At 41.3% G+C, this 69,432-nt stretch overlaps 1 protein-coding gene across 1 annotated transcript; it reads left to right on the forward strand.

Annotated features, from left to right (window-relative positions):
* Positions 1 to 13,171: 13,171 nt before the first annotated feature.
* Positions 13,172 to 41,866, forward strand: nr2f5 (nuclear receptor subfamily 2, group F, member 5). The gene is made up of 4 exons (XM_075466285.1): positions 13,172 to 14,449; positions 25,897 to 26,177; positions 27,652 to 27,898; positions 39,671 to 41,866. The coding sequence occupies exons 1-4, from the start codon at positions 14,083 to 14,085 to the stop codon at positions 39,988 to 39,990; spliced, it is 1,215 nt and encodes a 404-aa protein (XP_075322400.1). The 5' UTR covers positions 13,172 to 14,082; the 3' UTR covers positions 39,991 to 41,866.
* Positions 41,867 to 69,432: the final 27,566 nt, after the last annotated feature.

The raw sequence follows: 69,432 nt of genomic DNA on the forward strand, positions 1-69,432 counted from the left end.
ACCCACTACCATGTTTAGCTGTAGAAAAAATACCTTAAACTATCTTTTTCCAACTTGAAATGTTATGACTTTTCCTAAAAAGTCTTTTCCATCATTAGAAAAAGTCATAGACTGTATTCAAAACCGCATACTACATACTACATACTTCCATACTACATACTAATCGATCAGACAGTATGCAGAGCGTTTACCCACAATGCATTTTGCTGCTGCCCGAGCCGAAATCAGCCGGCCTGAAGCTGGTTTCGCTTAAGCTCTAAACTCTGTAAACTTTAGCAACATTTGAAACATTTTCAGGAGAGAAAGTAGTCGTTTAGATCCCCAACGTGTTGAAAATCTGACTAAATACCGGCTATTTACAATTTTTTTCCCACGAATTCGGCGCTACTAAAGCTAGCCGCAGTGAGCAACGCACTTGCGGTTATTTTCACAAAATAAAATACCCGTTGCCTTTTATCATAGGGAAAGCCATTACCATACAATTGGTGCTTTTGTTTTGAAAACAGGAAGTGAACCTACCCTCGTTGTAGCTAGCTTGAAACTGCCGTTTTGACAGGAAATGACGATCGGCGACGTCACGTCACGTTGCATCTTGGGTAGTTTGAGTATGAGTAGTAACCTCATAATGCATACCCAACATTTAGGAGAATCTAGTATGCATCCGGGAACTTAAAAAAAGTTAAAGTTAGTATGAGTAGTAGGAGAAGTAGGAGAAGTATGCGGTTTCGAACACAGCCATACTTTATTTTTGTTTATGTTTCCATGTGGGCTGTACACCACTAGGGTACAAAGATTGTCTTATGGGTCATTTTTGACCCGTGAATTATAAAAACATTTAAACACCAGAAAAAAGTTCACTGTTTTTTTCCCTTTCAATATAATTAATTCAGAAGTAATTACTTCAAATTTATATAATAGCAATAATAAACCTTTATTATGTAAAAGAAAACTGAGAAAACAAGAAAACTGTTGGTCCAACTGACAGTTGGTTTCTGGTAAAAAAAAAAAAAGTGTAATCCTGAAAACTGGTGATTGTCTTTTTGTATTGTGTAACAAAAAATACATGATAAAAAATGTATTGAATTGAGTTGAATAGATAAATAACAGGTGGTTTCATCATACAAAATAGATTTTGGATTTGAAATTCAATTAAGTTGCTTTATTTTGACCCGTAGGACAAAGGGAGTAAACAGAATGTTGAGACCGCACAAAGGGTTAAACTTTGATTTTAAAAACCGTATTCTGCTTGTTGACCGATGCCGCGCAGTAACGAGCCAGAAAAGATTCAGTATGAGAACAGAGAACACCCCGACATCACGTGCACTGCTTATTCGGGGTATTGAAGATCTCTCTCGGGTCATGTAATTATCATCGGAGAAGAAGGCCTGTGGAAATTCCATCACTGGGATGTCATACTGTAAGATTAGCACGGATCCAATCAGAGGTTACAATCAGTCTGAGGCGAGTCTGAAAACCCTATACGAGCCTCTGATTAGCTGCTGGCAAAGTCGCCGGGGATTCACCATCCACAAATAGAAGCTGTAGGAACAAGTTATCTCCTCTGACCTTTCATGAAAATGACCATCAAGATGCTTTGAGTTGTGGGCGGTCTCACCTGTAGCTCAGACGGATGACAGCGGAGAGTCCCTGCAACTTACCGACTGGAACACTTACAGATGATTTGTTTGGGTTTTATGTTGACTAAAAACAGTGGAAAACTCATATTTAGCACAAGCACACCACCCCCCTTCTGCAGATTAACAAATTAACTCTTGAACAAACATAAATTCATCATCTCGATGCAGTTTTAAACCCGATCTTTAGCTAAAAAGGGAAGAAATTACTTTCTAAAGTGCATTATCTGGCAAATCAGGCTCTAATGTGTACGTTTTGGACGTTGTGTTGGTAGAAATGCAATGTGACGTTCATAATTATGTTTTCTGTAGTTCAGAATGACAAGTAAAATAATCACTCGCAGTCCAGAAGAAACAAACCAAACTCTGGCTCTGAGGCGTGCAGCAGCCGAGCTCCGAGTTTCACATTCAGTTTGACACGATTTGTCATTTCTGACACATGTAAGCAGACAGCTAATTAAATCTTTAAACCGCTGACACGACAGATATTTTGTATAACAGGTATCATACTGTTTTGAGCTTCATTTTCTGGGATTTCTTTTGAGCTTTTTCTCTCTGTTACAGCACTTTTTAACCTTTTTTTAGGGATTGTTCGCCTCTTTTGACATGAAGCTGTATGACATCCCATATCAGCAACATCATTTCTGAACATCTTCTTACCCTCTGCTGCGTCCTGTGAGCCGAGTTCCAGCCTCGTTTTGGCGTTGACGAAGGTAGTCCGGCTAGTTCTCCAGGAAAAATTCAGACCTCATAATCGCTTGGCCATATTTTCTCTCCCTTTGAATCACTGCCTGCTGTGCAGACCGAGCACTTCCCTGCTTCCGAGCAGCAAACACCGTAACAGGCGTGGCTGTCGGCAGGCGGCAGCAGGCAGTGATACGAAGGGAGAGAAAATAGGGCCAAGCGATTGTGAGGTCTGACTTTTTCCTGGAGAACGATTTTGTGATGCAAATGTATTACTCTTTTGAACACATGTTGTTTTGAGAAGCAAGACGCTTTATTTTTTACAACACAGCCAACTAGCTAGACTACCTTTCTCAACGCCAAAACGAGGCTGGAACTCTGCTCACAGGACGCAGCAGGGGGTAAGAAGATGTTCATAAATGATGTTGCTAGTATGGGATGTCATACAGCTTCATGTCAAAAGAAGCGAACTATCCCTTTAAGGTGGACTGGTTACTGTGATGCTGGAATGATTTCTGCTGATGATGCTGCCCCTCTTTTTTACATTTACTTTGATGTTTAACAGTGAGAAAGTTGTTTGAAATCCAGTTGAGTTGAAGGGAAGATGGATATAGAGATGGAACAAAATGGAGAGGGAGAAGCAGGAAGTTTAAAGAGTTTAAACCATTTCTTCCCCAGGTGATCATGGGAAAGGTGAGATTGCAGGTGGATAAAATGGATGAGGATATGGGGAAGGCAGCAACAGCTCTGACACCTCTCAGCTTTCAGACGACACAGGCAGACGAAGCGGTAACGCTGAAGGAGGAGGCGCTGTGGACAACAGATGGTGTAATCCTGGACATGCCGCTAAGAAAGAGGCTCTGCAGCCCAGATGTTGAACGGCTGGCTGTGAGTGTCTGTCCGTGTTTTCTACTCTGTGTTATCTGTTGATGCTTTTAAACAGTTATAAAAACAACAACTCAGTCCCTGAAAACATCAACACTTTAAATTTATGAGGGGGAAACACATCTGATTCCAGCCTCGATACTTCTGTTATTCACCACCTTTTTTTTAACTTCTTTTAATGGCTTTAAGTATAGCCCAACGACTTTGTTAAGCAAAATGGTTACACACTAAATTGCACAATTAGAAACATTACATTGGAAAAGCTTGGCCCACATTTTCCACACTCTCACCGCGTCAGCTTGGGAAACCCTGCACATTCAAAACAGACGCTTTGGGGGTAACAGATGAGTTCAGAACCCACCATCTCATTACATGCCGTATTTACTCCCAACGCGGTTTAACTGACCACAAATGGCTGGAAGGTGAAAGGAGGGGATGGAGGAAAGCATCAGTCTGTGGACTTCCATCGAAGACTCCTGAGTTTCAGACCCATCGTACACATTCTCCAGTCTTTTTCACTTTTTTCCACTTCTCTGTTACATGCATTCTGTATGTGCTGTACAACTGAAGGCAGTAACACTTAAAAGTCCCAATAGTTTATCTACATACAGGGGTTAAAACCCTTCTTACATTTCAGGGCGGTGGTGGTTGGTGGTGAAGAAACATGGTTAGGGTTAAAACTAGAGATGGGACCAAGTCACACATGTGCAAGTCTCAAGTAAGTCTCAAGTAATTTTTTTCTTGGGCAGGTCAAGTCAAATCAAGTCAAGTCACCTTATTATTGCAATTTTACCTGCAGAATCTGATCTTAATAAAGTGAAAAGACAAAGATATAAGTAACTGTCAGTAAACATCATTGGCCAATGTGTCCAACCTGTCCCCCACCCCGTATCATATCAAGCTAACGTTAGCTAACTACCAACTACGCTAACAGGATAATATTAGCTAATATGATGAGCACTTACTGGTCAGAATGGATCTTCAAATGATTAACAAAGTTGGAAGTTGTCGTCTGGCTGTCTGAGATGTTGACGCCGCATGTCTTGCACTGTGCTGTTCGTCTTTTAGTGTCAAAACGGTGATTACGAAAGCCGAAGACAACGACTCTCGGTCCCCCTGACATGTTGATGCATATCTGATATGAGTTTATTCTCTCCAATAAACACGTAAGGTATGTAGAGAGGGCGTGGCTGATTGACAGGGTAGGGATCCAATCATGACGCCATTCTCAGCCTGCGCTCCTACCGGGTAATCCATATTATTTTTTTTATTAATTTATTAATTTTATATTCAAACTGAAAACATGAACTGAATAACACTCAAGTCATTCAAGTCATCGTGTCTCAAGTCAAGTCAAGTCCCGAGTCTTTGACTTCCAAGTCCGAGTCGAGTCTCGAGTCGAGTCTCGAGTCTTTTCTTTATTGTCAAGTCAAGTCACAAGTCATCAAAACAGCGACAGTCCGAGTCACAGTGACTCGAGTCCCCATCTCTGGTTAAAACTGATTAAAACATGGTTAGTGTTAGGAAAGGTTTACACAGTTAGGACTGACTTATTTTACTTTATATTTGTTTGGTAGAATTCCAAACAAGAAAAAAAAATAGCCTCTGCATACGTACTCATCTCACAATTTCTTACACCCTACCGGGATAATGTTAGGAAACACCACCCTGATGCGCCCTCTTAGGACATCAACTGTTTCATCCCAGCTCCTTACGCACTTATTTGTTTCCTAAATTGTCTTTGTTTTCTAAGTTGTCTTCCTAATTTACCGCACTTACTCTAGCACTAGTTATGCTCTTAGCTGTTTGGTTTTGAAAGGAAATGCACTTGTGATTTCTTGTGATCCGAAGTTCTTTGGCCTACTGATGTGGAACACACTTATTGTAAGTCGCTTTGGATAAAAGCATCTGCAGAATGACCGTAATGTAATGTAGATTCCCTCTAAATTCTGCATTTTTATGTAAAAAACACATTTTTTTCTCCAGGCCTGTTCATCCAGACAACAGATTTAGAAATTTAGAGATTTCGGAGTCCCGAGTTGACCCTCCGCACCGAGCCGGCTTGTTACCTAATTTCTACAAGCCTCCTTGCTCCAACCTGAGCAAACACAAATATGCCATCTGCACATATTCCCGATGAGATAGTGAGCAGTTGTTCTATGGGAGCGTCTCCCTGGACGGGGGGGGACAGAAAACAGGCTTTCCCTGGGTTGTGTTGGGCACGCAGCCAGACTCCAGTCCTCAATCAGGAAGACATTGTGGAAAAACAAGGTTATCTCCTGCCTCAACCCCTGCAGTGCAGCGTCAACGCTGTACCGCTGCAGCTTGCTCCGGCTGGAGAGTCACAAGGGCTCAGCCTTCCGCCAGGGTACAGAGGTTAATTTATTGCCCGATCGCATGACCATGGTTTGAGAGAAAGAATTGGCCATAAAGGTTTCTCCATGAAGGTGAAGGAGGGTGTAAAAGGAGTCTGTTGTGTCACAGGCAGAATCCAAATCATTCATAGGTAGATGGACAGACAGACAGATAGATCTCTGCATCTTTATTTCTTTCTTTCTTTCTTTCTCTGCCCCCCCCCCCCCCCCTTTTCTCTCTGTTGGCATCTTTTTATGGAACTGACATTCCTTGAGTGGTTCGAAACAGAAGCCCTTGTTTAGAGGCGAAACCCTCCCACCCCGTCCCCTTTTTTCATCTTCCTAGTTTTGGAGCCCTGGGTCAAAGGTCAAGACCCCCTCCAGCTTCAGAGACATGTCAGGTCATGCAAGCCACATAGCATTCCCTGTATAGCCCCCCACCACTGACCCACCATACCGCTCTGCCTTCCCTTCACCCCCCCCCAGCGAAAGGCCCGCTGCCTCCTTACAAACCTGCTTACACAAGAGGTGTCGGAGCGAGCGCGTGTGAGACACTTTCAGAGATTTACCCAGGATTTTACCTTGTTCAAAGTTAAAATGTTAACTCTTAATTTACGCGCAAAGGCGTGTTTAAAGAAGAAACGATCACCTGTGCTCTTGTTGCAAGACAAAAGTAGTTTAAGAAGGTTGGCAATATCCCGTTTTAAAGAAGGAAACTCTTCTCCTGTGACAGTGATAATATCTATCGGCGTAAAATTAAAAAAATGTTTCCCTATTTTCGAGCAGCATCCTTATATTTCCGTGTATGATGTGCTTATGTTGATTCAGCCGTTTTACTTAGTGCACAATCCTCCCTTCGTCATTTCATGTTATGTTTTTGTGCCCAACTGGCACATATGTGTATGTTACCAAGTAAAAATTTATCAAAAAAAAAGAAGAAATGATCACTTGTACTCTTGTTGCAAAAAGTAGTTTAAGAAGTGTGGAAATATCCCGTTTTAAAGAAGGAAACTCTTCTCCTGTGACAGCGACAATATTTATCAGCGTTAAATAATTAACGAGTTAACTCGCCCGGCCCTAGGAAAAAGACAAAGAAAATCCAAGATGGCCGACAGTCCAACTCACAGGAAACTGCTTTCATAGAATCACAAAATAAGAAATATGGTTTAAACAGTTCTGAGCATGAACACACGCTGAATGTGCAGGAATCAGAACTGAAGGTGTTTTTCCTTCTTGACTATTTTCCCCAAAAACTCAAACTTTTGAGGAAATTGTTTGGTAGCATTTACTCATGTCCACAAAAAGTGGAGGTAATTAAAGGGATGGGCTCCTGGGTGTAAACATGTGTTCAGTCTCCTGCAAACATCTAAAACTAAAACTAAAACATCTAAAACTCATATCCACAAACAGGCAAACCGAGAGTGGAGGGTCTTAATTTACAAAGTATATTTAAAAGTAGTTTAAGAAGTGTGGAAATATCCTGTTTTAAAGAAGGAAACTCTTCTCCTGTGACAGTGACATCGTGATAAATCCAGAGCACCAGAGTAAATAAACACGAGATGTCACGTTGCATAATGAATCGCTGATGTGTATTGATGATGTTGTGAAAAAACATTTTCCTGTGTGAAATGATAAACTCGTGTTTCGTCTGTCAGGATGGTAAACTACCTCGCGCCAAAAACTACGCAAGCGTTTTAATGAAATCATGCAAAAATAGGAAATAAACCGCAATAAATTAAAGCGGGCCTGAATTAAAACTGTCAGGAAGCAATTAGGAAAACACCATAATTCCTCTAAATGGGGCCAAAGTTGAACAGATAGCAAAATGTGTTAAGTGAAAATAACCAATTTTGGGAGTGTATCTCTGCCAAATGTTAAAGGTCACGAGACTCGACGGGGCCTTCGCTCGTGTCCTCTGCGCTTAGTCAGCAAATGGAGCCCACGAAATAATCCCACAAGAAGCAAAGATGAAAAATGGGTTTGAGATGCAAAAACAGGCCGAGATGTAGTGCAGAAAAAAAAAAAAAAAAAAAAAGGGCGACCCGTTCCGAGAGATAAACAAATAACTAAATAAATCCTGGGGACACTGGGGGTGAGGGAAGCTACCCCCATGGGGTCAGAGCAGGAACAGATAAATCTCCCTTAAAGACGCCATGCCTCTCCACAGTTAACCTCTTAATCAACCCCAATCGGCCAAAGGAAACAGCGCTGACTTTCAAAAAACCTCAGCTCCGTGCCTCAGCAGTGAATAAACACCCTTGTGCATTTGCACAATGTAAACCGCTGCTGTGTTGTAGAGAAATCAAAGTTCATTCACTCCAGTTTCATGACAATTACTGTACTGTGTGAAAGTCTGGAGCCACCCCTCGTTTTTTTTTTTTACATACTGCCTGTAAGCGCAGCAATTTATCAAAACACAAAAATACGTGGAAACGTGGTCTGTGAGGCCAAAAAGAGTTTAACTAACATGTTTGAAAGGTATCAGTCCAAAGTTCTGTTGGACTTAGGGAAGCTTTCATCAAGTTTCTTTCAGTATGAAATTCAGTAGTAAGTTTAGATTCCCTCTAAATTCTGCATTTTGTGAAGAAACACTTTTTTTTTCATCCAGCCAACAGATTTGGAAATTTAGAGATGGTCTTTTCAGAGTCCCGAGTACTTTGCACAGGAAAAATGCATTAAAAGAGGAGACGTTCCCTTATGCTCACCACCAGTAAAATATCTTCTAAAAATGGAGGTTTTTGCATGTGTCCTAAGTGCAGCAATTTATCAAAACACAAAAATACGTGGAAACGTGGTCTGTGAGGCCAAAAAGAGTTTAACTAACATGTTGGAAGGTATCAGTTCAAAGTTTTGTTGGACTTAGGGAAGCTTTCATAAAGTTTCTTTCAGTGGTTTTCAGGAAAAATGCATTAAAAGAGGAGACGTCCAGTGTTTCTGAGGAAAATATCTTCTAAAAATGGAGGTTTTTGCATGTGTCCCTTTGCTCACATGAAAGCAAACTACAAACTTCTTCCTTGTCTGTCTGTCAGCAGGCTTTTCTGAAGCACTACATAAGCACTTAACCTCTTCTGAGCACAGAACTTCCAGATAATATCTGTCCACAGATCCTGCAGGACGCTGGCTGGCTGCAGACGTGAGACCCCCTAACAAACATGCCTCCCCCCTTTTGCTTTGCATTTCTATTTCAGTCTCTCAGGTTGCATACCTGCTCACTTGATGGCTCCTTTCCTCAATGAGTCATATTTAGCATCAACCCAAGCGCAGCGCTGCATTGTCGGCACTGCTGTTGTCAAGTCCTTCATAAATTAACACGTAAACCGGTGGCCCTCGCATTTCCGAGGCCATCCGCCGCGGTCATGTTTACCACCCCTTGGCCTCACCGTGACACCCTCGTGTGTCAGGGCCCCCTGCAACAGTTGGCCCGGCCATCCATCACCGGGCATCAAAAAGATGTCACAAACCAGTCTCCAGTCTCGCGTTGGTTATAAGATTTTAGGGGACGACGGGGCAAAGTTTACCGCCATCAAACAGCGCGGTTTGGACAAGGTGAGTTATCAGTCCCAGATAAGATGTAGAAAAATGTATGGTCCCGAGCTTACTCCTCAGTGTTCAAACATGTTAACTCTGCTATGTGGCCTTCTGCACTCGTGTAAGCCCGGATATAGGATGAAACGAAACTGGCAAGTGCTGGCATGCACAGACTGTGAGCGTGCATCTGAGCTGCAAATCAAAACTCATTACGTTCAAAAACAGTTACCTCCAAAAAGATGTGAGCGCACGTTCAAAGCTTTCTGAAAACAGGGTTTTTGGTCATTGTTATTTAACAGCAGTTGCATTTTTGGCTAAAACGTAGGTCTATTTCTGAGAGTACATATATATATATATATATATATATATATATATATATATATATATATATATATATATATATATATATATATATGTGTGTGTGTGTGTGTGTGTGTATATAAAGTATATAAATATTCAAAGGGAGACTCTCTTGTAATCTTATAAAATTGGTTTAGTATTATATTAGTTCTCTTGGTCACAAGGAAAGTTTTTCTTTGCACATTTTCTGCTTTTTCTCTCATTTTCAGTCCTTGTATCTGATCATTTTCAGGGTAATTTATTTGTTAAGCCACTTAACTCTGACCTATGAACCATTCAGGCAGGAAAAAGGCTCCTAACTCAAGGGATGAACCAGTGTTGTGTCCACACAGAACAGACAACTGAGCAAAGAAGCCGTTTTAAACTGGATCTTTAGGCACTTTGTTCCCAGCAGCCTGTCACAGAGACACATCATGTGTTCCCATTTCTTTAGCTGCATGTGTGAAAAACAGCTTCATAGTTTCAGCTTTTTTGTACATTTATGTTAAAACTGCTTTCAGTTACCAAAAGAGTCAAATTAATATAAGAAATTCAGTTTAAAAAAATCCTAATCCCCAAAAAATGAATGTTATCACATCTAAAAGTAGGAAAAAAAAACAGACAATAATAAGAATTATATGTTATTCAAAATCAAGAAAAAGTAATTAAGATTCAATTTATATCTTAAAAAAGGAATATAAGATATAATCTAATGACTAATTATGGAACAATTAATATAAATTACATGATTAAACTGTTTTATGCCACCAGAAATGAATAATCTAGAAGCTCTTTGTGGGTTTTAGACTGGAATTAAGATTTGTTCCCATTTCTTTAGCTGCATGTGTGAAAAACAGCAAAGATAACACAGTCTGACAGACAGAAAACAGGATTTCTGCAGCAACAAGGTGATTCCCAAAGAGCTGTTAGCTGAAAACTTGGCATATCTCAGCATGGTGTGCAGTGTGTCCTTAAAACATTTGAGGAAACTGGACAAGTGGAGGACAGAAGAAGAAGTGTCAGGCCTAAAGAACTATCTACAGCAGATGAACAGGATCTGAAAGTGATGTCCTTAAGAAAGAGGAAAACATCCAGCAAAGACCTGACACAGGAGCTGAGAGATGCATCTGGACCTTCAGCTGATCCATCTGCTGTTGGCCCAAGCCTCATCAGAAATGGGCTCCATGGAAGGGTGGCTGTCAGGAAGCCGTTCTTAAGGAAGGGAAACAGGGAGAAAAGGCTGAGCTGTGCCAAAGGACACAAGAAGTGGGCTGAAAATCAGTGGCAGCAGGTCTGATGGAGGGATGAATCCTCCCCAGAGCCCGGAGCTCAACATTACTGAAGCAGTGTGGGATCATGTTGGCAGAGAACGCAACAAAAGGCAGCCCACATCCAAAGAAGAGCTTTGGGATGTCCTTCAAGAAGCCTGGAGAACTATTCCTGAAGACTCCTTAAAGAAAGGACAGAAAGCTCGTCTGAGAGGGTTCAGGCTGTGCTGGAGGAGAAAGGAGCTCAGAGCAGATATTCACTTTAAAGCTGCTCAGAACTGAACTAACTCTGCTTCTGCCTCAGTTTCTGGGTTTATTCATGTTGGAACATGTTTCAGTGAATATCTGCAGCTGTTACCATGGAAACATCTGCAGATATTCACTTTCAGTCCTTAAAACTGAACAAACTCCATTTTTGTTTGCACGTGTTTCATAAATTTCAGCATATATTTCCCCTTTTCCAGGCTATAAAGGAATGAAATGTGGCTCAAGACTTTGCACAGCACTACACATGGAAAAAAAACTGGAAAAAATTATTTTTTGTTGAGTAATATTCAAATATTGCGTCTTAAAAAATGCCTTGCTCGTGAGCAAATGAGAATTAATCTGACTTTTGATCCACTTTTTCTTCAGAATTGGAAAAGAAAAACCCATACATGCGACAGAGCTGCGCGGCATTGTCTTCCCTTGAGGCTTAATAGATGGACACCACCCTGATCCCCGTTTAATTGGCTTCTTTTGGGTGAAATTCTGGTCAAATTGATCATAAGCCTCTGCTGCATTGAATTACACTCTAATTATTAGGCCCCAAGCCCCGAGGTGCCCCTGGTCACTGGTCCCGAAGCTCGTGGAATCTCCTAATAGCGAGTCGCGGGGCTAATTGGGAGACAGGTAAGGTTACATGTGACAGCAATTAAGCCAAGCGCGGGGCCAACTTTATGGCCTCCGGCGAGAACTGCGCAACAACCTCTGAGCGAGGGTTTGTCCTTTTAGCGCTTTCCTTCCTTATAGGAAAGGCAAAGCTGCTCCTGTTGTGAGATTATTATTAATATTATTGTCATTATAATTACTACCAAGTGTGAGATGGGTGATGTGAACATATAGGATGTTGTTTGCAGTTTCTAACATCCTGAGAAGGGAGCTGTGAGAGCGTGTCTGGACACATTATCGCTCCTCTAACCCGGGTCCCATGCGGCACTGGGCGGAGGGACACTCGACCCCCTCGGCAGAGGTGTTGTTGGAATTACCCTCACATGACAAATCAGGACCATATCTGGGAAAAATGATCGGTTCCCCGCTGCTCTCCGCGTGAAAATCCCCATTAGAGCACAACAATGTCACTGTTAATTACCGCAGAGGGCTTTTGTGCGCTGGCAGCGACTCTCGGTTTATGGCAGCAAACCCACGAGATCAACACTTTCTCCGCTGATGAGCCATTTATTTGGGATGTAAAGGCTTGATGAGGAGTTTTGGGACCTTTTGTTGACTTTGTGTGCAAAGTTTTTTTTTTTCTGTTGGCAGAATATTTAATTATTGATGGAGATCCCGCATCAGAAAAACATTTTGTGCAAACTGGACAGCTGAGATTGATAACCAGGCGGTGCTGCATGGTAGATAAAACGGTGGGTAAAACCATGACCTCTGGTCGTTCATCAGAGGACAAAACAACAAGAACTTATATTTTCAGGAAGGAGAAAACATTATTTTTTATCTCATGCCGTAAAAAAAATACCCGTCAATCAGTTTAAGCTGCCCTTCAGATATGATTTAAGACCAAACTCCACACGCACGAGCCTGTTGAAAACTCACCTTTTCTTTCAATTCTTTTCTCTTTCCTCGCTCATCTTTGCGGTTTAAATATTCTCATTTCAGAAGTTTAAATAATGCATACAAGATGTTTAAAACCCTAAGTGTGGAATCTATCCCGCGTGCACGCGCGCCGCAGGCTTCTTCACGTGTTGCACACTGAACCAACACCTTCCAAACCAGTTGTGATGTCACCAAACTGCGCATACAGGTGTAATAAATGACTCATTTCATTTAAATAACCCAAAGTAAAAACACTTGATGGTGATTTTTGAAGCTATAGCCGAGATAAATATGACATAATTATCAAATGATTGCATGATTATAAGCTCAGAGCTTATTTTTAAAACTGTTCTGAAACTTATATCAATAAAAAATATGCACAACGTTTAATTTGAATTCATGTGGCCCACTTAAACGCACTTGGATCACCCCTGTTGCTCAAATCCTTCCTAATCGATCGCGGGCCAATCAGAGGTCTCCGTGCGTATTTACCAGGCTTTTACGGCCAATGGCGGCCGGCTCCCCACCGTCCCTCTTTTCTCGCTGAGGGGAGGGGAAGCGACCTTATTTGGCATTTATGACCTTATATGGAGCGCCGCCAGGGGAGGGCATCTGTACGGAGGTATCCAGCGACTGACACTTTCCCCAAATTGCAGCTTTGACTCTCAGAACCAGGAGACGCAGTCGCGCGGGGTGAAGCGATACTCGCGAGCGGCACGAAGATTGTTCGGTGTTGAGGACTGGCTCTCTTCAAACCGTCTCATACACGCCCAGGCGATCATCCGGAAAGCGCTGAGGATATTTCGACTGTGTTTTTGGTAAATAAATACACGAGCGCACGCTGACGTCGTTAACCCAAAAAAAAAATCCCCATCGCTGCACGCAAGAAAAAAGTGGATTCAGGACTTCCCACTCCGCGGAACTTGAGCTTTTTTTTTTTTGCCGATTTCAAGAGCTTGCTGGGACTAATTAAACCATTCACCGAACACAGTGAGCATGTGGTCAGTAGTAAAATAAACCTTTGACTTAAAAGAAATCTACCCTGAGAGCCCCCCCATATGCAGCCCTGAGAGTTTGACTAAAGAAAGGTGCAAAGAGGCGATTTATATCTGACTTCTGTGGTCTCCTCGGTCTCATTTGTCCTAATTTAAGATCAAGAGGAGAGCAAGAACCCCCTGAAAGCGTTTTATTCTGACAGCCGAGACGCTGAAATATTGGACTGACTTTCCCGAAAGGTTAAACTCTGAAGAACAACGTGTTTATGGATTGCTGCGCAGCGAGGAGCACCGGGAGTTGTAGGCTTTACGTCTGTGCGTTGATCATGTTGATACCTCGCTGTTGCTGTAAACTTTGATAGATGTTTACAGCAAGAATTAAGTAATTTAGATTTTTTTTATCCAGTTTTTTTTCCCCCCTTCTCGGTAAAACTCAGATAATCACAGACAGACCTCTGAGCAGAGAGGGAAGCGCCTTTCGTCCTCCCTCGTTTTTTTTTCTTCTTCCAAGACGTCAGGACGGATCTCTATCACGCAGTCTGACTCCTTCTGTGATTTAAACAAAGACCAAGTGTTTGGGGATAGCATGGCAATGGTAGTAAACCAGTGGCCAGAGAACATTTCTGCAGATCCGGGGTCTCAGCTCCAGATGTGCGGCCAGGAGCCCGGCGGGGGACCGGGGACTCCCAACGGTTCCACCCCGGGGAACGACGCACTTTCCGGGGACAAAATCCCAAACGTAGACTGCATGGTGTGCGGGGACAAGTCCAGTGGGAAGCATTACGGCCAGTTCACCTGCGAGGGATGCAAAAGCTTCTTTAAGCGCTCAGTGAGGCGAAACCTGACTTACACCTGCCGGGGGAACCGAGACTGCCCCATCGACCAGCACCACCGGAACCAGTGCCAGTACTGCCGGCTGAAGAAGTGCCTCAAAGTTGGCATGAGGAGAGAGGGTAAGGTTTGGTTTGGTTTATTCAACTGTGGTGTGAATGGGGTCAGAAATGGTTGATTAAAAACGTACTTCTGAGGTTAAAGTTATGCGTAAAAATCTACCTCAGCGAAGTCATTTAAAGCTGAATATTGTAAATTATAAGTTCAGAAAATATTGAACCCAAACTTGGATCGGAAGCTGTCTCGTCATGCTGGATTATTTGCGTTTGCAGAAGGTTTAAATGTGACGCTGTTGTGGTCAAATGGGAAAAGTGTCGATGAGAAATCTGTGCGCAATTCCATTTAATGACGTGCGCGCACCTTTTCACGCTATTCTCCCAAACGGTTTGTTGTTGTGGGTAAATAATCAGCCACCACCTGCGGTACCACAATGCTCATTCCTCATTCATTTATCAAATCCCAGCCATTCATCCTTTGCGCGCTCTGTCCTCTAAAATCCTCCCTTTGTCCATCTTCTTTAATTATGCTGTTAGTTCACCAACACCCCGAGCTCTATAAGAGGATGCCGCTACATTTGTTTCATTGTGTTGGATTAACAACGGGTCAGTTAATGCCAAAGAGGTTCAGTGGAAACGTGTTTGCTAAGAGGACTGCTTCCCCTGATAAATGATCGTGAAGCAGAGAGCAAGCATGCGCTGGGCGCATTTTTCAAAACGCTAAACCAAAATTAGACTAAATTGATCTCTGCTAATTGCTGCGTTTGCAGCGCCAAGTTTTGGATCAATTTGGTTTATGCATTATTGGATGGGATTACTTTATCCCAGCCATCCCATACACATAATTATTTTGCCTTTGAATTTTTTTTTTTTTTTTGTGTGTGTACAAGGCGCAAATTGTGCACACAATTCTTGGAGAACTTGCACGCTATGCGTAATTAACCGTTGGCTGCGTATTGATCGCAGAACAATGAGTTATTACCCACATGTGACTTATTTTATCAAATGTCTGCACGTTTAATAAAGACGTCACACTTCGCCCTATTTATTTCCTTTCTCTGGAGACAGAATAGGGTCAACAGCAACCAGTCCTGCTCAAGGACACTTAGGAAATGGACGTTGAAGGACAGATAGTGTCTCCGCGCAACACCAACGACCCCGTCGCCCTTTGTTCTTTAACCACACCAAAAATGTAAATACAAAGATGGTGGGAATACCCGCCCTCCTTAGATCTGAGCTGAGCTGATCCCTCAAGGGTTCCCGCAAGTGAGCTCCCTTGCCTCTCTGCCTGTGTGTGTGTGCGTGTGAGACTGTACACACAGGCATGTAAAGAAAGCCGCGAGCCACTCCGAGTCGGTCATGCTCCTTTCCGACTGAATGAACCCGAGGAAATCGCCTGATGCGCCACATCATGTTTACTGCAAAAATGTAGCCCATCCATCTGATTAAGTCTCATAATGACGCGGAAAGTTCAAAATTATAGATACTAATGAGTTCTGTCAGTGGATGAGATACTTTTTCTCAACTAAAATAAGCTCCTCTTCACTGGGGGATATTTTTTGGATAGTGAAATTGCGTCAGGGAAGTGGTTTTCTATGCAAAAATAATCATTCATATGCGTTTACAGTCATATTTGAAGCCAGAAAGAAGAGTTTTCCTGTACGTTTTTTTGGTAGAAATGTCTTCTTTGAGATGTCAAACACCACAGAATTCGTTTGTCTGGCTTCTGCTGCCATTCATCTGTTGCCAGATCCGTGCCGTTTTTAAGGAGTCACATACAAGGTCTTTGTGAAAGTGGATAGTAGTGTGATTTATTTTGAGAGGTTATTATTATAATTGTTCATAAATAATACGCATTGTCACTTTAAATTAAGTGCATAACACAAACTGAACGGGTCCTTTGTTAATTGAGGAAATATTGGTTTACATCCCGATAAATCAATATATATTTGTGTAGCGTTGAACTTTCATGAATATTTCAAACAGATCCTGCCATTAATAATTTATCGTAACATCTATTTCCTGGGATTCACAAATGAATCGTGTCAACAAGTGGCAGGACTGTTAAAGCAAAAGGCCACCAGTGTCTCCACAGAGGTCATCTATAAGTCATGTTTTCTGTATTATTCAGCACGGATTACCTAAGATGTTTATTCACAGGTACCATCCAGGAAAAATATGCATGTCATGTGCTTTATTCCTCTTTCAGAGGCTTTAAGATCCCCTCAAAATCAGAATAACCGAATGACTCGCATGTGAACGGGTAGTTTGTTGAGCTGGAAGAGCCAGAACTCTTGACTTTTCTGCAATATTTAGCTGCCTGAGAAGAAATTCTAAAGGTTTCACGAGTGTCAGATATAGAAGTTCTTTGCCTTTTAAGCGAGTGTGTCTTTTTCTTCCCCTGAGGGGACATTTGACCTCTTTCTTGAGACTGAAGCCGAACATAATATCATTTGTTGGAGACTTCTATCCAGAGAAGCTCTCAGCAACATGACGGCAAACATTTCAGACGGGATCAAACTTCTGAAACCTTGGCATGTGTCTCACCAGGCAGCTACACAAAATGTCCACTTGTTTCTCCGTCAGTGCAGTTTTTTAGGCCGACTGGGGAAACAGAGGCAGAGAAGCGAGTTACTGTGCTGATAAATGCATTTATTCACAGCGATAAGGTCATCCTGTCTGTTTCTTAAAGGCAGCGTTGCAGATGCGCTGGAGTGTGGTGACAATAAACAGAGCCAAACATCCATCTGCAGAACAGGAATCTATAATTCCCACACTGGACACACTCAGTGGGAAGTCTGCTGCCTCCTCTGACCCATGTTGCAATCTGACAAAATTCTTACAGCAGCAGAAAATATAGGTCACCCAAAACTAAAACATTAATAGTTGACAGGCTGAAGTCAAAGTCCAAATGTGTGAACCGTTTGGGGCCCCTCCGGTGTGTAAATACCCCAGTGCAGCGCTTAAGTTTAACAGTGTATTGACTAATCCGTGCTCCACACTGAGCGAGGCAATTCACCAGCGAAAACACTGCAGTTTGTCCTCCTTTGAGTCTGAAAAGCTTCACGAATCCAAACAGTTACGTAATTTAGCTGTTTGGATACGTGAAGTTCACTGGACTGAGTCATTATCAGAGAAAGTTGAAGTGATGGAGCCTAATGATGCTGAAGAGGTCCTTTCTTTTCTTTTTGCATCACAAATGTGGAAGAACTGTGAGCTTCCTGTCTGCAGCCGCCTCACTCTCAACCGACTTTGGATTCTGTTGGTTTGGGACCCGAGCAGCCCGACCTGTTTTTAATGTGTCACTAAGGTCACATGTGACAACCCTCCAAAAATAAGTAAAAAAAACAACAAATACAAGACGGTTTTGCTGGAAATAAGCAAAAAAATCTGCCAATGGAACTAGTGAAAATCGGCATGTCAAGATTTCTTGAAATAAGATGTGATATTTAGGACTTTTGAGATAAAAGTGATCTTCAAATTAGCTTAAAAACCTCTTCAAATGAAAAAAAAAGCTTGTTTAATGTGAAATATGACTCAAAACAAGATGTTTTCAAGACTTTTTCACTTAACAAGATATTCAAGATGTATTGTATTAAAACAAGTCCCTATATCTGACTGAAATAGTACTTGTTAGGCAGTTGTGTCTTATATTAAATGTAATGAGATACTCAATGACACAAATATACTTGGTAAGATTTAGATTTTTTCCAGTGCAAGGTTGAGAAAGAGTGCAAACATTTAAAACCCTGAAACAGGGTCCCAGAAAGCAAATCTTTTTCTCTTTTTCTCTCGACAGAGGGAATTTAGTCCCGCTTTGGCCTGTAGGGGCAATAAACAAGCATATGAGCGAGGCTCACAGAGTGCTGAGTGATTTTTGTTTACGGGTTAATTCAGGAGCTGCTTTGTCATAGTCTGGGATGGAGGCTGAGGGCAAACGGCAGCAGAGCTCACACAAAGCTCCTCATCTCTGTCTCTCTCTGTCTGTGTCACCGTGTTGCCTCCAGTTTTTTCCCCGCGTCCGCGCTTTCTTTCTCGTTTCTTTCGTGCGTACCTCTGCTCTTTCACGTCTGACAGATACCTTGGGACAGACCCAGTCATCATTCCAGCGAGCAGGTGGTTTGTTTTCAATAATTTATCCTTAAATGGGGAGAAGAGGGGCAGTTAAGCTGTCAGGAGAAACCCTTTCACTTGACCACATATCTCGGTTTATCCTGCACGCTGCAATATTCATTTGACATGCACCGGGTTTAAAAACTTGATGCTGTTTGTCTGCACAGTGCTCTGCAACAAACTGCTGTTTCTACCAGCCCTGATCTGTAAATCAGCAGCTACTCGTGGTAACACTCGAAGGCAGATCGAGTCCCATAACCGAACTCTACACTGGAAAAAATCTAAATCTTACCAAGTATATTTGTCTCATTTCTAGTCAAAATATCTCATTACACTTAATATAAGACACAACTGCCTAACAAGTACTATTTCAGCCAGATATAGGGACTTGTTTGAAGACAATACATCTGGAATATCTTGTTAAATGAAAAAGTCTTGAAAACATCTTGTTTTGAGTCATATATCATATGAAACAAGCTTTTTTTGACATTTGAAGAGGTTTTTAAGCTAATTTCAAGATCACTTTTAACTCAAAAGTCCTAAATATCACATCTTATTTCAAGAAATCTTGACAAGCCGATTTTCACTTATTCCATTGGCAGATTTATTGCTTATTTCAAGCAAAAACGTCTCGTATTTGTTGTTTTTTTACTTATTTTTGGAGGGGCATTTTTTCCAGTGTGGTAACACTCGAAGGCAGATCGAGTCCCGTAACTGAAGTCTTAGCTCTTTATAAAGTTGTGATAGTTCGCTGTTAGCAAACTCAACATGTCTTTGGCCAAACTAGCATTTGTGTTTGTGTCCATCTTTTTAGCTCCTGCTCTCTGCAAACCCCTGATAGAGAACTCTGATCTTAAAGCTGGTGAGTGCCTCTCTGTGCGCACCAGCAGTGAAGCTTTGTGTGTCTGCTTTTGTTGCAGAGAGAGAGAGAACCTTTAACATTTTAAGGTGGAAGGACGTTTCTTTCTTTTTTTTTTTTTTTTAAATAAACACTGCAGGAACCGCACATGCGCCTGCTCTCCTGCTCTCCTGCTCTTGCACAATTTCACACAATAGGATCAACAGAGTGGACCATGGACTCAGCCAGGCTGTTTGAAACCACAGTATTTGTAAATGCCACATAAATAACAGTAATTCTTTGGTAGAATTAACACAAAACTCCAAGTTAACACATGGTTAACCCCTTACAGCAACGACTGACACACATTTTTAGCTGCAAAGCAAAACAAAGATGTGCATCAGACACAGCTTTAAGATCAACAGGCTGGGAACTCTGCATCTACACTGGAAAAAATCTAAATCTTACCAAGTATGTTTGTCTCATTGAGTATCTCATCACACTTAATATAAGACACAGCTGCCTAACAAGTACCATTTCAGCCAGATATAGGGACTTGTTTGAATACAATACATCTGGAATATCTTGTTAAGTGAAAAAGTCTTGAAAACATCTTGTTTTGAGTCAGATTTCACATGAAACAAGCTTTTTTTTTCATTTGAAGAGGTTTTTAAGCTAATTTGAAGATCACTTTTAACTCAAAAGTTCTAAATATCACATTTTATTTCAAGAAGTCTTGACAAGCTGATTTTCACTAGTTCCATTGGCAGATTTTTTTGCTTCTTTTCAAGCAAAAACGTCTTTTATTTGTTGTTTTTTTTACTTATTTTTGGAGGGGCATTTTTTCCAGTGTGTCGGCCTTTTCTCTCCTTTTCCACACCGGCTCCTCTCTGCTCCGGTTCGACTGTCGCTCCTCTGCTGCAGTGACCCGCGGGTCAAAGTTTAGGGCCTAAATAAAGCTATGAGAGCCATGGGGATATCACCTTGGTGTCACATCACACACTGCCCTCTCAGCTCACATTCGCACACGCCGAAGCGTATGAAATTACATTTCCTTTACTTTCCAAATGTATTTTTAGTAGATAAACGTCTTGTTTTTCAGCTTACAGCCACATGTTGTGTTATTTCTAATGAGTTTCTAATATAAGTGACGGTATAAGACACAGAGACACAGGTTCAGGAGAGGAAACTGCTCACCAATGGAAGCTTTATAAAATGGAAAAGCTTCTCATTAAAGCCAACTATTAGATTGAGGCAGATCTATGATGCATCTGTGTTGCTGCAGAACTGTGACCTTTTAGTCCAAATGTTGACAGGCCTTAATTGTATTTAGCTGCTGTAATTCCACCAACAGTCTGACCCAGAGGCCAAAGCCGGGGAAGCCGGGCAGCTACTCTGCCAGCTGCCGTTAGCTGAGGCGGCGTTTTGAAAGACGCAGCTGAGAGGTCCCGTGTTGCCTCGGTTTGTCATTCTGGTGTCTGGAATAAAAACTCCGACGCTATATATTTCCTAAAGTTGTCTTGCTGCTTTTTTTTCCTCCGCTAACAGACTCATTTGGTTTAATTAAGCTAAGCCACAGTTCAATTAAAAAGCAGGATTACAGCAGACACCCAGCCTAGTTTTCTGCTCCCATCCCCCCCTTTTCATCCTCCGTCTCTCTATCCCTGACCCTGCTTTCCTTTCTCTTATCCTCAGGCATCTGTTTAATGTCATTCTGTCTCTCTTGCTCTCTTTCTGCCCTCCCGTACGCTAAGATACCACAGCTCTTTCTCTCTATTCCTTCAGACCTCCCCACCATCGCCCCTCGACTCCTTTCTCCTTCCTGTCTGTGTCTCAGTCTCTCCACCAGCTGTAGGCCAGGGAAAAACAGAGAGCGATGTGTTTCAGTCAGACGTACTCGAGTGCTCTGTCTCTCAGGCACGAGTGACCCCCACAATGAGGCTTTTGAAAAGTCAAGTGGATCAAGTAGATTCCCTACCATCTGCCGGATTAACGACTAATCGATATAAGAGCAGATTAATAGCTGTGAATTCACATATCGGGCGCATGAGAAGCAGGAAGGTCTTTACGGGGGGAAAGCTTTTAAAAACTGAAGAACTCATATAGTAGATTATTTTAGTTTGTTATTGATATCCACTCACACTTAACCTTATTTATTTACAAAAAGATGGAAGTTTGGAGCATGCGCAGAGCCCCTAAGGTCCATGCTGGAGTAATTCCATCCCCTACCGTGTAATCTGGATGTGTTTGTTCAGTTTTGAGAAGCTCAATTGTGTAACATTGTGGTTGGTTAGAGTAAAGTAAACCTGCCCACTCTCATCCATGGCCCCTTAACCTTCATTTCAAAGGGAAAAGGTGCTCTTTTGTGGTCTTTTAACCCCTCAAATGGGTGCCATCACTCTCAGAAATAGGAGTACAGTACGAGTCCTTTTTTGTCCCCTGAGGTACAATCTGTACTAATGGACCCCTTTTTAAGGGTCCAAAAGGTACATATATGTCCTCAAGTGGTAAATGGTACATATATGTACTTTTTTGATGGTCCAAAAGGCACATATATGTCCTCAAGTGGTAAAAGGTACATATATGTACCTTTTTGATGGTCCAAAAGGCACATATATGTCCTCAAGTGGTAAAAGGTACATATATGTACCTTTTTGATGGTCCAAAAGGTACTCAATATATGTCCTCAAGTGGTAAAAGGTACATATATGTACCTTTTTGATGGTCCAAAAGGTACTCAATATATATCCTCAAGTGGTAAAAGGTACATATATGTACTTTTTTGATGGTCCAAAAGGCACATATATGTCCTCAAGTGGTAAAAGGTACATATATGTACTCAAGTGGTAAAAGCTACATATATGTACTCAAGTGGTAAAAGGTACATATATGTACTTTTTTGATGGTCCAAAAGGTACATATATGTCCTCAAGTGGTAAAAGGTACATATATGTACTTTTTTGATGGTCCAAAAGGCACATATATGTCCTCAAGTGGTAAAAGGTACATATATGTACTCAAGTGGTAAAAGGTACATACATGTACCTTTTTGAGGGTCCAAAAGCTACATATATGTACTCAAGTGGTAAAAGGTAAATACATGTACCTTTTTGATGGTCCAAAAGGTACTCAATATATGTACTCAAGTGGTAAAAGGTACATATATGTACTCAAGTGGTAAAAGGTACATATATGTACTTTTTTTCTACATGCTGGGGTACAATAGACAGTCTGTGTTAGGCTACTTCAGTATAAGGGTACAAAACTATACCTTCTGAGGGTACTGCCCCAGTGACAAGCCATCGTACCCCTAAAGGTACAATTCTGTACTTTATTTTCTGAGAGTGTGGATGGTTAAATGACCACAACTTCTCTCCAAAAGAAAAGAGACGCCTAGAACCGGGCGGAAGGACCAAAAGCACGAATTAAAAACGGATTCATGTCCAAACTCTTCTCATAAATGAGATGGTCAGAAAGCGTCAGACGTCCACAGCTAACGCTCCACAGATCATTCTGGGGTGTTTTACTTATGAACGAGCAACATGTCGGAGGACACATGAACAGACGACCAACTCTGGAGGGCATAAAACTACTCATTTAGTTTCAAGTAAACCTAAACCATCCGGTCAGATTTGGGAGGTAAAAACCACGATGAATTAATTACAAAATAGCTTAAATTAAAATAATCCGGGTACATTCAAGAACTTCAATAAAAAATAAGATAGACATAGGAAATGTTTAAAACATATGTAACCCATATGGAACCTAAAAAACAAACATTCACCTATCCATGGGGGAAAAACGAGTTTAGGAAACTTAGCGCTACATGTTTCCTCAAGTTAGATGTTGAGTTTCTGCTGAAATGTGCGTTTGTTTTGGTTGACACAGAAGACACATAATGTAGCTGCTGTTTCTCACTCTTTGTAAGGTAAACATGCTTTCAGTATGAGGCCTCGTCTGCGTCTTCATTTCCCACCGTTGGTTCTGACATTTTTCATCTGTTTCTTTGTTTGTTTGCTACGACTGCTAATGCTAAAGCTAACCCGTACCGCCGCTGAGATCGAGTATGGTCACGTGACCAGACTGCACGGCTGCGTCTGATTGGTGGAACACAGTCAGGTGGTAGAGCCTTTGGCGGAAGTCTCTCTCTCTGTCAGAATAAAACATTAAAATGAGGCGTACGCGGGGGATAAAAATAATGAGGCGTAGAATACCAAAGAGGTAAGAAGAAAAGTAACCAGCTCATTGTAGCCTAATGTAGCGGAGTAAGAGGACAGTTTCTGCTGCACACATCTACTCAAGGAAAAGTAAAAAGTATAGAGATTTAAAACTACTCCTAGAAGTATAATTATTTCAAAAACGTACTCAAGTAAATGTAACTCGTTCCTACCCACCTCTGTACACAGTGAGTTTTTTTCTTTTTTTAGTGGTCTGCATTGCATGCACCACATGTCCACCGAGTCTTCCAGGACTGCTGCCTTCAGTGAGCCTTTCACCACCCGTAAAAGTGACTGAAAACATATTTGATCAGTTAATCTTTGTGGGAATTGCAGCATCTCATCTCTGGAGCACTTTCACCCTCCCAGTGTTGTTTGATTTTTCCCTTGTTTGTAAAAATTCTGCAAAGCCGGAGGCGCGCGGCTAATCCGACAGCCGTCCTGTGACGAGGAATGTCTGTTGTGCAACGCTGTCTTTGTGACGGCCAACACCTCTTCTTAACTCCACTGTTTGCCCAAGGAGACGGCATTCTTTTCCCCCGAAACATGAGTTGACACAAGTTCACGGCAGAAACTAGTAGTTTGGGGTCAACACCTTTAGCGCGGAGGTATTTTTATTTTTTTTCATTTTAGCCGCGCAGACAAGGTACATATTAAAGGCATTTTTATAGCAGTCTTTGAGCGATTTGACCTCTCGTTTTTCAGAGGCGTCATGGTTACGTTCGGTGGCCACAGCTGCTGCGTTTGAGCTGACAGGTGATGGAGAGCTGGAGAGCATTTTTTCCAAACCCCTCCCTCCACCTGTCTCTTTATGTAAACCTCGACTCTTATCTGGAGCCTCATCTCGAGCTGTATTCAAACACGTTTCACCTTTTCTCCGTTGCCCTCAATCTCGTTTTTCTCGACTTGTCACCTTTCCCTCCCCCCCCCTCACCATTTCAGCCTTTTTACCTCCCCCCCCTCACACATGGTCTCTCTTTGCATTTTCATTGCCTCCCTCCCCTCTCACACTTGCTCGGTGTAACAGTAGATGGAGTTATTAGTCAGACAGTGGGGATGGCTGAACAGGTGTTTTCCAAATGGGCCTTTGAGCGCTCGCCGCATCATCATCACTCCACACCCGTGGGGGCTGGGACATGTGTGTTGGAGAGCTTGGCCTCTGTTTGCCCTTTTCGCCTCAGGCTGAGCCATTTGCCATTACAGGGACTGAGGTGGGGGGGGGGGGGATGTAACATGTATTCATGTGCGGGTGCATAACATATGTAGGTGTGAAGAGGTGTTATATCTTTACCAGCTGCTGCTTGTCATTACTCATTGATGCACAACAGCAGTGGAGAATGGCCTTGGTCTGGCCACTTTCCACCACCCCACTGGAAACAAGAGCACCGACACATTTAAGAGTCACAGAAACGTTTTCTACAGTCCTCACAGGCTCAATTTGCTCCTTCCTTTTTCTATACACTGGAAAAAATCAAAGTCTTACCGAGTATATTTGTCTCATTTCTCGTCAAAATATCTCATTACACTTAATATAAGACGCAACTGCCTACACTGGAAAAAATGCCCCTCCAAAAATAAGTAAAAAAAACAACAAATACGAGATGTTTTTGCTTGAAATAAGCAAAAAAATCTGACTTTTTCATTTAACAAGATATTCAAGATGTATTGTATTAAAACAAGTCCCTATATCTGGCTGAAATAGTACTTGTTAGGCAGTTGTGTCTTATATCAAGTGAAATGAGATACTCAATGAGACAAATATACTTGGTAAGATTTAGATTTTTTCCAGTGTAACAAGTACCATTTCAGCCAGATATAGGGACTTGTTTGAAGACAATACATCTTGAATATCTTGTTAAATTAAAAAGTCTTGAAAACAAATTGTTTTGAGTCACATATCATGTGAAACAAGTTTTTTTTTTTTTTTTTTACATTTGAAGAGGTTTTTAAGCTAATTTCAAGATCACTTTTATCTCAAAAGTCCTAAATATCACATCTTATTTCAAGAAATCTTGACAAGCCAATTTTCACTAGTTCCATTGGCAGATTCTTTTGCTTATTTCAAGCAAAAAAGTCTTGTATTTGTTGTTTTTCTTACTTATTTTTGGAGGGGCATTTTTTCCAGTGTATTCATATGGTCTCCAAACTTTTACACCCCCCCCCCCCCCCCGGGCTTTTAGAACTCACTTCATTTTGCATGCAGACCTTGTACGGCTCCCCCTATACTGTTGAAAGTTTAATAATAACCGCATGGCGTACAGTTTGAATCGATGATTCTTTTTGTGTGGGAGAAAGAAAAATGGTCAAAGTCAAAGCTGACTTCTCACCACTGTCTTTTCCAACAGCAGTCCAACGAGGCCGTACATCCAACTCTCAGACCAGCCCAGGACAGTACCTGACCAACGGCACCGACCCGTACAACGGCCAGCCCTACCTTTCCGGCTTCATTTCCCTCCTGCTGCGTGCCGAGCCCTACCCGACGTCCCGCTACGGGGCTCAGTGCATGCAGGGAAACAACCTGATGGGCATCGAAAATATCTGCGAGCTGGCAGCTAGGCTGCTGTTCAGCGCCGTCGAGTGGGCCAAGAACATCCCCTTCTTCCCCGACCTTCAGCTCATGGATCAGGTGAGTTGGCTACTTGGATGACAGGCGAGGCTAAACATAATCCGATACAAGCAGCTCTGGTTTCTCCCCAGTGTCGTGTCGTCATAATAATTAACGCTAACAAGAAAATCAGAGCTTAAATAATCAGATTCCCTCATTCGCTCGATTCAAAAACCCGAAACAAAACAGGAAAAACAATGAAATATTACGGTTTCTTTACGGCTGAGCACATTTTTTTAAGGCCTTACACAGAACTGATCCAGTAAAGAAAGACAACAACACCATTTTGACACTTTTTTCTGTGTTAATCATCACTCCATTACATGTAAAAGGAAACCTGTGCGGCGGTCGGTGCGAACGGACCTGACATCGATCCTCCGCCCGTAGATTTACACCTGCAGCGGAGTCTTGGCACGGAGTGATTGCCTGACCTATAAATATTCACATGCACATTTGGCAGGCTCACTCATCACAAATATGTCAAGCTATAGCTGCACCCGATCATTAATGCGCCATTAATGTCAAATCACTATGTAAAATACTGTATATCTGTCCTTAACCTCTGAGTAAACGCTTTACTGCTCATTAACTGCTGGTATTCTTTCCATGAACCCACTCTTGTGATTGTGCACATTTAGTATTATTTAGTATAACTGAGTATAATTGCATAAACTGTGTTTAAAGTCTGCTCTGCCGTAATAATAAGGGCTTTTACAAAAGTTTTAGAGCAAATTCTGCCTTAAAACGTGTGCAGAAATAAGTTTTACACTGGAAAAACTCAAAGTCTTACCAAGTATATTTATCTCATTTATTGTCAAAATATCTCATTACACTTAATATAAGATGCAACTGCCTAACAAGTTCCATTTCAGCCAGATATAGGGACTTGTTTGAAGACAATACATCTGGAATATCTTGTTAATTGAAAAAGTCACATATCATATGAACCAAGCTTTTTTTGACATTTGAAGAGGTTTTTAAGCTAATTTCAAGATCACTTTTATCTCAAAAGTCCTAAATATCACATCTTATTTCAAGAAATCTGGACAAGCCGATTTTCACTAGTTCCATTGGCAGATGTTTTTGCTTATTTCAAGCAAAAACATCTTGTGTTTGTTGTTTTTCTTACTTATTTTTGGAGGGGCATTTTTTCCAGTCTATCCTCTTTGCTTTCGGTCGTCTGAGACCTCCGCAAATACTAATCGAATTATTGCGCAATTTTTTGGGATAAAAGGATCCAGATTCAACTCAAAATTGACTGTGGTCCCCCTTCGCCCAGGCTCCATCCCTCCACTAAATGTGATTAAATTCAGGAAAGTAGGTTTTTACGTCATCGTGCTGAGAAACAGAAAGAGCAGCAGCGATCGGGCTCCTGCCTCGGGCCGAGTAATTGAAGGTTGCGATCTAAATTTTAGGGTTTTGTCGACAACGTGCACTTAAAATCAAGATTATATATTTTAAAAGATATCCCAACTCTGTGCCACTTGCATTCCAGGTGGCGCTGCTGCGCATGTCATGGAGCGAGCTGTTTGTCCTGAACGCCGCCCAGTGCTCCATGCCGCTCCACGTGGCGCCCCTGCTGGCGGCCGCCGGCCTGCACGCCTCGCCCATGTCCGCGGAGCGCGTGGTGGCCTTCATGGACCACATCCGAGTCTTCCAGGAGCAGGTGGAGAAGCTGAAGGCCCTGCAGGTCGACACCGCCGAATACTCCTGCCTCAAGTCCATCGTGCTCTTCACATCTGGTGAGTACGAGTGAAACACACTGGTGATAAAAAAAAGAAGACGGGGAACTATAAAACCCCCATGTTGTCTTTTTATATATAACGTAAAGCTATAGAAGGGCAGATGTTTGGTTAGTAAGTTGTGAAAAGTTTTAAAGATGATTTGCACATTTTGCTTGCGACATAGAAAATAATTCATCCTCCTGAAGCAATAAAAGTAGCGTCGAGTGTGGCAACTTATCATGAGCTGTTGGGACGGAAAGGAAAGATTTACGCCATTTAAAGGGCAACGTTTGCTTTCCTGCTACACTGGAAAAAATGCCCCTCCAAAAATAAGTAAGAAAAACCACAAATAAAAGACGTTTTTGCTTGAAATAAGCAAAAAAAATCTGCCAATGGAACTAGTGAAAATCGGCTTGTCAAGATTTCTTGAAATAAGATGTGATATTTAGGACTTTTGAGATAAAAGTGATCTTGAAATCAGCTTAAAAACCTCTTCAAATGTAAAAAAAAAGCTTGTTTCATATGAAATCCGACTCAAAACAATTTGTTATATTATATTAGATAATATACAAGATATTCCAAATGTATTGTCTTCAAACAAGTCCCTATATCTGGCTGAAATAGTACTTATTAGGCAGTTGTGTCTTATATTAAGTGTAATGAGATATTTTGACGAGAAATTATACAAATATACTTGGTAAGACTTTGATTTTTTTCTCAGCAAAATATGACCTTGAATCAGCATCAATGAACCCCTCACTGTTGTTTGAGTGTTTAGGCAACTTGTCGCCTTGAATTTGAAATATCGCTCACTTTCTTACTATGATTTATTTATTCCTAAACTCCTGCCAATCGCTTGTAACCGGGCTCGTGTTATAACTGGACATTTTTACAACTTTCTGATTAATTTCAACCGTAAATTAACCCGAAAACTCTGAAAAGAGGCGTTATTATGTAAAAAAGTTGCTCAGGCAGTCGTGGCGTTGCAACAGAAAGGTCAAGCTTCATCTATTAAGTGTCTTTAAAACTTTGAGTTTCTCAGTTTCTCGGTCGTTTACTTCCAAAAATACAAAGTTTAAGAAAACCGAGTTCTAGATCCTTTGTCCACAACATTTCTCTCTTTCTACAATGGAAAAATTTCTAAATCTTACCAAGTATATTCGTCTCATTGAGTATCTCATGACACTTGATATAAGACACAACTGCCTAACAAGTACTATTTCAGCCAGATATAGGGACTTGTTTGAAGACAATACAAATAATATCTTGTTAAATGAAAAAGTCTTGAAAACATCTTGTTTTGAGTCATATTTCATATGAAACAAGCTTTTTTTTTCATTTGAAGAGGTTTTTAAGCTAATTTCAAGATCACTTTTATCTCAAAAGTCCCAAATATCACATTTTATTTCAAGAAATCTTGGCAAGCCGATTTTCTCTAGTTCCATTGGCAGATTTTTTTTGCTTATTTCAAGTAAAAACGTCTTTTATTTGTGGTTTTTCTTACTTATTTTTGGAGGGGCATTTTTTCCAGTGTGTGAAATGCCTGCAACTGTTGTGACTACTAAACTTTTTACACTTTAACTTTGAATAAGCTTCATCTATTAAGCGTCTTTAAAACTTTGTTGTTTCTCAGTTTCTCGGTCGTTTACCTCCAAAAATATAAAGTTTAAGAAAATTACATGGAGCAAAACAGAATTCTAGATACTTTGTCCACGACATTTCTCTCTTTCTATGAAGTAGTTCCTGTCCTAAACTTCCAGATGCAGAAGTTCAGCTCAACATCTGCCTGTTCTACTTTGAACTCTGACTTTATGCATATATAAATATTGCTTGTTGGGTATTTCCGACACCCCACGTGACTAAATTACCAACGAAGATGAATTATTCTGGACGGATCCAGAGTTTCTCCGGTTCACAGACGGTAACCAGGTGATCCAAACTTGTTTTTAATCCAGCACAGATGGCTGAATTTGCCCCCGTACACCATTTCTTCTTTGCTGCTGCGTCCCTCACGCATGCGACTTGTGCGACTACACGAACTCACAGGAGGATTATCGGTAGATTTGGATGTCAACAAAAACACCACCTCTCTCCTGTGAGTAAGTTTACTGTGGCTCAGACAGAAAAGGAGGAATTAGCAGGTGGCTAATCTGACTTCTGTGGCGCAATTTAATTATTTTGATTGGTTTATTCATGTCAACTGGGACTCTTAATCACAGGGTATCACATAAACAACTTAACCTGAATTAGAGAAATCGGCCAATGGGAGGGATCCGCTGTGTATTTATTTTCAGCTCAGGGAAACTTAATTCTAACAATAAAATGACTTATTTAACCAGAGAACCAGAATAAAGCAGTCGGCGCATTGATAAATAACTAAATAACACGTGTAATTCATGTCTTCTGGCTGGTTTTTGACATATTTTTCATGACTTATTAACAGCTGATTGCTGCGTCAGTGTTGCTCAGATGTGTAAAAATGCTCATATTCATCCGAGCAGCTGTTAATAATAAAAAGAGATCCGCAGCTTGGATAACTTCATCAGTCTGTCAAACACTTTATGGTCTTTGTGGCTCTGTGGTTTCCCACATCGGCACGTCTGAGCACTGGATTCATGACTTTTTTGGAGCTATTTGAAACGGCAGCGTTACATTTATGATTGTTTGATTGCGCTGCTCTCGAGAAATCACATCTAAACACAAAACTTTCTTTTTTTAAAGAGTCTTAACAACTCAGAAACCTTCCATTGCAAACTGTGGACACGCTTATGCTTTTCCTTAAATGAAAGCGTCCCAAATACAGTGCCGTGTTGTGCAAGAAGTGCACGTGAATGGTGGGATGGATGGTGACGTTACACTGCAGACTTCTGAGTTCAGCTTTCAGTGTCCGTTGCTTAAGGTTAGGCATAGAAACACACAGGATTAGACTTAGATATTAACAATTATGTGGTTGCAGGTTTGCATCACGTCACTTGAACACAATTCAATGCAAGTCTGAGAGGATTTTATACATGGAACGGATTTAGAGATAAATAAAAAAGCTTAGCACGGTGTGTTTTACTCTCCAACTGGCCTATCTGACTCTGATTGGTCATTTGCAAGACAAATCACCTCGATATAAAAGTAATAAACGCTCTTTCCAAGACAGACCTTCTAACATTTCTGTCCCACAGAGCTGAGCACCATCAAAATAACGCGAAAGCGGCTTCGGCACAACGTAAAACACGAGCAAACGAGACAGACGCTCTCGCGGTGGTCTATAAGAGCTGCGAATGCGTTTCCATTTCCAGCCTTCGTGTTTTCTTTATGCCAAACACATGGGCGTGCTTTTAAAAAAACTAAAAATCTGTTGCAGAAGCCAGAGAAAAGGCATCGAATCTCTCTGTGAAACTCACAGGCGGAATGACGAAGGGAAAAAGAAAGCGCTTCGAAACGAGACAGAGATGTTTAAACGGGGAAAAAAGCCCCGTCTTAATCCACAACCTTTTCACCTCCAACAGAGGCTGACCGAGAGGTGACCTCGGTGCTTCAGCAGATATTGTCTCACTGGCTCCATATGTAAATGCTGCTGCTACAGTCATCCAGCCAGTCATGGTCTCTGCTCGCAGTGAATTTCTCTGTAATGCGATCCTTCTGTTACGCTATTAAAGGCATCTATTGATCATTTTGAGCTGCTTGTGCCTCGTTTTAAAGGAGTTTTTGAGTCGATTTTGCTCACGTTTATTAACATTAACCCCAAAGAAAGTAGATTAAACTAAATGAAATCCATTGTTCTGCAGACATAAAGAAAGTTATCTCAAAGTTAGTGGTGTGATAATTTAAAACAGCAACTTTTCTCACCCACAGCGGCTCGGTACGCTTGCTCAGATTTGAGGCTTTGAGCCTCACGTCCTCACGTTTTATGTGGCAATATGTCCTCTCCTCTGGGCTGCAGACGAGATTAAATCAAAACACAATGCTTGTCTGTCTTTACAAAACCCTTGAGACAGTCATTGTTTTGATACTGCTTGCACACAAACCCTGTTGAGGTTTATCCCAGCAGTCACAGGGCTCCAGCGCAAGCCAAAATACTGTCACATCTGGGATCCTTCACCGAGAGATCACGCTTTGTGACCCACAAGGAAACCGATGGTGAAGAAGTCGGCGCTGGAATGCCTCTTTTCTGCGTATTTAATTGCGTTTTTTCCTCCTTTTCTGCCCTGCATGGCTCGTTACACTGGAAAAAATGCCCCTCCAAAAATAAGTAAGAAAAAAAAAACAAATGCAAGACGTTTTTGCTTGAAATAAGCAAAAAAATCTGCATGGAACTAGTGAAAATCGGTTTGTCAAGATTTCTTGAAATAAGATGTGATATTTGGGACTTTTGAGTTAAAAGTGATCTTGAAATTAGCTTAAAAACCTCTTCAAATGTCAAAAAAAGCTTGTTTCATGTGAAATACGACTCAAAACAATTTGTTTTCAAGACTTTTTCATTTAACAAGATATTCCAGATGTATTGTCTTCAAACAAGTCCCTATATCTGGCTGAAATAGTACTTGTTAGGCAGTTGTGTCTTATATTAAGTGTAATGAGATATTTTGACGAGAAATGAGACAAATATACTTGGTAAGACTTTGAGTTTTTCCAGTGCATGGCTCGTTACACTAGAAAAAAATGCCCCTCCAAAAATATGTAAAAAAACAACAAATACAAGACTTTTTGCTTGAAATAAGCAAAAAAAATCTGCCAATGGAACTAGTGAAAATAAGTGAAATAAGATGTGATATTTGGGACTTTTGAGTTAAGTGATCTTGAAATTAGCTTAAAAACCTCTTCAAATGTCAAAAAAAGCTTGTTTCATATGAAATCTGACTCAAAACAATTTGTTTTCAAGACTTTAAAGATATTTTGACTAGAAATGAGACAAATATACTCAGTAAGACTTTGATTTTTCCCACTCTGCACGTACGTAGCATCTCCACCGAACCTCCTCCGTGTTAAATGGGTGGATCCACCTCTCCTTTTCCTTCCTTCAGTCATCTCTCCTTTATGATCCCATCTATTATTGAAACCAGTCGCCCCCCCCTTTTCCTCCGTATGCTCCCCAAACCCGAAACTCCAAGCTTGAGTCCAAGCCCCAGGACCCCTGCCCCCCACCGCAGGAGCTGAATTATGTATGCTGCGTTCAGTGAGAAGAAGGATTCGCTGTGACCTACATAACCCCTGTAGCCCTGAGCATCTCATGCGACTTCCACACGCACGTGCTCACGCATTGATATTTAAAAAGGAGAGAGAAAGAAAAAAAAGGCCTCTCTTGTCAAAAGGTATCTGGAGACGAAACATTTTGTGGGAGATTTCAACACTGAGGAGGTGACTGTAATGGAGGCGGACACTCGCTCGCATACTCGCACTAAACAGACCTGTTAATAAACCTGACTCCTGCAGACCTGGCACGATGACCTAACAAGTTCAGACAAACACCAATTGTCTCCAGCCTCCCTCTGAGTCCCCCCCCCCCCCGACACAACTCCCCCTCCCCCTGTGAAACCCGGGCCCATCAAGCCACATCAAGCGAGCGGGCATCTCAGTCCTGCCACCCCGATCCCTCGCCCCCTCTGACCTGGTGTGTGCCCAAGAATCAGACAAAAGAACGCGGTGCTTGGCGTGGAAGGGCGCCTACGGAGCTGTCGCTTCGGCACGCGAAGTGGTCTCAGTTGCAGAGACAGCTTTGCTAATCCCAACCAGGCAGTTGACTGTTTTGTCACGCAGGACCCAAAGTGGCAATCTGACAAAAACACAGTCCAGTTTACCCCCGTGTGCAGGGAAATACAAGCAAAGTGGGAGCAATTATTCACCTAGACCAGCGATACTCACTAGAGCCACATTGGCAGAGCCAAATCAAGGGAAGAGCCACTTTTACCACAACACTGGAAAAAATCAAAGTCTTACCAAGTATATTTGTCTCATTTCTAGTCAAAATAGTCAAAAGCTCTATTTCAGCCAGATATAGGGGCTTGTTTGAAGACAATACATCTTGAATATCTTGTTAAATGAAAAAGTATTGAAAACAAATTGTTTTGAGTCACATATCTTATGAAACAAGCTTTTTTTGACATTTGAAGAGGTTTTTAAGCTAATTTCAAGATCACTTTTAATTCAAAAGTCCCAAATATCACATCTTATTTCAAGAAATCTTGACAAGCTGATTTTCACTAGTTCCATTGGCAGATTATTTTGCTTATTTCAAGCAAAAACGTCTTTTATTTGTTGTTTTTCTTACTTATTTTTGGAGAGGCATTTTTTCCAGTTAACATACTAAAGTCCCCTTTTGCAAATATGCATTTCTACATATAAAACATCCCACAGAAAAAGAAACAACACAGCCAATACATTTTCAATTCAGACCACATTTACCTTAATACTGGGATGAGCGGAAGCTGGCGTGCATGTCCTCGACTCTCTTCATGTTGTATTTGTAGTTTGTTGTTGTAATCATAGTGAGACATTCAGGATGAGCATGGTTTCTGTGCTGGTTTTTGCCCTTTTTTAATTAAAAACCGATCCATTGTGCCTGCATCTCGCGCTGGCTAAAGGAGCTAGCGTGCTCTGCGGTCAAGTGTGATGGTGGTTTAAGCGGGCTGCGTTGCCAGGTTTAACAGTGTACCCCCTTTGGGAAACACCATTAGGCCTTAATTAATACTTAATAAAAATACTTAATACTACAAAAACGCAAACTTAATATAAATACTTAATACTGTGCAGTATTCGCTGTGTGTTATTTGAATAAAATGTATTGTTATTGTTATCATATTGTTATAAGCTACTATGTGAGTGCGAGCCGCCAATTAGAGCTTGAGGAGCCGCACAATGAGGATCTCTAACGTAGAGTAATGAGAATGGAAGCCGTTGGGGGTGAGGACTCGGGAGGGATTGACGTGCTTGATTAAAACATGGAGTGAATGAAATTTTTTTGCAGAGGCCGGGTTTACACAGGGGACAGATGAAAGTGCGCGATGATAAAGAGGACCTATGATGCGAGGTTAGAGGTTAAAACTCGCAGGCCGACACTTTAAAAACAGAAAGAAACAAGCTGGAGGATAAATTGCCCTCATCGAGTACCTGTCTTCCAAATGCGGGTTCACTGGTGGGGCAGGGAGCACTCTGGCAGGATATACAGCACATTGCAGAGTACAGTAAAAATGTGTCTTTGTTTGGAGTTCACACATTTCTGACCTCCTTTACTAAATCCCCGCGCTCTCCTCTCCACACAGAGGGTGTGAAAAGTATCACACACAGTGTTACACACTCTCTGGGTTGTGCGAGACTCTGGCCAAGGAGGGGGCTGGCGGGGGGGGGGGGGGGTATGATGAGGTGGAAGGCAGAACATGACCTCCAGCTGAGGGGAAAGTGAACACTGTAGTGTGCTGTGAACACAGACTACGGGGGTGAAGGAGATTTGTATCCCTGCAGTGACAACCTTGATTTTTTTTTTTTTTTTTAAGATCACTCTAGACTTAAGGAGTTTAAAGGAAAAGGAGCGCGGTTACATTTTATCGACCTTTATGGAGTCTTTTTACATTTCAAAATGCAAAAATGTACAAAATACATTTGTATTGCTTCTTGGCACAACTTCCTGACAGCGAAACACAAAACTAAGGCTGCGTTCGAAACGGCATACTACACACTTCCATACTACATACTGCATACTGATCGATCAGACAGTATGCAGAGCGTTTCCCCACAATGCATTTTGCTCCTGCCCGAGCCGAAATCAGCCGGCCTGAAGCTGATTTCTCTTAAGCTCTAAACTCTGTAAACTTTAGCAACATTTGAAACATTTTCAGGTGAGAAAGTAGTCGTTTAGATCCCCAACGTGTTGAAAACCTGACAAAATACCGGCTGTTTACAATTTTGTTCCCACGAATTCGGTGCTACTAAAGCTAGCCGCAGTGAGCAACGCTCTTCCGGTTATTTTCACAAAATAAAACACCCGTTGCCTTTTATCATAGAGAAAGCCATTACGATACAATTGGTGCTTTTGTTTTGAAAACAGGAAGTGAACCTACCCTCGTTGTAGCTAGCTTGAAACTGCCGTTTTGACAGGAAATGACGATCGGCGACGTCACGTTACGTTGCATCTTGGGTAGTTTGAGTACGAGTAGTAACCTCATGATGCATACCCAACATTTCGGAGAATCTAGTATGCATCCGGGAACTTCTCGCTTACTCAAACTTGCTTACTAACTCAAAAAGTTAGTATGAGTAGTAGGAGAAGTATGCGGTTTCGAACACAGCCAAAGTTCACAAAAATCAGGAAGATTACAAATGTCAGCCGAGCTCAACGATGTGATCTTCACAGGAGGGAAGAATTCATTACAAGTGATGCCTCGTACTTTAGCTTTAGCTTCTTTAGCTTCTTCCATCAGGAGTTTTTTCGATGTGCCTTCAGCAAAAAGAAAAGAAAACTCCTTCATACCCACTGGAACATAAAGATGGATGGAATATCAATGTGCTTTTAGAGTATTGACACGTTTGTAACTCAGTCTAATACACTTTTATGTGCGTCTTCACTTTTTATTCCCGTTTTTGATGATGTTTATGTTGCAATTCTCCTTCTAACGACCAACAAAGTTATTTGAATTTAATTTATCTAATTGAATTTGGATCAGGCTCCCCTCATCCAAATATGGTCACTTCTGAGTCCCATAAAATAAAGGTCGGATCAAACTCGAGGCTTAGTTTACAAAGCACGTCCATTACTTTTTTTTCAAGTAATGGCGAGATCGCTCCGACTTAAGGAGTTTAATGGAAAAGGAAGCGTGGTTACATTTTATTGACCTTTATGGAATCTTTTTACATTTCAAAATACAAAAAAAGCTTATAATGAAGGTGTAACAAAAAGCTGTGTTCAGCATATAATGAGCTTTATAAAAGGTGTAATGATGCTCCTACTGAGAGTGCATCATCTCTGCCTCTCCCACAGAACACTCTCTGGTTTAGAAGACATCGGGAATAACATCGAAATGGTCCACAGATGTCAAAATTCAGCTCAAAAGTCACAGTTTTGGTAGATGACATTTAGCAGCATACAGCCTGGATTGTTCCGTATTTATGTCATTTTATATGAAACCATCAATGTGTTTGTGTGGACCACGGTTCATCCACCAGTGAAAACTCTACATCATCTTTCTTTCAGCTGATGTTAAAGCTGCTTTTTCAACTGCCAAAAAAGTGGATGAAAATTCACAAAAATTAACCAAATTAACCAATTTTCAAACGAAAACTCAACAATTCAATCCTGGTTTCCATTATCTGGGATTTCTAGGCTGATTTCCACATTTCAGTTGTGCATCTACAGTTGTTGTTGCGATGTTTAATTTAGTTATAAAAGTGATCTAAACATAGCCAGAAATATGCACGGCTAAATCAGGGGTTAAGACGAGATGCAGCGCTGAAATCACACCAAGTGCTCGCTGGCTGCGAGTCTCTGTGCGGCGTCAAATATTTCCATCCTATCAAAGCACCTGCTGTTTTTCAGACATGCACAACGTGTCCTTTGGTGTTCGTGCCCCGGGACACTGTTGACAGCAATATTAGATTTCTGGGGTAAATGCAGAGCAAACATCATTCCAGTGTTTACTAATGAAAAAACAAGAAGCCTGTCGGCTGTTGGAAGACGAGCTAATGCGGGATCTGGTTCCAGGAGAGCTTTCTGGACCTGAGCATGAACTAAACTAACATACAAGTCGCTCTGATGTAGAACTGTTGTTTCAGCAGTATTCCTGCAGTATTAACTAAAAAGCCCAGCAGCATGTGGCTCTCATGAGGTCGCTGAAACACTCAATGTCGGGCAGAACCTTCTAACAGCAGCACGTTGTTCATTAATTGAATAAGTAATCACATTTGTATTTGCTTCTTGGCACAACTTCCTGACAGCGAAACAGAAGACTGAGTTCACAAAAATCAGGAAGATTACAAATGTCAGCCGAGCTCAACGATGTGATCTTCACAGGAGGGAAGAATTAATTACAAGTGATGCCTCGTACTTTAGCTTTAGCTTCTTTAGCTTCTTCCATCAGGAGTTTTTTCGATGTACCTTCAGCAAAAAGAAAAGAAATCTCCTTCATTCCCACTGGAACATCATAAAGATGGATGGAATATCAATGTGCTTTTAGAGTATTGATACGTTTGATACGTGTGTCTTTTTTATTTTAGTTTTTGATGATGTTTATGTTGCGATTCTCCTTCTAACGACCAACAAAGTTATTTGAATTTAATTTATCTAATTGAATTTGGATCAGGCTCCCCTCATCCAAATATGGTCACTTCTGAGTCCCATAAAATAAAGGTCGGATCAAACTCGAGGCTTAGTTTACAAAGCATGGGGCGACGTCTCGGTGGCCACGTCCATCTTTTATCTACAGTCTGTGGGAAACTACAGACTCGCTTTTGCCCTCGCTTGCTGTCTAGTTAAGTTTTGGCACTGAAGGCATATGTATTGCTGCCTTTCATGTGGGTGACCTGGGGTTCAAATCTCACCATGAAAAGGTACAACCTCCAGTAGGGGTCCTTCGGCGAGACCCCCTTACACTTCCTGCCTACCTGAGGTATGAGTGTAAGTCGCTTTGGATAAAAGCGTCTGCCAAATGCATAAACATGTGGTTAGGTTTAGGAAAAGAGTAGTTGGGTTCAAGACACTCTACTTCACAACGTTAATCAGGGTACTATCAGGTCTTGTATGAGATATTTGACATTAGGGATCCTATCAAAATGGCCGTCCTCTGTTCAGAGGTGCGGTCAGTCCTGAGCAAACCTCCATGGTTTCCTGTATGTTCTTTGGCTAAAAAAGATTCCAACAAACATGGGCTGTGTTCGAAACCGCATACTACATACTCATCGATCAGACTGTATGCATTGCGTTTACCCACAATGCATTTCGCTCCTGCCCGAGCCGAAATCAGCCAGCCTGAAGCTGATTTCCCTTAAGCTCTAAACTCTGCAAACTTTAGCAACATTTGAAACATTTTCAGGCGAGAAAGTAGTCGTTTAGATCCCCAACGTGTTGAAAACCTGACAAAATACCGGCTGTTTACAATTTTGTTCCCACGAATTCGGCGCTACTAAAGCTAGCCGCAGTGAGCAACGCACTTCCGGTTATTTTCACAAAATAAAATACCCGTTGCCTTTTATCATAGGGAAAGCCATTACCATACAATTGGTGCTTTTTTTTTGAAAACAGAAAGTGAACCGACCCTCGTTGTAGCTAGCTTGAAACTGCCGTTTTGACAGGAAATGACGATCGGCGACGTCACGTTACGTTGCATCTTGGGTAGTTTGAGTATGAGTAGTAACCTCATGATGCATACCCAACATTTCGGCTAATCTAGTATGCATCCGGGAACTTCTCGCTTACTCAAACTCGCATACTAACTCAAAAAGTCGTATACAGGACCTTTAAAGGCATGTATAAGCGTTTTTAAGCATCGAGTGGTTAGAAATGATCTCCTGGGGCATGTCAATTCATGCTAATTATTACTAGAAATGCAGGATGACAGGTACAACAATAAAGCTGTGTATTTTTCTTATTTTTCCCGTTTTGTACGTGATACAGAAAAATAAGTTCTGTTTTTTATGTGGTTATTGTCTGTATTTTCTCACATTGCTTATAAAACCCAAATGTCACTTTAATTCGAGTTAGTATGATAAAAAGCCTCTTCCTTCCAACTGCATCCGTCTTGTTTGAGCTGGATTTTTTTTCCTGTTCAATCACTGGTGTGACACAAAAAAATAAAATGTCCTTCTTTCCTCTAGATGCTATGGGGCTGTCAGACGTCGCCCATGTGGAGAGCATCCAGGAAAAGTCCCAGTGTGCTCTGGAGGAGTACGTAAGGAACCAGTATCCCAGCCAGCCGAACCGCTTCGGACGCCTCCTCCTCCGCCTGCCCTCGCTGCGCATCGTCTCCTCCCCGGTCATCGAGCAGCTATTTTTCGTGCGCCTCGTGGGCAAGACTCCCATCGAGACTTTGCTCCGCGACATGCTGCTCTCAGGCTCCAGCTACAACTGGCCCTACATGCCCACGGTACAGCGCGAGCGGCCCCTCTCCCTCCACTACAACGAGAACGGGCCCTGAGGCCGGAGGCGCACTCGGACACCTTTCTTTCCTTCCCTTCATCGTCTGCAGTTCACTTTCTCGGCTTCCCCAGAGGAAGCAACTCCCTCACCATTCCACTCTAAAGACATGATACCATACCGTCCTGGTTACACAAGCGAACCGATCGTTCTTCGTTGCCGAGAAAAAGAGACTTGGTGGCCCTTTTAAAGTCCCCCAAAATGATAGTGCAGTCTACATTTGAGATGTGGCATGAGCTGGGCAGGTTGGTTAGAATAGGTTACCACGCAGTTCACCAGCAGGTCTGTTGGACTCACTTCAGATGTCGGTCTCAAAAACAGTCGGTGCTACGCCTACACTTAAAGAGGCTGCGCACACACACACACACACACACACACACACACACACACACACACACACACACATCATGCACAAGCATGGTGAAAACTGCACAAGGGCTTTGCCAGTGGGACTCTACAGCCGGGAGCACAAGGCCCGTGTACATTTACCACTTTTTGAAAAGTAAACCAGAAGCCATTAAAAAAAAAAAAAAAAAAGAAAAAGAAGAAGAAGACAAATGCCAAAATGTCTTGGAACTTTTTGCAGAGGACATGTTTTATTGTGTGTGTTTGTATTAGCACTGTTTATATGGAGAGAAAACTCATGATTGTGTCCATATGTACAGTATATCATTGATTTATAGGGATCTAAGGCATTTTAGGGTTCAGTGGAAAAAAAGCTCAGGTTCAGAGTGTGAGTTGACAGACAGACAGCAGCAGAAGAACAAAAAGACAAACCCAGCAAATGATACTCTTATCAGCAGCCAGTCCCAAAGCTGCATATTGTTTGGAATACATTTGTGGCAGTGTTGGTGATAGAAAAATTGACCTTTTTCTTTTTTGGTTTGTCTATAATTCGACCACACTTGTTTGGGGTCTCAGATGGAGAAAAGGAATGTGTTAAACAATACAAATAAAAGCTTTAGGCACTTGCATTGTAAACTAGTCGGACCCCACACTTACCCACTCCTGTAAAATCACAGCACTGGTAGAGTCTTTTCTACCCTAACCCCAATCGATCGACACACATTTTCACTTATTCAGAAGGCGGGAGTCACGCAGCTCGTTGTGTTTGTCTTTTTTTTTGTCGTTATGGTTGTCAGTATTGGACCTTTTTAGACTCGGGTGGGATTGGGGGGTGGGGGAGCATTTTACAAAATTAGCTGTACTTGCCTTAGAACAACGATTTTGTCACTGAGCATCTATCTTATGACTGTGCCATAATCTCTCGTTACCTGTTATAACAGGTATTATGTCCTGTCAGGAGTGGAAAAGAGCTGGCATGATGTTGAAATGTAACGTGCACGTTTGAAAAAATAATGCAAAAATGTGGCCATTTCTTATGCAAATCGCAAGACGACATAAAGAAAACCCAAGTTTTTGATTCAACTTCATTAGCACTTTGAGGTTTTGGACCTCATGCACGTTCTTTTCCACTTCCTGGTGATATTGTCGTGTAGGGAAGAATCCCTCAACTCTTGTCATTTGAGCTTATCATGAGGATACAACAGAGTAATGTATCCCTAACCTCTGGAAACCTCAGTCTATGTTGCAACATAATCCCCGTTGGACTTAGAACTGTGTTTTAGTTTAGGACTCTTTTAAGTTCCCCCCCCACTTCCTCTTGGTGGAAGCAAGTTTGTTATTCCTCATTTCCAACACAACAGCATATAGTATCAGCTTCATAGTGTCAGTATAAATATTGGAAAAGCCATCTGGGACCTGAGAAAGCCGCCTGTTAGTAAATAAATTCACTGAAAGTTTGTTTTTATCCCCTTTACTTTTTGTTTGGAAATATGAATCGTCCATTAATTAAAATAAAATTTTGTTCACACTAAGTTTTCTGCTGTCTTTTACTGTCAAATTAAAAAGAACTTTTACTGTAAACATCCTCAGATGGTGCATACGTTACATACAATGATCATGTTATTTAAACCTGGACCTTATTTCTGGCATAAAACACCTTCATCTACTCACTGATAACAGTTTGGTGAAAGTCTGCGTCCTTCGGAAGATATTTAGATCTCCGGAGATCGGCGTATATCCATATAACGGGAGAGAACAGGAAAGAGACAATACAGCCTCTAAATAAGGCATTATCTGTCTTTATTTCACCAATACTTTAACACCAATGAATGAAGGAATGTGAAAAATTGCACTGTTCGCTCAGAGCTGCCGTGTTGTTGTTATCCAGGGCTATCGGGGGCTTATAGGAAGCGTCTAGTGGGATGATGTCATCAATACGCGCCACTCAGTGCTTCATTTGTAAAGTGGGAGGTCCCGGAGCGCAGAGGACGAGTGGCTCCGGTGCGAAAAAAAAGCGTGCGGGGGACGCTTTCGAGCAAACCTGTGAACCACACCGAAAATAATCTGGGCATGGATTGTAGGCCTAATAACGATAGTCACATCAAATCCGGCACCGCTTTACAATCTCTCTGGCTAACTGTCCAATAGAACGGAAGTGTGCACCCTCCTTTTCCGTAATATAGATATTTTCAGTATCTCGCTTAATGACAGAAAACACAAGACGGATATCAAAACCAGACATTGACACTAAACAAACTTTAATTTATTTGTTTAATTATTTTTTTTTTAAATAAATATTGTTTGTCAAGAGAGGTGGCGGATCGCGGATGACGGCTATAAATAGCTGGCGGAGCCAACGTCAGAGGTTCCGGAGCGCGCTCGGGCTTGCTACCCCTCAAATTAAGCCCTGGCGCCACTGCAACACAGCTCATTCACTCTGCGACGGTCAGCAAACTTCACACAGAGTTTGCTGCTGCTAGTTCTGTGCAACATGGCAGGATATTTATCAGATTTTGACGACGTGGACGACGACTTTTAGTACGATGGACGTCCTTACCGGAGTGAATGAGCTGTGCTGCAGCGGCGCGCGTCAATGATTCCAGCCCAGTAGACGTGTGTGTGTGTATATCCCCGAATAACAACAACACGGCAGCTCTGAGCTAACAGTGCAATAGTACGTGTTTATTCATTCATTGGTCTTAAAGTATTGGTGAAATAAAGACAGATGATGCCTTATTTAGAGGCTGTATTGTCTCTGTTCTCTCCCGTTATATAGATATACGCAGATCTCCAGTGATCTAAATATCTTCCGAAGGACACCGACTTTCACCGAACTGTTATCGGTGAGTAGATGAATGTATTTTATGCCAGAAATAAGGTCCAGGTTTAAAAACAACAAACTTCTTCTTTAAATGTGTCACATAATGCCCAATACCATAACATTTAATGTGGTTGTCACTATGGGAATAGAAAAATAAACAGAAGCACCAATTAAAGTTGTTGAAAATTCATAATGGGCGACTCTTTGTGACCTCATCAATGAAATGATGCAGGATGGTTAATTTATTGCTCAACATTATCAAATAATATCACAATTATTCAGAAGTTTAGATTAACTTATGGACAAAGTAGATCCACAAAACCTTATTTCTGACAGACATTTGCTCTGATTCCACTCTGAAAGACAAAAAACACCTGTTTTCAATTAGTTTTCTTAATCAAATTGGACATCAGATGCAAGTATTGAATATAGTCATAACTTCATGGCACAATTCATCTTCTTTCACTTGTTGATTATCTTTTCAAACAGATAACTTCAGTTATGCTCAGTACAAATGTAAAGTTACCCTAACAGCCAATTTCCGCCTTAGGAAGGGGTGATTGTGGGTAATGTAGTTGTGATTCAGCTGTTTTGGGAGGTTAGCTGCAGCTGGTGAATGTGCCCAGAGAGAAATAGTTAAATCACACACAATCAGCCATGAAATCTCCAGAGTTCCAGAGTAACTGTTTTCCAAATGTTGTTCACTGTGTCCATTAAAGACCTGATAGAGGCAGAATAATGACGACGCTCCGTCTCTACTTGTTGCACAGTTGGTAACAAGTTCTCAGAAACCAACTGTTGGAAAAAGGTTTGGTTATGTAGTGCTGATCGGAGTCTCTCTCGCTCATTTACTCAAGGCAGCGGGACGTCCGGGCACCGCCGTAGTGATGGTTCTGTGCTTGGCTTGCTTTAATATTACTGGCTGTATGTGCACTGGGTAAAAAGTAAGCTCACTTACTCAGAGTATAGAGAAAGTTGCACAAACGCGATGTACCACGGCGCATTCTCCATCGCGTTGTTTGTTTCTTTCCGACGGCGGCGACAACAACAATAATATTGTCACCCACTGACTGGGTGGGTTCACATGGCACTGAAAGGATCAGATTAATGGCTACATTTCAATAAGACTGAGTTATTAAGTTCATGTAGACACCTTAGTTTGACTAAAACTTGGACCGGATTGAGACCCCAAGATAACTCGGTTGTGTCAGTAAAGGGGTGGCAGTGCTTAATTTGTAAAGTGGGAGGTCCCGGAGCGCAGAGGACGAGTGGCTCCGGTGCGAAAAAAAAGCGTGCGGGGGACGCTTTCGAGCAAACCTGTGAACCACACCGAAAATAATCTGGGCATGTATTGTAGGCCTAATAACGATAGTCACATCAAATCCGGCACCGCTTTACAATCTCTCTGGCTAACTGTCCAATAGAACGGAAGTGTGCACCCTCCTTTTCCGTAACGATATCACTGTTGTTGTCGCCGTCAGAAAGAAACAAACAACGCGATGGAGAATGCTCCGTTGGGCATCGAGTTTGTGCAACAAGCAGCTCATCACAGACCAAATGTAGAGGGACGGAGCTTCATCTTTATCTTTATCGAGCCTCTGCTCGTTCAGGCTGCTATTGAAAATAAGAATTTTTGTTCTCAATTACTTGCCTGGTTAAATAAAGGTAAATAAATAATAAATAATCATCTTGCTCTGCGTTCTCCATCTTTCTCCAATGCCTGAGTTTGTTGTTGTTGGTGGTGAAGAGGTCAACAGGAAGTGGCTCTATTAGCAACAGCTGGAATGGGTACAGCGCCACCTATCATACCGGGGAATGACACGCTTTGTGCCTCTGATCCCATTCATTCACCGCCATATATCCAAGGAGAATTACCCTTGCTCAGATAAGGAGCATAACCCAACTATAGCTATAATCGAATTAATCTCACCATGTAGACCCGCTGAGTGTCATATCTTTTTCACCTTGTATAAATCAATCAGCATAAGACAGCTTTGGATGCTGATTGACTGAATGTTTGCTGAACCAGGAGGTGGTCCACGAACAACTGATTTCATAACAACGAGGACAGAGTTAGAAATTGTACAATCTTTGGGAAATCTGGCACCCCGATGGTGGAACGATCTCCCGACTGATGTCAGGACAGCTGAGTCGCTGCCCATCTTTGGCCGCAGGCTGCAAAGCCATCTCTTCAGGAAACACTATCCTGATCCGCCCGGACATCATCTAAATTGTCTTCCCATTTGTCTCGGCACCTAACTTACTGCACTTACTCTAGCACTAGTTATGCTCTTAGCCGTTTGGTTTTGGAAGAAAATGCACTTATGATTTCTTGTGACCTGAAGTTCTTTTACCTACCGATGTGGAACACACTTATTGTAAGTCGCTTTGGATAAAAGCGTCTCCAAAATGACCGTAATGTGATGTAATGTACAAAAAACATCAATCTAACTTATTCAATTAATCAGCAAGTCAATATCCTACATCTTCAGACATGTTTTTATGTGATGACAACCTTTTTCCATATCAGACGAGAATCTACTTGTGGATAAATGCTGGTGAAGGGGATGGTGGTTGTCATGGGTTACACATACTACTTTACATGAGTCACAAAAACCCTTTATGTCAAGCGAATGCTGCCTGATAGAGAACAACAGCCACATTACGATCTCACAATTTACAGCCGTGGACTGTGAAACGACTTTGTACTCGACCATCCGGTGGGACTGGACTGCATCATTAGTCATGCATTAGGTGATTATTATCTAAATATGAGATTTACACCCCTCAGCGTTACATCATGTGTTCGATGTTTAATGATCATGATGATCTATTCTCTCGGCAGTTTTTATATTCAGTTTCGTCTTTAATCAAACAAATTAAAACCAGAGAAAATGTCCAGTTCTGAGCCATGTATCATCGTTTGTGGGAGTTTTTATTCGCTGCCTCGTAACTGATTTGATGATTTTTTTGGGGGGTTATTTGTCCAACATTTATAACGTTCCTCCAGAGGTACTGATGATAAAGAGCTTGGTGTGTGATCCCTATTGAACATCTGTCTGTTGACTTTAGACCGATGACTGTTTAACCAGAGTTTGTGTTAAAAATTGTTTAAATTTCAATGACTGACACAAATAAAAAGTTTAGAAAAGGTATATTCCTGGGCTCATATACTCACAGGCCCATGCATACGTAATGGTTTCTTCTGACTCTTTAGATATGTGTGGTGGTGTATTTCTCTCTCTTTGTCTACAGTGCCCCTTTCTCTTTTTACTCTAATGTCTTTGGGATATTTTTTGTGTGTTTTTTTTTTAGGGCTGGGCGAGTTAACTCGTTATTATCGCGTTAACGCATTGATTATTTAACGCCGATAAATATTTTATCACACGTTAACGCACTCTTTTTCTTTTTTTTAATTTTAAAAATCTAAATTTTTGGAGGGCTTTTGTGCCTTTAATGGATAGGAAAGTTCAGAGAGACAGGAAAAGAAAGTAATCGGCGGATCCACCAAACATGGAGAAAGGTACGGAACTTTTACTCCATTTTCATTTCAAAGTTCTTCCAGACGGCGGAGTCGACAGAACCAAAGTCATCTGTAAACACTGCCAAGTTGAATTGTCTTCTCAGCGTAGTAGTTCCAGTCTAAAATATCACTTAAAGGCAAAACACACAACTGATAGCAGCAAGTCATTCAAGGAAACAGACAGTGGAGCGAGGCTTCTACATAAAAACTACAGAAAGATGCTGATGTTTGCACAACAAATGTTATGGCACTTTCATTCATATGGCAGCACATTTAAAATAAAACTAAATGCTAACAGCTATACACTACTTTTGGATTCATTTTTGGATTTTGCGTACAAATGCGATTAATCGCGATTAATCAGGAAAATCATGTGATTAATTAGATTAAAAATTTTAATCGTTGCCCAGCCCTATTTTTTTTTTAATGCAACTGCAGTGAGACAGCCGGTAAATTATGTTTTCATTCTTCTGCTTCACTGGGCCACAGGAGCTGCTTCTCTTGCTTGCAGTGCAGTGGAGGAGCGGTCGGGTTTGAATGCTGCCTCTATATACTTTTAAGGACAAAATCCTTGCACTGCGCATACAGGCTGAAAAACACTTTAATTCAAATAGGGAAAAATCAATACTGCGGATCGATGGCTTGCATCGAATCTAAAAAGGGGGTTTCCCCTCACTCACGTTGGGATGCAATCCAAACGTTGATGCAGGTCAGGCAGAAACTAAACAAGAACTATGACCCACAGTTTGTGCATGTGTGTGGAGACAAAGAACCGCTCGTGGTCTTTGACCTTCCAGCTGGAGGCGCGTGAGTCCGTGTGTGTGTTCAACCTGGACTGAATAAAGCGGCCGGTTAGCTCTTTGGGTGTCGACACTCGCACAAAGACCGAAGACAGGAAAAAGCGACAGCTTGAAGGTTTGTATCTTTGAGCGCTTACATATGATGTCAAGTTCTCTCCTTTTCAGCGAGGACGCACATGACACACACTCCCCCACATGCTAACCTTGTGATCTTTACACCCGGCTTCTCCTCATCCCGACGACACCCCCACCCTCTATCCCAGCCCACCCCACCCCACACCACGAGTGTGTGAGTATGAAGAGTAGCCGATTGACTTATGCCTTCATTTCGGAGCTGTCACTCTTGGCCAAACACCATGACCCCTCAACCTCCATTTTGGAGGCGCACATTTCTTTTTTTTTTTTTTTCCCTGTCCCTCACCATATGAATATAAAAAACACATGTGGCCCAAAGGTGTGTGCGTGTGTGTGTGTGAGTGTTTATATGCACTGGTAAATCAAACTGACACAGCTCCTTTGAATGGCAGGGGCTGAATTACTTTTGCACTTCAATTTTGCACACCTGCCATTTATGGCAAACCCAGGGCTCAGCATAAACTATAAAAACAAAATATGTTGCGTCGAGATACAAATCAGAGCCCCGTAAATATCACCACCAGGTGAAGCGGCTGCAGGGTTTCCTTCACAGAGGAAACAGCTTTCTAAATTGTGACAATCTGGGCCACACAACAGAGGGACTTTGGTGTGATAATACTGTACTTATGTAAACATTTTCATCATATCAACCCAGATCATTTCATCCAGTGGAAAATACATTAATCACGTGCAATACAAGTCAATTTGGGGTAAATTTGATCTGAAAATTTCTGCATTTAAAACCAGGTGGGGGTCACTTACTGGCAGAGGTGGGTAGTAACGAGTTACATTTACTTGAGTAAGTTTTTGAAATAATTATACTTCTAGGAGTAGTTTTAAATCTCTATACTTTTTACTTTTCCTTGAGTAGATGTGTGCAGCAGAAACTGTCCTCTTACTCCGCTACATTAGGCTACAATGAGCTGGTGACTTTTCTTCTTACCTCTTTGGTATTCTACGCCTCATTATTTTTATCCCCCCGCGTACGCCTCATTTTAATGTTTTATTCTGACAGAGAGAGAGACTTCCGCCAAAGGCTCTACCACCTGACTGTGTTCCACCAATCAGACGCAGCCGTGCAGTCTGGTCACGTGACCATACTCGATCTCAGCGGCGGGACGGGTTAGCTTTAGCATTAGCAGTCGTAGCAAACAAACAAAGAAACAGATGAAAAATGTCAGAACCAACGGTGGGAAATGAAGACGCAGACGAGGCCTCATACTGAAAGCATGTTTACCTTACAAAGAGTGAGAAACAGCAGCTACATTATGTGTCTTCTGTGGCAACCAAAACAAACGCACATTTCAGCAGAAACTCAACATCTAACTTGAGGAAACATGTAGCGCTAAGTTTCCTAAACTCGTTTTTCCCCCATGGATAGGTGAATGTTTGTTTTTTAGGTTACATATGGGTTACATATGTTTTAAACATTTCCTAAGTCTCTTTTATTTTTCATTGAAGTTCTTGAATTTACCTGGATTCTTCTAATTTAAGCTATTTTGTAATGAATTAATTCATTTTAATTTATTTTATCAATTGGATGAACTCTAATTTGCCTAAAGATGATTATTTAGTATTTTTGTCTGTCTGATTGAATGCTTGTGTTAACAAATAAATCAGACGTTACTCAACAGTTACTCAGTACTTGAGTAGTTTTTTCACCGAGCACTTTTTTACTCTTACTCAAGTAATTATTTGGATGACTACTTTTTACTTTTACTTGAGTCATATTATTCTGAAGTAACGGTACTTTTGCTTGAGTACAATTTTTGGCTGCTCTACCCACCTCTGCTTACGGGAGATATTTTATACCCTTTTTTCACAAGCTGACACAATTCCCTGAGGTCTTAATGACCTTATAAAGCTGATATGCGTTAATATAACGTAGAAAAAACACGACAGCAGCTCCTTAACTTCCACTTACTTCCAGCTCTAAATTAGAGTGTGGAGGGACCCACTGTATTTTTAATTGGAGTTTTAATCTCCCACTTCTGAGGTACAGTAAATGTGACATCACCTGCACTGGAAAAAAATGCCCCTCCAAAAATAAGTAAAAAAATAACAAATACAAGACGTTTTTGCTTGAAATAAGCAAAATAAATCTGCCAATGGAACTAGTGAAAATCGGCTTCTCAAGATTTCTTGAAATAAGATGTGATATTTGGGACTTTTGACATAAAAGTGATCTTGAAATTAGCTTAAAAATCTCTTCAAATGAAAAAAAAAGCTTGTTTCATGTGAAATCTGACTCAAAACAATTTGTTTTCAAGACTTTTTCATTTAACAAGATATTCAAGATGTATTGTCTTCAAACAAGTCCCTATATCTGGCTGAAATAGTACTTGTTAGGCAGTTGTGTCTTATATTAAGTGTAATGAGAAATTTTGACTAGAAATGAGACAAATATACTTGGTAAGACTTTGATTTTTTTCCAGTGTGAAGTTGATGTTCGACTCAGACGAGGAGAAATGGGGCTGACTATACTTTCAAAGTGATAAAAGTTTCCTCTGCAAACATGAACGGCCGAACGGCACGTTTTCATGTATATATATGAGTTCCAGGACAAAATTCCAGGATGGTGTTTTTCAGCTGACAGTTCCATCAGATGTGCTCTCAAACTTTTTCATTCCATGTTTAAGCCGCGGTGCAGCGCCCCACATTTACATGCACACATGGAGTGTGGAAGCAGGGCATCTATCTGAACCTCGTGGAGGTAGACAGTCAAACCAATCAGGTTCCTGCCAGAGGTCGAAATGACAAACACAATAAGGTTGCAGATTCATCACCCTGTGCGCTCTGACAGTAATTGTCCCAGGCCCATGTCACAGTCCCCCTGTTAAAAATACAAGAGATGCTCCTTTGACAAAGATGACATCGGCGGCAGTCACATGCATTTAAGCCAGACACCTGCACTATTTGTCATGACACACTTTCAATTTAGCAAAAAGGGGCTCCATCGAAGATGAACAGTGCCCTGTGTTGGAGGAGAAAGGCTTTACGAAAGTGGGGCGCAGTGTGTGTAATTTAGTCCTGGGTTAAGGAGGCGAGACATGTGAAGGGATCTTGTTTAATAAAAGGCCGCGTTTTATCTCGTTGCTAAATGTGAATGGTGGCAGCGCAAGGGCAAGCGAGACGTCCATCTCCGAGGGGCGGAGGGGGGGTTACGGCAGCTCAGATCGATAGGTGGGATGTCAGACTGAATTGAGGTCACTCTTTGTCTCCCCAAAGAGGTCCCACTTACTGGCTCCCCATCGAAATAAAGAGAGGTATTAAGTGAAGGGTGGGGGAGTGGGTGGTTGACTTGGATTCGTGACCCCTCTGTTGTCAGAGCAGCGAGGCTTCTCGTCTTGTTCATTCTCATCTGGCCTGATAGAAGGTGTGACAAGGATTGGTTTAGCTTCTCATGGATACGTTTGGAAATGCACCTACAATTGGATCTTTTATCATCCTTACAGATTTTCGAGTGCCTCTTGAAACGAAATTGACTTTAAAACTCGACGTGAAAAACTTGCATTATTTGAATTACGTCTCAAAGCAGAGTTTATGATTGATAAATTGCTCGAAATTACTTCACCTTCTTGGCTACAAAATCATTATGTGTCCACATCTGCATTCAAAACTGTAAAATTTCTGTATTTCGACTTGAAACTACAATTTCAAGGCTTCAAAAATGTTACATGCCATTGTTATCCTCAAAAGAACCAATTTAACTTACCTTTTTCCAACAACTTTTTATTTTTTTTGATTTGACTGTTATGCCTAACCCTAACCGACCCTGTTAGGTTGGTTAGGGTTAGGCACAGAATGAATGGTTATCTTTAGATGGTCATAAAAAACTGTAATGTATGGAGCAAGGTATAGAAACGAGTTTGCAACCCATCATCTGAACGCTTCTTTAAACAATACAACTACATTTTTGGAAATGTGGACAAAAACAACTATAATGTGTTTTCTGGGCTGAATTGTAGTAGAAGTAGTCATTGCGAATCTGCTGTGACATCACAGAGCGCTTCAGCGGCTGTCTGCACATCAGGAAAAAAATCTATGACGAGGCACGTGAACTGGTCTTTGATGCAGAGCTAAACTGTAATCATTTATTGTCAATTAATATACTTTATATGATAAAACGTGGCACCCAAATACATATTTTTATTCTTAATTGTCCATGCCACAACTCATTTTAGCTGCTTTCGTACATATTACCTGATTTAAGTTTGAATACATGCAAATTTCTGAAAATAATAAGCTTTTTTGCATGCTTATATTTGTACATCTTCCTTTAAAGATCACTTATTTAAGCTTTAGAGCTCTAAAAAAAAGCTACTGTCTACCTGCTCAGCACTAAATAACAAAGTTAGAGACGTATTGGAGCTTCCTGCAGCTCAGAAACCAGGCATCTGTCTCAGGTGGTTTGGGATCTATGATTAAAAGAGGCCAAACGTTGGAGTCACGTGATTTATGATGTATGTCCGTCCCCTGCGTGATTGGCTCTCTGCATGATTTGGCTTAATAAGTTGGTGCTAAGGTGGATCAGCATTGTGTTTGACCTTCATTTTAAGGGTTCACCTCCACGTCCTTTGCTGCTCCGTCACAGCTTTTCATAGCTTTTCTAACCCACACCATTTCATGTAAAAAATCTCAACCGCCTAGTGTAGGCTCTGCAAATGTTTTATCAGAACAAGACGGATGCCAAAGTTCATTTTGAGTTTCATTAATTTCTTCTTGTTTTTCTTTTCTTTTCCGTGATTGATGTTGAATGAACCCGACCTAAAACGTGATGCAGCGCACCCTCTTGACACTTGATATATGGAGCAATGCATCTCGAAAAACTAATATAATGAATTGGATCTGTGTGTCTGCGTGTGTGGCCCAACGGTGGACTGTTTGCGAAGATGTCCCAAAAGCAATACCCCCCGTTTCCAGAATCAACAGGCCCCCGTTTCGCATTCCCAGATCCCCCTGAAATGAAACGTTCATCTTCCTTTTTTTCACAACTATCATCTCCGGCAAAGCATTGCAGGGGAATTGGATCTGTCTTCACACAACCCCTCTTCACTTAGATCTCATCAAGCGAGGGTTGGAGTCACCCCTCTGCTACGGAAATTGCTCTGGACAGCAGCTAAATGTACATCATTGAGGTGCCGACCGAAAAATGGCATTCGCCCCCCTTCGCAAAAAGACACCTCCCTCCCACTGGCGTTCCTCTTATAAATCCTTAAAAAGGGCCCCTGACTCCAATGTATGGCAACACCATCAATATTGATGTGGGAGAAAGTTCCCTCAAAGCCTCCTCAGTCACAGAACATTAATATTGATGGTGTTGTGCAGCAGCCGGGACGCTCGGTGTGTCTCTAAAATGGTAATTGCATCTGGACTTGGGGGGGTTAGAGGCCAATATCATTGCTGAATATGGACATAGCTGTTTAGCTGCATCAGGGCGGGAGGTCATGGCAATCATCTTGTCCTCTTTGCCAACTTGACCGGACGCAGAAGGGCATGTCTGGGGTCGCTGAAGAACCTCAGTTCTTAGTTCATTTGTTTGATCTTTTTTTTTTTTTTCCCAGTGAACTTTTACCCCTAAAACAGGCCCGGATAGATTAAAGATGCATTTTCAAGAGCAAGATGTCGCAGTCGGCTGTTTGATGGATGTTACCTGTTGCAATGGTTTGAAACAACCCAAAAAAAAGAAGTAACAGATCGGCCACATTATTGAAACCACCTGCCTAATATTGTTTCCCTGCAGGTGTGTCATGAGGTGTCTGGAACTGCTAACATAGGCGGCAGATTCTTTGGGTCTGGATGGTGACTCAGGCTTGTTGCAACACATTTCACAGATCATTGATTACCTCTGGGAATTTGGAGGCTGAGTTAATGATTTTGGACTTTTGTTGCACTCCTCAGGCCACTTCTGATAAGTTTCTGCTGGAGGATGATGCTAACAGGAGAGTACTGTTGGGTGTGGCGTGGGGGGTTTGCTTGGTCATGTTCAGGTGGGTGGTTCATCAACATTTATCAGTTAACATCAACATGGATGCCTGGACCCAGCAGAATGTGGCTGTGTTCGAAACTACTACATGCTTCCATACTACATACTACCACAATGCATTTCGCTCCTGCCCAAGCCGACATCAGCCGGCCTGAAGCTGATTTCGCTTAAGCTCTAAACTCTGTAAACTTTAGCAACATTTGAAATATTTTCAGGCGAGAAAGTAGTCGTTTAGATCCCCAACGTGTTGAAAACCTGACAAAATACCGGCTATTTACAATTTTGTTCCCACGAATTCGGCGCTACTAAAGCTAGCCGCAGTGAGCAACGCACTTCCGGTTATTTTCACAAAAATAAAATCCCCGTTGCCTTTTTATCACAGGGAAAGCCATTACAATACAATTGGTGCTTTTGTTTTGAAAACAGGAAGTGAACCTACCCTCGTTGTAGCTAGCTTGAAACTGCCGTTTTGACAGGAAATGACGATCGGCGACGTCACGTTACGTTGCATCTTGGGTAGTTTGAGTATGAGTAGTAACCTCATGATGCATACCCAACATTTCGGAGAATCTAGTATGTATCCGGGAACTTCTCGCACACTAACTCAAAAAGTTAGAATGAGTATTAGGAGAAGTATGCGGTTTCGAACACAGACTATGTCACTGTAATGAGATGATTATCATTATTCACTTTAATGTCACGGCTGCTAATCCTGAGCTAACCTTAGTTTTGGTAGCGTCCACATTCTGATTGTAGGGGAACCAGGTGTTCCACTTTTTATGCCCTTTCCATCATCCTGGAAAATTCAGTTGACACCATTTTGGCTGGGTCTATTTTTCAAAAGTCAACACTGCGGGACAGACATTTCCTTTTTTTAAAGATTTGGCTGACGTCCAATAGTTGTGAAGAAAGCAGGGAAAGCTCTCATTTTAGGGGCTATTCTCACCTGGGTCAAGAGCAGGTTAACTTTGCTGCCTGGCTGCCCCATAAGGGAAGTTTGTAGACCATAAAAATCCAACTTAAACAATGTAGATTTTGGAGGAATATCCTGGAAACTACAAAGACGAGGAAATGCAGCTGCAACCGAGACTGGAAAACTACTCACAAGTGGATGAAGTCATCGCAGAGTGATTCACAGAGTTTGTTGCCAGGGTAACTTTTCAGTTTCAGATGGGGAAGAAAACGAGTGAAACAACAGAAAATATGTGAGTAACGGGAGGAACTGGAGCTTAAAAAGACGTGTCGATCTGTGGTTGCATTCCCTCTCAAACCCAAAGATGATTAAAAGATAGATAAGGTAAAAACCAGCTAACCAGCATTCACCACACTTCAAAGCACTCAATCATACATGTCAGTGCTCTGGGGTACCGAGCATCAGTTGTTTTTCCAGACTCGGAGATTACAAGGGGGGAAAAATCCCCATATATCCCCATATGGTTTAACAAGAAAATAGCAGCTACAGTTAAAGATTTAGCGGCATACCCTTTTTGAAGGCTTATTTGTGAGATTTGAAGAGAAAAGAAACTGAAAAAACAGGGTTTTTCCTACTTTTTGTTCGATATTGGACACCAAGGTTGGGTCTTAGAAGCAAGCTTTTGTGAGGAAAGTGTAACGGGTGTGTGATGGAGGAAGAGGACTAAAGATGCTGCTTTTCTGTATTTATTTTCTCCGCTGCAGAAGACATCAACACAGATTATAAATCTTCTGTCTCTTCCTTCCTACACCTCTGCTCCTAAACATGGACACAAATAGTGTCAACACAGCCAGGAAGTGCTAACTAGCATCCTTATGCTACATCGCGCCAAAAACGCGAAACTAAAAACAAGACAGCTTGGTAACATAAAGTATGTAACCGAGAATAAGATACAGCGAATATTTAAACTAGGGCTGGGCAATGATTAAAATTTTTTATCTAATTTATCACATGATTTTCCTGGTTAATCGCATTTGTACGCAAAATCCAAAAATGAATTCAAAAGTAGTGTATAGCTTTTAGCATTTAGTTTTATTTGAAATGTGCTGCCATATGAATGAAAGTGCCATAACATTTGTTGTGCAAACACAATTTTAACATCAGCATCTTCCTGTAGTTTTTATGTAGAAGCCTCGCTCCACTGTCTGTTTCCTTGAATGACTTGCTGCTATCAGTTGTGTGTTTTGCCTTTAAGTGATATTTTAGACTGGAACTACTACGCTGAGAAGACAATTCAACTTGGCAGTGTTTACAGATGACTTTGGTTCTGTCGACTCCGCCGGCTGGAAGAACTTTAAAATGAAAATGGCCGAGTAAAAGTTCCGTACCCTTCTCCATGTTTGGTGGATCCGCCGATTACTTTCTTTTCCTGTTCCACAGCAGACAGCAACAGACTTTTACAGAATAAAAGCCTGTGAGCTACAGACTTTTATAAAATAAAAGCCTGAGAGCAACAAACTTTTACAATAATAAAATAAATAATAAAATGTGCGCTAATCATGCGATAAAATATTTATCGGCGTTAAATAATTAACGATTTATAATTTATAATAACACAATATCACTGCTGTATTTTTCACACAATTTAACCTCAGTAAAACACCAAAAAAAATGCCAGAAGAGTGCAGAAGGGTAATTAACTTAGGGAAAATGTATAAAATAATTGTAAATGAAAATAAGTCGGAGATAAAAATTCATAAATACTCAAAATAATCATGAAATGACAGAAAAAACTTACAAATACAAATAGGAAATAGTGCATTTTTACCTTCGTTACACCAGCAGTGAGTCATCTGCAACCAAATAATAGCAGATTACAAAGAAGTTGAAAGGAAGTCTACGATTTTAAAGGCTTAATCTTTAACACGCGTTGTCTTTGAGTGTGTTCATCATTCGGTTTCACATTATATAAACATCTTAGACGGCATTTCAGCGTTGGTAACATGCCCCACATTGGGATCTGCTCACCAGCAGTAACTCAAAGCAACGTTTCCCACTCCTGATCCTCAGGTCCCACTGCGCTGCATGTTTTACATGTTAACCCCGCTCTATCACACCTGATTCAAATGAGTGAAATGAATAGCTTAACATTAAGGTTGCAGGAGCTTGATTAAGAGCTGATGAGGTGGACCATTTGTTTAAATGAGAAACTGCTGACTTTTTTTTGGCTGCTTTGCTTTAAATGATAGCCTGAAAGACTCGAGCCATTGATTGTAACATATGTTCCTGTGATTAAAAATAGACAACAAATTATCTTCCTGTAGTTTCTCTACTTGGAGACAATTCAAAAGGGTCTCCAAAGGGAAAAGTGCGCTCCTGATCTTCTCATACTGGTAAATATTTAAGCTTACATGATCTTAATGTTAGTTTGTGTTAATGCTGACTGAAATGTTGCACATCTCTGCAGCAGCATATGCATGTTGTGTCACATCCTTTCATCTTTCCTTTCTACATTTCATATCAAACCTCTGATATCAAACACTGTTTTGTGTCTGATATCTTTTTTGTTTTTTAGCCCTTATTGTTTTAAACTGATTTCAAACAGACTGTTCAGCAGAAGAGCAGCAGCATTCTGTTGCTTTGAGTTCATATGAAATCCCTTTCGTGCCCCTTTAAGACACCTGATGCCAAATGACCTGATTCAATTTGCATGATCTTATCGGCCTTACATAACAAGACAGACATGCATGCCGCGATCGCTTGTGACTTTGATGCATTAGCCCGTGACACACTATAGAAGGTCAAATGTAACATCCCATCGGCTCTAATGATATCATGGCTCCATCGTCATGGCGTCCTCGGCTTGTGCAAACATTAGATTATGCTGCGGTTGTTTTCTGGGTCAGTAAGTTAAATATTTCAGATGTTTTATTTTTAGCCGGGTCTGTTTCCACTTTGTGCACGCTGTGTACGTTTGTGTGGCTGTGTGCGCCTACATTTGTGCATCTCTCACACTATCTGGAGGCTGCATTTGACCCACTAAGTCATCTTCATGCTCCCCCTGGGGTTATCAATTGAATACTGTGTGCAGAAGGGGGCCACAGCAAATGGAAGCGAACTGACTGTTGACACTTCCAGCAATATGTTGGACCCAAACGGCTTTTTCTTGACTTTAAATAAGCATTGTGTTGGCTTACATGTGTGTTTACGTGTTTTACTGCGTGTTCGTTTTCATAAAGTTTGATTTTAGCTGATTTAGTGTGCCGTTCACTGAGCCTTTCAAGCGTCCTGCTGCTTCGATATCCATCTTGTGCATCAAATGCACTGCTTTCCATTTGTCCTTTACAACTCTCTGTTAACCTGCATCCATCTGATTAATATAATGCATGTAAAACAATGAGCAGCACAGCGTAAAATGTCCATTGTGCTTAAAGCAATGGGAAATCTGAATTGCATTAGATCACTCGTACATGTTATCGAACTGTCAGGGTGAAAAGAGGACATTGTAATCGCTGAAGAGATGAGTGGCCGTTGAACTGGAAAAAGCAGACAAGTTTTCCACAGATTATGAGAAACAGAATGATTGGAAACTGCCCAGGGCCAAAGCTCCCATGACAGTTTCTGACCTTACCAAATATATGGAGTCAATGCAGGGCTGTGCTGTTGACCTTAGCTGTTCTGTCCAACATATACCAACGCTTTCTGCACATCCCGAACCTCGCTTTGTCTTCTCAGAATTGTCAATATCTTTTTATTATTGGGAAATATTTTTTTAATCCTTTTTTTTTTTTGGATGCTGTGTTTGTTTTATATGTTTTCTCCTTTTTTTTAAATTTATTTTGGGCTCCATATAATTGGAAAAGTCATTTCTGCACACTTAAAAAGCAGATGTAGACATTAACTGTGGAAGGTGAAGCGACTGCAAAGGTGCCTGCAAGTGCAGTACCACCTCTGACCATTAGGGGCGGGCTGGCACTCATTCAAGACATCAGTTTTTCTCATTAATTACTAATTCAATACATTTATTCTATTAAATAGGACTTGAAACATCCTTGCAGTTCAGTTCTATCCTCCTCTTCGTATGAAATCAGCTCTACTTCTTCTCATGTCTGAGAGAAATGATCACAAAATATTTCAGTAGCAGCCAGTTTAGAGCTGGTCAGATTCTTTAGATACTCAGAAAAGGTTCCTCCTTTCTTTAGTATCTCCTTTAAAACTGTGCCATCCTTTATTTAAAAAAAGATTAGTCCTTCCCATGATTCCTTGCAGCGGTTAATCATCTTTTTTAAGTGGAACTACTTGTGATTCATGTGAATAAATATGAGGATTGTGGCAACATATTTCACTTCAGCTTTTTTTTCTTTACTTCTTTAAATTACCAACCTTGATAATAAAGGAACATGTCATTTTTATAATTAAGTTTCAGGAAAATGATGTCGTAGGTTCCCTTAACTTCACAACATGAACTAAGGACAAAGAAAAGCGCTGAGAGTTCCAAAAAGGTGGCTGAAACCATTTATAGCTGTCAGCCATAACATTATGACCACTTGCCTGGCATTGTACGGGTCTACTTTTTCAGCTGGAACCAGTGACGGCACAGACGAATGATATCTGAGGGCCTTGTGGGTGGTTGAGTGGGATTTCTTTCTACAAATGCCATTAGATTGGCATCTGAGTTGTTTTAAAGGCTGGGCGAACAGGTCCACAAAAACAGGATGTTTGTTGCTGTTAAGAAACCTTTTCCAAAATAAAAAGGGCACTAATACATATTAGATGGGGTGCAATGGTGCAGTATTATGTAATGAATGGGTAGCTACTGAGACTTAATCAGGATTTAATGGTGAAGAAAGTAGGAGCCACAACTGAGAAGCCTTTTATTCACCAGATATTAGGAAGTTACTGTATATGGAGCATTAATTATCAAGTTGAATCTGATGGATTTCTTAACTCTTTCGGTGCCATTGACGTCCATAGACGTCAGTTTAAAAAAAACCATTCACTGCCAAAGACGTCTATAGACGTCAATTGCGTTTTTAACGGAGCGGGCTGGGGGACAATCTAGCGGAGTTCGTCACTAAATCTTAGGCTTGTAAACACTAAACAGAGAATATACTGGCAAAATTACCCGCTAGGTGGCAGCAGTGCCACTTTGCACAAAAAAAAAAGCTTGTTTTCTCCGTTTTTTGGGTCAAACAGCTGATTTTGGTGAAACCAACCTATGTTCTACTGTCTATTACTAAAGGACTGAAAATGGTAGAAACAAACTTTTTTTTCCTGATCAAAGAAGAGAGTCTACTCTTTCTTTTGGTAATTTCGGTGTGTACATAGTAATAAGACACGCTTTTCTGTGGGTCTTGGAAAATCAGTCAAAATACTAAAAAACACTTGGCAGTATGGGTGGCTCTGAACTGAAAATGGCTGGCAGCCAATGAGTTAATAATTCCTTAGTAACTCCACAGATTCGTGCTGCAGCTTCTTTTTCTGATTCTTTTTAGACTCAAATGCAGTAAAATTATCTGGTGAAAACAGGACCTAAAATGAAGCGGCCTCTTAAAAACCCCTTTAAGTTTGTTTTAAGCGACCGCTCCATCCGTGAATGGACTCGCAGTAGAGATGGGACCAAGTCACACATGTGCAAGTCTCAAGTAATTTTTTCTTGGGTAAGTCAAGTCACCTTATTATTGCAATTTTACCTGCGGAATCTGATCTTAATAAAGTGAAAACACAAAGATATAAGTAACTGTCAGTAAACATCATTGGCCAATGTGTCCAACCTGTCCACCCCGTATCATATCAAGCTAACGTTAGCTAACTACCAACTACGCTAACAGGATAATATTAGCTAATTTGACGAGCACTTACTGGTCAGAATGGATCTTCAAATGACGAACAAAGTTGGAAGTTGTCGTCTGGCTGTCTGAGATGTTGATGCCGCATGTCTTGCACTGTGCTGTTCGTCTTTTGCCGTCAAAATGGTAATTATGAAAGCCGAAGACAACGACTCTCGGTCCCGCTGACATGTTGATGCATACCTGATATGAGTTTATTCTCTCCAATAAACACGTAAGGTATGTATAGAGTGGCTGATTGACAGGGTAGGGATCCAATCATGACGCCATTCTCAGCCTGCGCTCCTACCAGGTAATCAATTTTATTTTATTTATTAATTTTATATTCAAACTGAAAACATGAACTGAATAACACTCAAGTCATCGTGTCTCAAGTCAAGTCAAGTGCCGAGTCTTTAACTTCCAAGTCCGAGTCGAGTCTTGAGTCTTTTACAGTGGAAACCGCTTATAGTGATCACGTTGGTCCAGAGCCAATTTGAACACTATAAGCGGTTGATTACTAAAACCGAATTTGTATTACAGTACAGGTATTTCACTTATTTTTTTATGCAGAATATCATCTAAATGCCATTTGTATCGTTTTTCAATGAGGAAAAATTAAATTAAACGGATAGCTTCAGCATTTACTGAATTTTATTATCATGCAAGTTTAATTACAGTACTGCGCAGTGTGCAGACATACTGTAGGCTAACTCAAATACAGTACGTAACTTATTCTCTGCTGTGCCGCCGGTGCATTTTTTTTCTTACAAGTCAGAAAAAAAAGTTTGAATTCAATCCGCCTTTCAGCTAACCTGGTTCTCAAGTGTAGTAGTGTAACGAAGATGCACGAAGCACGAAGGGTCTGCGTGAGAGCCAGGCTACCTTTCAGCACACTGCTCGGATCTATGCTCCTCTGTGCCGGTGTTCTGTCGATTTGTGCTACTTGGCGTGAAAACGAAACTTAGAAAATCGGCTCGGCGCATGCGCAAAACAACAAAGTAGCAATTGTCGACAAGTAGGAGAAATCGAATGAACACCGGCCTCCCATCTTACAAGAACCAGCCTGGAGCTTCCAGCGGTCACACGCGCATTCAATCCGCTCTCCAGCACCCATCCTCGGACACATGCTCCTCCATGACTTCCTTTTTCCACCCATGATTCGCGCGCTTGCTGCCCGGTGTCAACTCGTTACGTTGGCTAGCGAGGCAGAAGCAGACGTCCAGAAAGGAATCAAGGGAGTAAAAAATAAAATAGCTACACGTAGTTTTAAAATTATTTTTGCACATGTTTACATTCATAAAATGGCCAAAAATGAACATTATAAGCGGATTTCTTGATTACTATAAACAAATTATTTAAACAGCATTTGTATAGAAATGATTCTGTCCCAAGCCTTTTGATCTATATAAGCGGTTGATTACTATATCCGTGACCACTATAAGCGGTTTCCACTGTATTTTTTCACAAGTCATCAAAACAGCGACTCGAGTCCGAGTCACAGTGACTGGAATCCCCATCAGGGCCGCTATTGGCGGGCCCGGTCCCCATCTCTGACTCGCAGTAGTTCCAGGTGCTGCCGCAGGACTCCGTTGTGCGCCTGCCAGGCTGCAGAGCTGCAGAACTTTCCATCTGCAGCATCGTCCAGTTCGCAGTAATTGGGAGTGAGATTCCCGGACGAGTTTCTTTCTGTCGGACTCGTTGACCCGGACGTCTGAGGTCACAGCTTTGGCAGTTTGTGTTGCGTGATGCAGCTGTGTGTGTGTACAGTGTATTTTATTTCACATTAAACTGATCCATGTCCATAAAACTCGTGTTTGCTATGTGAACACCCTGATTTTGAGTCGATGTTTGATATGAGAGTTTCCTCTTTTCTCTCTCTCTGGGCTTCACGTGAGCTCTGCAAACTGAGCCTCTTTGTGTGGCATATTAGATTTTATACAAAAGAGGAACTCCTAATTCATTAATTTGTTCCACTGTGTGGTACACAGTCCCTGCTTTATGTCTTCAGATGTTGCAATATTGGAAATTAGACTACGTTGAGCCTCAAAAGTGAGCCTTCCTGTGCAGCTTATGAATCTGTTTAATATGACCCTTTATTGTACGCATTTATGCTTATACAGAGTATGTGCACTCCTTTTTTTTTTTTTTTTTTAAGGGAACAAGCATTGATCCCATGGTGTGACGGGTTAAAACAGGACAGAGACTGAGTTGAGTGTTGATAGAAACTTCTGCATGCTTACAGGGAGAGTCAAAACAGGTGGGATGCAGCCTACAGTGGAAAAGTACCGGATTGGGAGGAGTTTTCCCACACAGGGAGAAGACCTCTGAATGGAGCAGAGATGGGGTACCAGGCTGATATCGGACCCAGGACAAAGCAAGGTCTAAACCACGGCTTCTCCCCAACCTTTGGACCAATAATATATAATAATATCATAAGAGTTTTACCCAGAGAAAGGTCCACAGCGCTGTGGAGCTTTAACCATTTAGTAAATTCTGAGCCAGACTTGGAGTTAGTATTTCCTCTCAGACAAACGAACACGACAATATAGGGCGTCACTCTGCATGAAGTCGCACTCACAGCAGTGGAAGACACTCCAGATTAAAGGGATAGTTCGCCTCTTTTGACATGAAGCTGTATGACATCCCATATCAGCAACATCATTTATGAACATCTTCTTACCCCCTGCTGCGTCCTGTGAGCAGAGTTCCAGCCTCGTTTTGGTGTTGATGAAGGTAGTCCGGCTAGTTGGCTGGGGTTTAAAAAATTAAGCGTTTTGCTTCTCAAAACAATATGCGTTCAAAAGAGTAATACATTTGCATCACAAAATCGTTCTCCAGGAAAAAGTCAGACCTCACAATCACTTGGCCCTATTTTCTCTCCCTTCGTATCACTGCCTGCTGTGCAGACCGTGCAGACCGAGCAGCAAACACCGTAACCAGAGATGGGGACTCGAGTCACTGTGACTTGGACTCGAGTCGACTCGAGTTGCTGTTTTGATGACTTGTGACTTGACTTGACAAAAAATAAAAGACTTCAGACTCGACTCGGACTTGGAAGTCAAAGACTCGGCACTTGACTTGAGACTCGATGACTTGAATGACTTGAGTGTTAAGCATCTAGCATAACTTTCATTTAAAGATCCATTCTGACCAGTAAGTGCTTGTCAAATTAACTAATATTATCCTGTTAGCCTAGTCGGTAGTTATCTAACGTTAGCTTGTTATGATACGGGGTGGGGGACAGTTACTTATATCTTTGTGTTTTCACTTTATTAAGATCAGATTCTGCAGGTAAAAATGCAATAATAAGGTGGCTTGACTTTGACTTGACTTGCCCAAGATAAAATTACTTGGGACTTGGGATTTACTTGAGACTTGCACATGTGTGACTTGCTCTCCCTGTGTTTCTTGATGATTCTTTTTTTTCTGATAATTTTAGTCATCTTGTGTCGGCACCAACACAAACTAACGAAGCATTAAGATCATTTAAACTTAAATACTCACCAGATGAGGATGTCTGGGACTCATTTTCACCTTTTTTGTTCTTCACACGTGTCCTTTTTTATTTGCTCTTCTTATCAAAGAAGTAAAAGCTGATCAGTGCATTTTCTGCCACGTAAAAAAGAAAAGCATAAAAACTCTTTATGTGAGACAGAACAGAGCAACGAGGGGAAATCCTGAGCTGACGGATAAATCAGAGCCACCATCATCGATCCCACTAACTCTGATTGGATATTTACATTCTGAGGAGCAGCGAACAAAATTAAAGCCTGGCTGTGTTGAACTTGGTTCATTGTTTACTCCTCTGAAATTGTGACTGCTGGAAAGGCCAAATCAAAATAATTGTTAGTATGATTCAGCTGATGCTGGCTTCCAGTCAAATGACCACCTGCTAGTCTCTTTGGCGTCCGCGGCCTCATCCCCACCGCAGTTGTTGCCACTGTCTGTTCTCCAAAAACTCCACTACATGTCACGACCTCAGAGGACACTAACACTTTCCTGTTTTTAGCCGTAGAGTTTGTAGTATTTGATCCTGAATGGAATAATCACAGTGGAGGAGGGAGGATTTAGCTGTATAAATCCAGTTATGTTTTGCTTGTAAACTCTAGATTTTCAGCAATATCTGCACCAAATCCTGCACTGAGAGATGGACGCATGATTTTCCTACACATATATTAATCCTCTTTACGTTACAGGACCAGGGTTTTAACAAGGGTTTGACCTAGAGGCCCGTTTACTTTGAATTATAAACAGAGCGCAGACAGCCTAAAACTGCCGCTGACAGACAAACTGGGCGCTCAGAAAAAACATCTTACTAAAGATAAATATCTTTTGTAAAACAGTTCCTGGTCATGTGGGTAATCATTGATCAATTTTAAAGTATGTGGGCTTAGTTAGGGAACAGAATTCAGAAGAACCTTCAGCTCAGTGATCAAATAGAAGAAAAGCTAACGCTAACGCTAACGACAGCATAATGACTCTAAGCTAGGAGCTAGTGATCCTCAGTGGTTCATTCAGCACCTCTGCATTGGCTTCTTGTTTCAGACTTGTGGCTGTGTCCATCATTCATTTAAAATGATCTAGTTAAAAAGGACATTTAGTGCTATTTGGGGATTTCTCTTCCCCCCCTGAGTGTGTTGAATAGCTTTTTGTGTATCATAAATTGCAACGTTAACACCAAAGGGAGTTGGTCTGTCCCACAGAAAAGATAAAAAACATTTGTGGTTCAGGCTTTTCTTCTTTCTTATGAACAAACACGGATTATTCCGTGTGTTTCCTGCCTGTAGTCCACATATAAACACATTTCCTGGCCCCTGAACATTGTTATTCTTTGATATTGATGTTTAAAATCTCCAGATAAAGGTTTGTTTTTCTTTCCGCATCAGCTTGTCCGTTACTATCTGTGGCTGCGGCTCAGTGGTTTGAGTGGGTTGTCCAATAACCGGAGGGTTGGCGGTTCGATTCACATTGGCTGGAGGGGCTGGGGTGCCACGGCCCCATGCTCCCCGGGTGCTGTGAATGGCTGCCCACCGCTCCAGTTATGTATTGCATCTGTCTCCATGAGTGTGTGACCCTGTGTGTGTTCAGCTGCTGCCAACCTGGATGGGTTAAATGGATAGGAGTAATTTAGTGTATTTCATGTATCTACATGACAATAAATTTGATCTTAAAGGGATAGTTCGCCTCTTTTGACATGAAGCTGTAGGACATCCCATACAGGTCAGTCAACACCATTCAGCGTTCATGGCGAAGAAAGACTCAGGACAAAGGATTTTAAAACCATTTATACCTGAGGAAGGGGCTTTGTTCTTTTAGGTGTGTATTCTTCAACCGTTACCTTGCCACACCCCCCGGGGGAAAGTCTCACACTTTGGAGAAGGGTGTGGGATTTGGTCTTGTTGATCATTAAAAGATGAATAGTCTAAAACAATTATTGTCTGGGTGTACATTGAGAGACAAATGGCTTGCAGACATTGAATTTACCATTACAGGCTCCAGCCAACTAGCCGGACTACCTTCTTCAACGCCAAAACGAGGCTGGAACTCGGCTCACAGGACGCAGCAGGGGGTAAGAAAAGTTCATAAATGATGTTGCTAATATGGGATGTCATACAGCTTCATGTCAAAAGAGGCGAACTATCCCTTTAAGCTCGCTTTGACATCAGTATACACTCCAATCTCCCCCTTGCTGTCTTGGCAACAGGAGACACTAGCAAACTAGTGTCGCTGCTAAGCTTTTCACATGTCTGTGCATGTAATCCAACACACAATCACCTGCCAACATTGCTGGTTTTGGGTGAGACCCAGACAGGCGATCACCTATCAGTGCTGTCTGAAAGGTTACTCCACAGAACTACTCAGCGAGTTGGCTAAGGGGAGAGCAGCAAATTAATGAAGTGCCAAGTATGTACCATTTGTAAGCTGGGTCCAGTCAGCTGTTTTACTCTGGAAGCTACGCCAGCTGGCTGTATTGTTCTGGTTGCATGCTTCTATTGATGGTAAATTTTCATAATCAATGCTGTGTTTTTGGGAGCCAAAAAAGGGGAAAAACTCTTTTAAAAAAAAAATACTTTTACTCGGGCCTTGATGACATCACCAGTTTGTGATCTCTTAAATAAACGATCAGCAGCTGGCTCAGCTTGGAACAGTCAAATGACCAGCTGGAGTAGGCCTTAAAGAGCTTAAAGCAAGCGTTTCGTACAGAAAGTGGCTCAATATGCTGCATTAATGTACAGTATGAGGAAAATAATGGGATGTTAACATCGAACTACGTGTCCATTTTATCAAACGAATCGATAAATCGGTTAAATTTGGGCTCTTTAAGTGAAAACTTAACATTTCGGAGCTGAATCGTGGATCAGAAGTGTTATATTGTATGGTTCTCATGGTTCTCATCATGCATCCATTCAAACTGAAGCCTGCTACACTCTCAGAAATAGGGGTACAGTACAAGTCCTTTTTTGTCCCCTGAGGTACAATCTATACTAATGTACCCCCTAGGGTTAATTACTGGACCTAAAGGTGCCTATATGTACCTTTTGGACCATCAAAAAGGTACATACACTGGAAAAAATGCCCCTCCAAAAATAAGTAAAAAAAACACGAATACAAGACGTTTTTGCTTGAAATAAGCAAAAAAATCTGCCAATGGAACTAGTGAAAATCGGCTTGTCAAGATTTCTTGAAAGAAAATGTGATATTTAGGACTTTTGAGATAAAAGTGATCTTGAAATTGGCTTAAAAACCTCTTCAAATGAAAAAAAAAAGCTTATTTCATATGATGTGACTCAAAACAACATGTGTTCAAGACTTTTTCATTTAACAAGATATTCAAGATGTATTGTATTAAAACAAGTCCTTATATCTGGCTGAAATTGTACTTGTTAGGCAGTTGTGTCTTATATTAAGTGTAATGAGATACTCAATGAGACAAATATACTTGGTAAGATTTAGATTTTTTTCAGTGTATATGTACTCAAGTGGTAAAAGTTACATACCTTTTACCACTTGAGTACATATATGTACCTTTAGGTCCAATAATTAACCCTATAGGGATTAATTATCAGAAATAAGCGTACAGTACGAGTCCTTTTTTGTCCCCTGAGGTACAATCTATACTAATATACCCCCTAGGGTTAATTATTGGACCTAAAGGTACCTATATGTACCTTTTTGATGGTCTAAAAGGTACTTAATATATGTACTCAAGTGGTAAAAGGTACATATATGTACCTCTTTTCTACATGCTGGGGTACAATAGACAGTCTGTGTTAGGCTACTTCAGTATAAGGGTACAAAATTGCCACCAGAGGTACAAGATCGGTCTCTGGAAGGTACAAACCACAAGGGTACAAAACTATACCTTCCGAGGGTACTGCCCCAGTGACAAGCCATCGTACCCCTAAAGGTACAATTCTGTACTTTATTTTCTGAGAGTGTTACAGTGCAAGGTGTGCCTAAATAAATTATTTCACCAGGAAAATACAATTTCTTTGTGTTTTCACATCGAGTCTGCAACTGAATCTCACGTCTTATAGGTGCAAACTTCAGAAAAAACCATATGTGCTCTATGGATCGGGAACCCACCTTCGGTCTATAAACAACGCAGGGTCTCCCGGCGGCTCCTCCAGGGGTAGCTGTGTGACCTTTTCACATACGATGTGCGTAGTACTGTAGCACAAGCAACACAACTTGTTCTGGCAGAACTCTGTAATGCCCTATGGGCTGGACACCAGCATGCGGTCCATGTGTGACACACACGCGCACGGACATGCTGTCACTGTCATCTGCGCATCTCCGGCTGACACACACTGTGACCTTAGAGGGGAGCGGTGTAAATGCAGAGTTATGAAACAACAAGGGATCAATGGGGAATCCTCTTTTCACCCCACACAGCTGTCTTAGCGACCGCCAGCCTGTCTGAAATCCGAGTATCTGGATGTTTGTTATTGTGAGTAATGAATTTAACACTGTGTCACCATAAGCACACTGCAGAATTAGACCTCTCAGGGTAACCTCTCGGTAAGCTCGATTATCAGCTTAGAAATATTGCTTAGAAACATATGTTTTAAGCGCACATTCCATCGGGTTTAGGTGCCACAGTTTGGGTCTTTCTTTGATAATTCTCTTAATCAAACTTCTGATTACTCAGTTTTCTAACTGCATTAGAGCTTATCTTTATTTATGATCTTGGACGTTGTTAACCTTAAGTACTTTGGTTACTTAAATATATATATTATTGTATTAATTAGGATAAGAAACTTGGATATCACACTGGAAAAAATGCCCCTCCAAAAATAAGTAAGAAAAACAACAAATACAAGACGTTTTTGCTTGAAATAAGCAAAAAAATCTGCCAATGGAACTATTGAAAATCGGCTTGTCAAGATTTCTTGAAATAAAATGTGATATTTAGGACTTTTGAGTTAAAAGTGATCTTGAAATAAGCTTAAAAACCTCTTCAAATGAAAAAAAAAGCTTCATGTGAAATTTGACTCAAAACAAGATGTGTTCAAGACTTTTTCACTTAACAAGATATTCAAGATGTATTGTCTTCAAACAAGTCCCTATATCTGGCTGAAATAGTACTTGTTAGGCAGATGTGTCTTATATTAAGTGTAATGAGATACTCAATGAGACAAATATACTTGGTAAGATTTAGATTTTTTTTTCAGTGCAGAATCTTAGAAAGTGCCGGAAGAAGTCTGATTTAATGTTGCTAACTAATGCTACCTGCTGAAGTTTATCTCAGCACACCTGTACAGGTTGCCTGTTCAACACATGGACGAACAACCGTGCACACTCGCACGTGCATGTTTATGGACTGTGGGGGGTGGAGCTGGAGCACCCGGAGAGAACCACCTGGTTACAACGACACCACCTGGAGGCTCAACAGCTTCCACCATAAATGTGAAATCCTGACAGCTCATTGTATTTACTGTGTGTTTCTTCAGTTAAATGAACTGTGAGCGATATGAAAGCAGCGAAACAAACCTGGATGCTGCCTTGTTTGGGTTTTTTCGGTTCTACTTTGTGCATCTTACATTCAAAGGTTGAAAATTACCTGCCGCTTTAGCTCCAACGTGTCA

This window comes from Odontesthes bonariensis, chromosome 5, assembly GCF_027942865.1.
Source record: "Odontesthes bonariensis isolate fOdoBon6 chromosome 5, fOdoBon6.hap1, whole genome shotgun sequence".
In the NCBI taxonomy this organism is placed as follows: Eukaryota; Metazoa; Chordata; class Actinopteri; order Atheriniformes; family Atherinopsidae; genus Odontesthes; species Odontesthes bonariensis.

What these genes read in the sequence shown, in the direction of transcription:
- nr2f5 (XM_075466285.1), top strand. Translation starts at nt 14,083, where the DNA reads ATGGCAATGGTAGTAAACCAGTGGCCAGAGAACATTTCTGCAGATCCG. An exon ending in AGTTGGCATGAGGAGAGAGG is followed by an intron (nt 14,450 to 25,896) that starts GTAAGGTTTGGT and finishes CTTTTCCAACAG; the next exon opens with CAGTCCAACGAGGCCGTACA. An exon ending in ACCTTCAGCTCATGGATCAG is followed by an intron (nt 26,178 to 27,651) that starts GTGAGTTGGCTA and finishes CTTGCATTCCAG; the next exon opens with GTGGCGCTGCTGCGCATGTC.